Raw genomic sequence first — 72,089 nt, forward strand, 5'->3', positions numbered from 1 at the left:
ACATACTTTCGCTTCCACTTGAAGAGCGAGTACACATGGACACAAGTGCAAGAGAAAGCTATATCAAGAAGATGCATCAAGAGACCAGGCACATGATAGAATGTCAAGTGGGACGAGTCACCACCAAGCGCAATATCAACAAGCACCTCATGGTGTTCAAGACCGATGACCTTGTGTGTCTACACGTTCGCATGGATAGATTCCCTACCGAGCACAAGTCCAAGCCACTTCCTTGTACTAATGGACCTTTCAAGGTGTTGGAACACTAGAACGAAAAAGCCTACAAGATCAACATTCCCCGCGCCAACTATAACGTGAGCGACATCTTCAACGTCAAGGACCTATCCCCTTTCCACGGTGATGAAGATCTTGAGTCAAGGACGGATCTTCCCTAGGGGGGCGAATGATGTGGAGCATCCCATGATCATCCCCATGGAACCATCACGAACATCTCAAGCTCCAAGTGGTCCTATGATAAGAGCCCGCAAACGTCGCATCAAATCCAAGGTGACATCTCTCCTTAGTGATTCATCATTTAACACCCTCGAGACATTGACACTACAGGAATCACATAATTTGTCGTCTTTGAAGATCTTTGCCGTCAGATTTCCATCATGGATGACGGCAAAGACCACATTTGTCGTCATCTGCTATCGGCAAAGAATGACTGACATTATAGACACATTTTGTCGTCTTTAATAAAAAGAGGTGACACCGAAGATGTTTTGCCGTCTGTTAAAGAAAACTGATGACGGCAAAAACCTTTTTTGCTGTTTGCAAAAAAAATGAAGGCAAATATATATTTTGCCGTTTGTTAAAAAAATTGATGACGGCGAATCTATATTTTGTCGTCTGTAAAAAAAATGAAGTCGGCAAAAAAATGTAGATCACCTACATCTCCCTTTACATCTATCTCTCTCTCACGCACCAGATCCGGCGCCCCCGTCTCCATGCCCCGGTGACCTCGGCTCCGCGCCACCGCGCCCTGGCCTCGCCCCTGACACCCCACGCCCCGGCGACCCCGGCCTCGCCGCCGCGCCCCGGAGACCAGAGCACCTGCGCGCGAGCGAGTGCGCGGCTGCCCAAGCCTCCTCCCGGTTCCGTTCCGTCCCCTCGGCCTCCTCGCCCCCTCCGTGCCGCGCGTGCATCGACGGAGGCGTCCAGATCCCGATCGACACGCGGCGATCTGGCCCCCTTCCAGATCCCGATCCCCCCGGACCCCTCGCCGCAGCCGATGCAACCCGCGACGCCGCCCCGGCGCCGTCGGATCGGACGACAAGCCGGCTGACACCCGCCTCCCGCTCCCGCGACACACCTGGAATTTCGCCCCGAATTCGATGGGCTCCTCGGATTCGCCGCGCTCGCGGCGCTCGTCCTTGCCTTCGCCCTGCTACCGGACCCTGCGGTGGTGGCTAGGGTTTTGCAGGGCAAGAAGCCTGGCTCCGGCGAGGTGAGGATTGCTGTTCTTTGATAGCTAGCTTATTGGATTATTTTGTGGAAATGGACTGGCGTTCTTCCGAGAATACGGACAAGCTTCGGATTTAGTGGCTGCTTTGATCTCTTGTTCATGGAGCTCCTCCACCTACCCTCGCTACAGCCGGATCTGAGAAGAGTGGCACCTCCAAAGAACTTGATCAATTATCAACTTCTCTGCAGAACCCTGAGACCGGTAAACAGCACCAGAAAGTAATACTGGCATATCTTCATACTAAATCCTATCAAGAATTTCCAGAGGGCTTTGTATATTTTTCTTGAAGGAACTACTTTTTTTGCTGCATAAAAATTCCAGAGGGCTTTGTTTAATACTACTAAGTAACTATGTACATCAGTTACTGTCTTAGTGCCTTAGTGGATAGTTGCTTCAGGGCATACTGGTTACCATTTGGTGAATGCAATATTCATTTACAGTTTAAGAATCACTAGAGAATAACATGCTGGTAATTTGATAGACAATTAGGTTTGCGCGTGGTAGCTTTTCTCCTAGCTAAAATCATAGCATGGTCTATCTAGCTTGCCTTTCACTTTAATGAATCTCAAGAAGCATTATTCTTGCTTGCACAATTATATTATGGACTATTTTGTATGATCGTCAATTCCATTAGTCTTGAGAAAGCTTCATCATGTTTCTTTCTTCTCGCAGCTTCAATTGGACAATTTTTTGTATTCCAGAATACTCCCCAGAAAAAAGTAATTGTTGTCGTCAAAGCAACATCAGATATAAGTATTAAGCACAAATTGCTACCTCTCAGCAAGGGCGAATCTAAAAGGGTATAAACTTTAATTTGTTTTCACAAGCAATATGTGTTTCTTCTTGGTATGCTGTTGGTTCAGTCAACTTAACTGTTATTCTTTATTTGTATGGCCTTACTGAACTTATTGTCAATTCATATGCAGGTTAACATAAGCTATAGCAGTCCAAATGGTGGAGAGGCCTTACTGTACATATTTCAAGCTTTGCATGCAGATTTGGTCTTACTTTATGAAATATGTGCATTGATCTTCAATACACTTCAATAATTATTGTGTACACATTAGAGATTGAACTTATGGAGTTTACTCGCCTCTTTCTTGATGACACGCTAATAAAATAGGCAAAATAAATCTTGCTGCTACTGGAAAGGATCGTATGGACGACTAGAAGCAGGAAATAACAATCAATTTATACACAATATTGGAGACGGAAAATGATATAATTGATGAGCGAGCCCCCCGGATAGAAAAGAACCATCTAGTATTCTAGCCTTACGCTTTTGTGCCCATTTTGATGCCTAGTGAAGTTATATTTGTGCCCCAAATAACTGTTTCTTGTGTCCGTTGTATGTGGATGTGAACCTTTCTTGGTCTGTTGTGGTGCAGGTGCTGGATGAACCAGCCAAGCTTCTTCGACGAGCAGTAGTTGGCGCAGCGATGATGGAGTAGTATAAGGAGCAGGAGGTTGCCATCGTGCTCAAGTAATGTATGTCGCTTCCTGTAGTGGGTCTGGCCTGTAGCTTGTATCTTAGGTGACAAATCTATTAGTGCCAAAATGTCTCATAGTCATATCTGTCTATCTATTTGTGATATGGATCACCATGACATGTGATATATATGGTGTGATATAGATAATGCATGAACATGTTATGTTCATATATGTGATATGGATCATTTGTACTACGTGTGTCAGTTGCATTTGTGTAATCATTTCTGTCTATATGGATCACTAGTGTTTATAAGAATATGTATTTTCTACTGAAGTACCAAAATAAAGTAATGCAAACTAAAAAGTATGTATATATGCTTTGCTATCTGCGCATCCCTGGCTGACGGCTAAGTATGATATGCTTTGTCGTGTGTAGTACCTCAGGAGACGGCAAACCCTCCATATAATTTGCTGTCTGTACTTGTTTGGCTGACGACAAAGGCACTAACGTTGTCAGTTAGAGGCGTTGTTCTGTTAGTCACATTTTTTTGCCGTCTGCCTCATACTAGCTCACGGCAAACCATTTTCACTTATGGCAAAAAATTTGCCGTCTGCTAGAAAAAATGCTGACGCAAAATTACCCTTTGCGGGCACATGGGTTCACGACATTTTTTGCCGTCATGGGCTGACGGCAAATTTTTTGCCATCTGTAATTCTCTCTTTGTCGTCTGTAGCGTCCTGACAGCAAAATGCCCGATTCCTGTAGTGAGATGCTACCTCAAACAAAGACACTTTGCGTACTTAGGCACCAAGAAGAAGGCAGGAGCAAGATGGACCCCAAGAACATGGAGATGGAATGTGCCCAACATAGGATTACCGGTACAATCAGTCTACCACCGATCAACTATCGGTCCAGCGATATAACCGATCCACTAAAGACAACTATAGCTCCAACATCCCCCAAGCTTCTCTTGTGAAACGGTTCGAGACTGGTATCATCCCGGTTGTCCCACCAGATTATCCATGACTAGTACAACCGGCCCTTCCACTAGTACAACCGGTCCCCAACTTCTACAACGCCTCCAGGAAGTGGTACAACCGCCAATATAGGTACAACTGGTTCATACACCCGTACAATCAGCCATCATCAACACAAGAGGAAGATTCATGACTCATGTAACCCTAACTTACCCCTTGGACTATAAGTACTCGTCTCCTAGCTTCGAATTAGGGTCAGCAAAGCATATGTGATGAACTAGAGCTTTGTCTCCTTCCACTACCTCTCCCATGGAGATGAAGGCCTCCATGTCACAAGATCCCTAGTGGATGTCCAATGCCCCCTTGTGGGAATATCCTTCTAGGATTCAAGGTCCCCTTGTGGCAAGGACTATCTTATTTACTATTTCCTCTGGTTGGATTTGAATCTTGTATCCTCGTGTGTTTATGGGATTGGTGGATGTGTGATTGAAACTGGTCTTGACAGTTTCCCTCTCGTGTTCATGTCGTTTTCCATCCTCTCCACCTCCAAGTGCGAAGAAGATCAACACTAGGGTTCCACCCTATATCACATTCCTTTGGGACAAAGATGAGAGGGATGTTGAGTGTTTTGTTGCTCACTGCACTACATGCTAAAAAGCTAAGACACGGCTCAATACTTATGGTTTATATATGCCTTTGCGTGTACCTCGTTTTCCTTCAGAGGATATATCTATGGACTTCCTTTTAGTTTTACCTCAAATAAATAAGGCGGGGAGGGATAGTATATTTGTTATCATGGATAGATTTTCAAAAATAGCACAACTTATACCATGTCATAAAAGTGATGTTGGTGCTAGTGTTGTTGATTTGGTCTTTCGTGAAATTATTCGCTTGCATTGTGTGCCAAATAAAATTGCTTCAGTTCGTGATGCTAAATTTCTTAGCCACATTAGGAGATGTTTATGGGCTAAGTTGGGGACTAAGCTGCTTTTTAGTACTACATGTCATGCCAAACTGATGGAAAGTAGTCAATAGATAATTGTCTACTATGCTTAGGGCTGTTTTCAGGAATAACTTGAAAATGTGGGAAGAATGTTTGCCTCTTATTAAATTTGCTTATAATCGTTCATTGCATTCTACTACTAAGATGTCCCCTTTTGAAATTGTGTATGGATTCATACCTCGTCCACCTATTGATTTGTTCCCTCTTCCATATTCGAAGAAGGTCAATTGTGATTCTAAACAACGTGTTGAATTCATATTAAATATGCATGAGGTAACTAAATAAAACATTGAGCGTATGAAGGTTAAATACAAACTGGCTCGAGATAAGGGTGGAAAACATTGATAGAGGCAAGGGTCCCAATATTTCCGGTGAGATGATAACTATTGATTTGGTGCAGACAACTTTGATGATCCGACTACAAACATGCACGACGTTGCGCCTTAGCAATCGCTCAACCAAATCCAAGTGGTTATTGACCACGCCCGAGCACGATCAACCTGACCCCAAAGGTCTCTTCCTGCAAGCAATCGAAGAACAAGAAATGTGAATATTGCGAATATTGATGAAGTAGTCTAAAAGGTGGGGATCCAAAAGCGGTTTTGGTATGGTCATTGGACACAAACAAAATATATGATGTCGAAGTGGCTAACTTTTAACTACACAAATCCCAAGGAAAAATCTACTAGATTGATCTACTTGTATAGGATAAAGGGGCGGCCACCAAGGAGGTGGGAGGACATCCGAAGTCATCCTAAAACTAACCCTAGGTCATACAAGGCCGACGGGCCCGTTGGAGGTGATGCAACACCTTTGGTCTTGTAGTATGACTCGGATTCTGCTACAGCGCCGGATTGTTTCATTAATATATCCCCAATCCGGACGAATTTGAAAGTGAATCCTATTGGGTTGGAAAGCACATGAAATATACTTTCTAACAAAAAATGAATCAACCAATTCACAGCCCGGATGTAAAAGTTCTTGGCATTTTGAGACAGGTATGCCTATGTAGTCCGAATTTGAGTCCAAAATGTGAGAGACTTGGAGTCTATCTTCATTTGGGCTAAAAGTGATGTGAGAGTACTTCCTAAATGCCTCTTTTACCCTTATCTTCATATGTGGATTGTACAAGTGTCCGCTATTTATGCAATTAGGCATGAAACAAGAAAAAGGTGGCGTACTTTTGTTCTATATAGCATAACTAAATTACTGCATAACTTGTATTGGGAATCACCTCAAATAAGTATGCATATTCAATATTTGTGATCATATCCAAGGTAGCCATGTCCTCGTCATCCTCCCCTTCTTGAAAACAAAGCCGTCCTCGGTGTTGCTTAATCTGATATATATGGCTAACAAAAGAGACAAGGTGTACATGTTGTATATGTATATGTCATACATTTTTTACTTTCCTTGGTTTTTTCACATATGACACATGTATACATAAGTACATTTCATATATTATGAAATATAAAGACAAAACATTATCACAAGAAGTAGAAGGCATGAAAATATTGCAACTTAGTTTGCACATATAAGTGAAGCCCTTATTCATATCAAAATATTGAGAATGTTCATTGTCGGATTTCAAGCTCCGCAAAATCCTAAGGATTCGAACTCAGGGGCGCGTGCAGGGTCCACATAACAGCTTCGGTTCACCTGGCATGCTACTCGACGGCCAAAGCAAAGAACTCACTCGATGGTGATGAAGACACAAAACACGATAGTTTACCCAGGTTCTCCAGCCTTCTGAGGCTAGGCAGCCTTAGTGGGGTGAAGGTGGGTGAATGAATCGGGTGTCCCCTTCTATGAAGCAACCTATCCTCTATTTATAGTGGTGGTGCCGGTCCAATTCCCTTATAGTTTCAGCGGGAAGGGATCCCATAGCGGCCAATTTCGAAAGTGGACAAGGGAACATGCTCCCCTGCCCAAAGGTGGTCCTCGCCTACAAAGTAGATGCACGTGCTGCAGGGACGGGCCCGGGGATGACGTGTGTCCTGCTGGCGGGCTTTGATGGCCTTGTTGCACCAGAAGGGAAACCTTTGCAAGATGCCTTTGGAACCCTGGTACATCCTTGCCCCTTTGCACTAAAGGGGAAACTGCTCTATCCTGCCGTCTGTTGCTCGTCTGTCCTTCCCTTGCGTCACCCTTGACTCCTGAGGCCGGGCCTCGCCTCAGAATATCCGCCGCCCCAGAGGGATCCTGAAGAGGCCTCCTACAGGTTTTGATGTCGTTCCTCCTCGCGAGGCTTGGCCCCTCGCGAGAGCCTAGCCTTGAGTGACGCCAAGCCTGCGGGTGTTCGGTTGATGAAGTGGGCGAGCCCTGGGCCGTAGGCAGGCAGGTCTGGGTACCCCCATTCTCAGAACACCGACAGTAGCCCCAGGGCCCAAGGCACACCCAGGCTGACTTATTGGCGAAGCCTTGGGGCCAACCCGAAGCGTCGCGGGCCCTAAATGTCTGCGGACCAGGGTTCACACGCGCCATGCAGCCAAGTGGCTACCCCCCCCCCCCCCCAGTTCCCGAGGTGCTCAGAGACGCGCCTCGTCAAACTAATGCGATGCCCGAATGTTGCGCCAGCCAATATTGCTACTTAGGGGCGACGCATGTACACACGCCATGCGAGCGCGCCCCCTCCTCAACTGTGTGGGCCCGGGAACACGAAGGGACGCTAGCTCGTTCTCGGCTACCTATTGAACCCGACGAGGGTGATAAGGCTTGAATTGCCTCCGTCTTCTTCGTCTTCCACCTTGAGCCCTCCACTCCCTCAGCATGGCACCGGTGAGAATATACTCTGGCGCCAAGAAGGGGAAGGTTTCTGGTGAAGATATCGTTGCCCCACCTGCCAAGAGGGCCCGATGCTGCCCTCGGAAGTACGTGACGGCATTGACAGCAGCCGCCGGCTGGTGCGGCCGGGGTTCTGCCTGCCCAGGAATAACCATCAGCGGTGATGGCAGAGCGTCGATTGGCGCGGGCGCCCACAGCGGTCGAGCTGGAAGATCAGCGATGGCCACCCAGCCGCCATGCATGCGGATTCACTCAGCTGGCACGGCGATGGAGTTCATGACATGGGTGGAGAGGATGGAGATTGCTGGGTTCTAGTGCCCGAACTTCTTCACGAAGGTACTGCCGGCCGGCGGGCTCCCGGGCCTCTGGTTGCAGGGCGACGGCTGCTGCGGTGAGGCATCCTGGGTGGAGCTTGAGGTCGCCCCCGGCGGCTACGTGTACATGAACCGCGGGTGGCAGACGTTCGCCCGTGCTCAAGGCCTTAAGGGGAGGTGCTACCTCCACTTCAAGTACGATAGGGAGGCGACGCTCTTCTTCAAGATCTTTGGGGACAAGGGTGAACGTCGGGGTTGCTGCCTGGAGGACGCTGGCTGCGGTGATCCCGTAGATGAGCCCATCTCCAGTGATGGGCGTCGTGCTTCCAGCAGGAAGGACACCCCCTCTAGAAGGAGCCCGAGCGATATCAGCGATAGTAGCTACGACGAGCCGCCTCGCCGCTGTGCACGAGCTTCGGGAAGGAACCCCCAAGCGCGGTGCCGCCCATCTCCTCCTGCAGAGCCCGTGAAGGAGGAGGAGGACACGGACTGAGTGTCCGTGGGCGGGCTTCGGATGCCTGCGGCAATAGCCTCCTCTTGAATCTTCGCCGATAGCTGTCTCCTCCTTGCTTTTGATCCTGCGTCCATGAAAAAAGGATAGGCCCTTCGGGCATGTAATGGATTTGGGCGGCGCCCCTTTTGTTAGGATTGTTGCTTCTTAGTCGGTTCAGATACTTAGCTTGGTATGCTTGCAGTGAACCTATTTGTTGTGACACATGACTATGGCGCTCGAGTGGCTTGTTGATCGGTTGGTTTTTCCTTGCCGAGTCCCGCACATTTACCTACTATCGTGGGGCGCGAACCGTTACCAAGGTCGCTCCCCACGGGGAAAGGCCTTCGCACCAGGGTGCCAAGTGGCTTTGTGACCGCTAAAACTCTTGAGGCGCGATGTTCAGGAGCCCCCTTAGACATTCAAGCGGCTCTACGTCGACACGTCCCAGTCCTGCACATTTCCCTGCCGTGAGGCACGACCCGTTAGGGTCGTCCCTCACGGGACAAGGCCATGGAACCCGGGTATAATGTGGCTTTGTGACCAGTAAGGCTCCTGAGGCGTGATGCTTAGGAGCCCCCTTAGAGGTCCAAGAGGCCCTCGCGAAAGTCGGGTTTCTGGAGATCCCTAGTCTGCATTCAGAAAGCTCTACGTTGGTGATAACCCACAAGTGTAGGGGATCGCAACAGTTTTCGAGGGTAGAGTATTCAACCCAAATTTGTTGGTTCGCCACAGAAGAAGCAAAAGAATATTATCAAGTATAGCAGCTGAGTTTGTCAGATTCAACCACACCTGAAAGATTAGTGTCTGCAAGCAAAGTATCAGTAGCAAAGTAGTATGATAGCAATGGTGCCAGAAACGATCTGTTGACGGAGACTATTCCTAACTGTTGTATCAATGGCGCCAGTAGGTTGCACGTGGACAGGAAATATTCTTCCCCGGCAACGGTGTCGGAAAAGGTCTTGCAAAAAGTAACATCAGAATAGCAAGGAACAGCAGTAGCAGCAGCAGTAGAGTGACGACAATAGCAACAGTAGCAACAAAGTGGCCCAATCCCTTTTGTTGCAAGGCACAAGCCTAGACAAAGTAACGTAGCGAGGACCAGTAGTAAAAGACTCGTAGGCAGTGGATCGGTGATGGATGAGTATGACGGATGTGATTCATCATGTAGCAGCTATAACTCGGAGAGATAAGTAACTAGCTCCCGTTCGTCCATCTAATGTAGGCATGCATTACGTATGTAGTCATACATGCTTAGGGAAAAGAACTTGCAGGACATCTATTGTCCATCCCTCCCATGGCAGCGGGGTCCTAATGGAAACTACGGGGGTTCTCCTTTTAATATAGAACCGGACCAACGCATTAACACTCGGTGAATACATGAACTCCTCATAATATGGTCATCTCCGGGAGTAGTTCCGGCTATTGTCACTCCGGGGTTGCCGGGTCATAACACATAGTAGGTGACTACAACTTGCAAGATAGGATCTAAAACACACATATATTCGTGACAAGCATTAAGCATAGCCAAGTAGTAGCAACATCAATCTAGAACATAGTGGATACTAGGGATCAACCCCCGTCAAAAACTAACTCGATTACATGATACATCTCATCCAACCCATCACCGTCCAGCAAGCCTATGATGAGATTACTCACGAACGATGAAGAGCATCATGGAATTGTCGATGGAGAAAGGTTGATGATGACGATGGCGACGATTTCCCCACTCCAGAGCCCGAAACGGACTCCACATCTGCCCTCCATATGAAGAACAGGATGTGGTGGCGCCTCTGTATCGCAAAACGCGACGAAACCTTCTCTCTGATTTTTTTCCGGATGAGACGGAAGATATAGAGCTGAGTTTGGGGATGGTGGAGACACGTGGGCCCCACAAGCCCGCATGGTGAGGGAAGGGGGTGTGGCCGCGTCCTGTGGGCTTGTGGCCCACTCGTCCACCTCCTCCGGTGGATCTTTGCGCACGTATTTTTCTTTTATTCCACAAAAAATCTTCGTAAATTTTCAGGACATTCCGAGAACTTTTATTTCTGCACAAAAACAACACCATGGCAATTCTGCTGAAAACAGCGTGAGTCCGATTTAGTTCCATTCAAATCATGCAAATTAGAGTCCAAAACAAGGGCAAAAGAGTTCAGAAAAGTAGATATGACGGAGACGTATCAGTTGGCAGGTCCGAGTCCCGCATATTTCCCTGCCGTCATGAGGTGCGATCTGTTACCAAGGTTATTCCTCACCGGGCGAGGCCCTGGCTGTGGGGTGCCAAGAGGCTTTGTGACCGGTAAGGCTCCTGAGGCGCGATGCTTAGGAGCTCCCTTCGGCGCTCAAGCTGTCCCAAGAGAAATAGCTGTTGTAAGAAAAGACCAAATTTGTTCCCCCTCTAGGATGGTGCGCCAAGCCATGAATGAGACTCTTGAGCAAGTATCAGATGGCATGAGTCTGCCGACATGCGACTAGTCTGTGAGTGCCACACGAGGGTCCGGGCGCCAAGGCCATGGCGAGGTGCCAACACCGTGCCCCCCAGCCCCCGCTCGCGGGGTACGAGCGGGTGGGGACAAGCGAATGCTTGACTCAGAGGAATAGAGCGTGCCACGAAGAGTGGCAAAGAAAACAAGTTTTTTGCAAAGGCTTCATTTGGAAAGGCCCCGAGTTTTGATTTCATATATATCAGCAAATCCAAGCCAAAAAAAGCAAATGCAAGCCGCGTCCGGCACCAAATCAATATCACCGCCTCCAACTCCCCCAGCGTTGAACATAGGGCTTCCACTAGGCGTGGGGTGGAACCCTTCCATGTCCTCGGGGGCCCGTGGGCGTATACAGCCTCGGATCGTTATTACGTGAGAGTGTCACCGTGGGGTGTATCTGGGAGATCGCGTGGACACTTTGACCTCGTGAGTGTCCCTACCCCCGAGGCATTAGGCGCCTCATTCCGGAAGTCATTGGTGGACTATGTTGATTGCGTCCGTCTTCTCCACTGGGCGTGGTGTGGACGCCGTCCTCGGGGGGGGGGGGGGGCTGGGCATATACAGCCTCGGCTCGTTATTATGTCAGAGTGTCACGGGATGAAGTAGGTTCCGGGAGAATAGAAGGACGATGCAGGGCCGATGCAGAGGCGATTCAAAGGCCATGCAGAGGCGACGCATAGTCGTTATGGGTAGAACTTGCAGAGGTTTTGGATGTTCCAGGCGTTCTGGATGGGAACTCCGTCTTGAGTCTCCAGACGCGCGGAGCCCGGCCTCGGGACGTGGAAGACCATGAATGGGCCCTCCCAGATGGCCGAGAGCTTATGCAAGCCCTCCCTGGATTGGACCCGCCACAGGACGAGATCGCCCACTTCTAGGGTCCTGGAGCGGATGTTGCAGCAGTGCTAGCGCCGCAATGCCTGCTGTTACCTCGCAGCTTGGAGGGAGGCCCGGCAGCACGCCTCCTCTCCAAGTACGAGGTCCATCTGCCGTGCAGCATCCTAACGCTCCTCATCGAACGCCATGACCCGCAGGGACCGATGCTTGATTTCGTGGGGAAGGACCGCCTTGGCTCCGTAGACGAGGAAGAACGGGGTTTCGCCGGTGGGTTTAGTTGCAGTGGTGCGGATGGACCACAAAAGCAATGGGAGCTCGTCGACCCAACCCCGCCTGCAAGCTTTGAGCTTCTTCTTGAAGCTCCTCACTTTGAGACCCTGCAGGACCTCCGCGTTGGCGCGCTCCACCTGGCCATTGTTCCGCGGATGGGCCACCGATGCATAGGATATCTGCATACTGACGTTAGCACAGTAAATATTGAAGAGCTGACTGGTGAACTGCGAACCGTTATCAGTGATGATGAGGTTGGGGACGCCGAAGCGGCTCACGAGGCCCTTGATGAACTTGATGGCCGACCAGGCTGGTATGTTGCGCACGGGCACCACCCTCCGCCCACTTGGTGAATTTGTCGATGGCAACGTATAGGTAGGGGAAGACCCTCGTCGCCCGCGGGAAGGGCCCCAGTATGTCCAGCCCCCAGACCGGAAAAGGCCAGGAAAGTGGAATGGTCTGGAGGCCCTGCGCGGGTTGGTGGATCTGCTTGGCGTGGAACAGGTAGGCCTCGCAAAACCTCACCTTCTCGGTGGCGTCGTCCAACGTTGTAGGCCAGTAGAAACCTGACCTGAATGCCTTACCTGCGAGCGTGCGCGAAGAGGAGTGATGCCTGCAGTGCCCTCCATGGATGTCGGCCAATAGTTCGAGCCCCTGTTCCATGGAAATGCAACACATCGCAACCTCGTTCGGGCGCCTACGGTACAAGGAGACGTCCCGTACGAAGTAGGCTGAGGCTCGTCGTGCTATCCGCTCCGCGTCTTCCTCCTTCTCCGGCAATGTATCGCGGAGCAGGTACGCCCCAAGTTCCTGCATCCAATCATTGGCCTAATCCTCCAGGGCCAGGAGCAGTCGAGCCCCCGAGGCCGGGCCGCGGTCCGGAGCCAACGAGGGTGGTGCTGGGGGAGCTCCTCTCCACGTGACGCTGAGTCCTCAGGTGACGGCGTCGTGGAAGGCCTGAAGAGTTGCTCCTCAAAGACGCCTGGCTCTTGATCCTCGCGACGCGAAGCTCTTTTGGCGATCTCGTCCGCCTCCTTTTTTTTGCCTGGCGGGACGTGATGCAGCTCCAGGCCTTGAAAACGTTTCTCAATCTTACGTACCTCTTGCAGATATGCCTCCATGTGGTCGTCCTTGGGTGTGTACTCTTTTTTGGAGAAGTTGACGAGAAGCTGAGAGTCGCCCATCACGGTGAAACGCCGGACCCCCAGGGCCACCGTCGCCTTCAGGATATCTATGAGGGCCTCATACTCTGGTATGTTGTTGGAGGCCTTCTCCACACGCAGGAAGCAGAGCTGTATGGTGTAGCGAAGCTTGTCTCCCATCAGGGAAGTGAGTAGGACACCAGCCCATGCTCCTCTTCGTGCGAAGGATCCATCCAAGTGCAGGGTCCATCCCTCGGGTGCCTCCACACCGGGGGTAATGGATTGGCTCCCTTCCAGCCCCCGGTCCGGTGCATCCGTCCACTCCGCCATGAAGTCAGCCAAGGCTGCTCACTTGATGACCTTGGTCATGCTGAATTCGATGTTGAAGGACTGAAGCTCGATGTTCCATTTGGTGACACTTCCCGTTGTGTTTGGGTTGTGCACGATCTTCTCTAAGAGGTATGTAGAGACGACCTTGATTGAGCGTCCCTGAAAGTAGTGACGCAGCTTGCACGAGGCGACGAGGAGCACCATAAGGAGCTTCGGCTGCATGGGGTAGCGCGAGCGTGTCTCCCGAAGTACCGTGCTGACGAAGTACACGGGGTGCTCGACAAGGGTGTGTCTGCCCAGGGCATCACGCTCCTCGGCAACTTCAGGAGGTTGGTGTGTTTCGCCGTCTAGAGGAGGAATCGGGCCCTCAGGAGGGTTGGGCACACTCACGCACACGACGAAAGTCTGGGCCTCACGTCCCTCTACTTGCGGGGGAATTGGGGCTCGTGAGTCGCACGAGCCCCCAGACTCTGGGGGTGGGGGCCCGTCGGGGCTCCCCGAAGTTGGTCCCTTGTTGGTTCGCTCCTCCCTTACAGCCACCAATGCGGCGTTGGCGGAGTGGGGGTGGAAGCGAGGTACAGAAGCAGACGCTCCCAAGGGCGAGGCACCACCATGACCATCTTGAAGAAGGGCAGGGCCGTGTCGGCGTCGCTAGATTGGCACCTATGGGAATCCACGTGATTCCCTTGTGATCATAGAGCGGGGCAAGATGAAGTCGAGAGCGGATCTAATGATCAACACCCGACAAGTCTTTTTACCCAGGTTCGGGTCACTTATGCGTAAAACCCTACATCCTACTTGTCTGATCGTGTTAAGAGTTTCATTGTTCGTTACATTGACTGATGATAACCGTCTTCTGGCCAATGTCCAAACTGTATAACCCCTTGTGAATGAGCTAAGGGCCTCATTTTATAGGCAAAGGGGTCACCGACAGTGCTCGGTGGTAGGTTCACGAGAAGTTACAATGCACCTAGAGCGGTTCTTATCCATCTACCGTGGTCGGGTGCATTAATTGCACATCTCGTCTTTGTCTGCAACGTACTGGTGAAGACACGTGTCCAGGTATTTCGACAACTGGACGCCGCGCTGGCGCATGCGGAATGCGCTGGAACTTGGAGGGGGGAGGCGACACTGTGGCAAGGGCGGTCGTCCTTCAATGCCTAGCCTGTCATCTCGGCTAGGGAACTTGCCGGAGCCTTGGGTCCTCGTCCCGGCAAGGAACCTTGCCGGGGGCTTTGGTTGTCGTCCCGGCAAAAGTGGTTCGCCGAGGCCTTGTGCCTGGTGGGTTCATCACGCCTTCTAAACGGGCATGGCCTTGGTTATCTTCCCGGCAAGGCAGGCTTGTTGGGGCCTTGGTAATCTTGGGGCCGCATCTTGTCTGGACTCTGCCACGCCTTGCCGTGAGGGGCCCTTTGCCCCCGTGCACAAGTCTGGAGCACTATGGACCCCATTCTTTGGTGCAACAAAAGGAGCCCCCGGGCCTGGGCCACACACAAGTGCGGAGCGTTGTTGGGCCAGGCCCAATAAGGTGCACGGACCTTCGTGGCTGGATCTGCTGGCAGTTGCCTTTCCCCACGTTGCGCATCGGATGCGCGAAGTGGGACGTCGTGCATGGAGTGACCTTTCTGCCTCTTGAAACGCCTCTGCCATGCACGTGGCATGCGTAGTCATGGATGGACACATGGTAGACAAGGCCTTGAAAGGCGTTGTAGTGGCTGGGCCCGCCCGTGCATGCATTGGCGCATCAGGGCGGTTCTCTGTTCGACCGTGAGCTCGAGCGATTGGGCGCAAGGGGTGGTGGCTTATGGAGCAAGGGAGTCTACCCCCGCGCCACGTCCTATAAATTGGGAGGGTTTGTGAGGGGGTTTTGCTCATCCAACTCCTTCTGAACCCACCAATTTCTCGATCTTCGCTTTCAGAATCTCCTCTTGTTTGTAGGTGGCGCTCGCCCCTAACCATGGTTAGGGGACGAGGTCGGCCACCTTCGGTCGCCAGTGCGGCGAGGGGATCCCCTTCGGATCATGCCACAACTTCTGGGGGTGCCTCCGTAGAAGACGGCCTGAACGCCCATGGTGGAGGAAGGGCGAGGGGCCGAGGTCACCGCGGAGGTCGAGGCCGGGGGAGGCAGAGCGCTAGTCCAACGCCTCCGCCTTCCCCGGGGCTTGCTCCTGTGGCGTTCCACGACGGAAGGAACTCGATGGACTTCCTTGTCCACCCGCGAGGACCCATCCGGTCTCGCCTCCGACTCCCTAGTGTCTTCGCCGAGGCAATGGAAGGAGAGAGGGGCGACCCTCTGGATCTACATGCACGGCTGCGACAATGGTGCCGTGCCGGTGACTGCGGACCGCACCGGGCCTCTTACCCTGTTTCTCGGCCGCGGGTGTAAAGGCTTCACCCGTGCCTGCAGTCTTTGGGATAGGCATGTTCTCCGCTTCAAGAAGATGGCAGAGAATACGCTCTCCGTCAAGCTATATGGGAGCTCGGGTGCGCGTCTCAGCTGCTGTGAAGAGAGCTCGAGTGGGACTGAAAGCCCTTCCTCGCGTGGGAGTAGCAAGGAAGGGACGGACGATGATGACAGCAGAAGCGGGTCAGGCCCCCTATAGAAATTGTCTGTATAAGGGGACCTGTCCTTGGGGTGACCTCCGGCCGTAGCATCACCGTCAGTCTGCCGCTCGCTCCCTCCTGGGTCGGACCGACCAGAGCTTCCTCATCTTCCCGTCAGCGCCCAGGCTTCTGCTCCTCCATCTCTTCGGGCTCCGTTCTCCTCCGTGCATTGCTCGTCCCGGAGGAACCAACTTGAATCGCGTGGAGGGTCGCTCCTTGTCTTCCTGAACTCCATCCCGGCGAACGTAGTTCCTCGCCAAGGAAAAAAGTTCTAGGTTAGAGTAGATCATATCATCCTTGTGACATGCTTGAGAATACCCCAAACAATTGAATGAAAAGAATGTTTTTCCCTTTTTTCCCGATACCATTCTTTGTACGATTCGTTTTTGCTTAATGTGGGAGCTTGCAGGCAACTAACGGCAAGGCTCCTTGCCGCTTTCAATGCAACCATGGAAATCGTTGAACGTAGCTTGAGACGAAATCGGGTGCTACGTAGCCGCTTGCTCTGTTGATCAGGTTCGCAACTGTTTGAAGGCGCTTTGTGGCCATTCAGGTCGTTTGAACGAGTTCGAAACAGAGACAAGGTGCACCAAACTTTGGGAAGGTCCCAGTACTCGCAAACTCCACACACAAAGACCGGAAACTTTCGAAGGGAAAAAGCAAAGGATCTATCTACTCCAAATCTGAATCTTCAACTTAAAAACGTATCTGCTCATGCCGTGGTTCCATGGCGTTTGCATCTTTTGCTAGCGCGTCAGAGCCCTCGGCAAGCAGGGAATCACCTCTCCCGGTGACTTTTTCCTCCAGCAGTCTTCTTGCCGACGGTTCTTGACCGCCGTTTGGAGGAAAAGCCGGCCAGGGTGTAACCCCTTCGCTTTTTTCTTGCTAGGATATGCTTGCGGAACTCCCGAGCGCGTCTTTGGGCATCTATGCGACGCTCTCAGGGGCACAACACTCGTGTTGGAGCGTGCGCTGGGGCTTCGGGACCGTGTGGCGCATCCTCAATGACTATGCATCGCTCCGTGGAGGTGCATCCGCCGGAGTATGCGCCGGTGCCTCTGTGAAGCGCCCAGGCACGCCCTCGACAGCTGTGCGTTGGCCCCCGAGCGACGCATCGGCTTGTAGACACTGTTCTTGGAAACTCCGTCTCCCTGCGCCCCGCACATGGGTGTAGGAACGCGCTCGCGCAGGCCTTGGGAAGCCGTAGTAGAACAGGGCGCCCGCCACGGTACCCCGTTTCCGGGGGAAAGCCACATGGCGCCCAAACTTCGACGGAGCCGGTGCCGAGTTTGCTCCGGTTCACGCGTCACTCCCCGCCTCCTACCTGGCGCGCCGAAGATGTCGGCGTTGATAGGTCGACACCTATGGGAATCCACGTGATTCCCTTGTGATCGTAGAGCGGGGAAATATGAAGTCAAGAGCGGATCTAACGATCAACACCCGACAAGTCTTTTTACCCAGGTTCGGGCCACTTACGTGTAAAACCCTACGTCCTAGTCGTCTGATCGTGTTAAGCGTTTCGTTGTTCATTACATTGATTGATGATAACCCCTTGTGAATGAGCTAAGGGCCTCCTTTTATAGGAAAAGGGGTCACCTACGTGCTCGGTGGTAGGTTCACGAGAAGTAACAGTGAATCTAGAGCGGTGCTTATCCATCTACCATTGTGAGGTGCATTAAATGCACGTCTTGTCTTTGTCTGCAACATGCTGGTGACGACACGTGTCCAGGTGTTTCGACACATGGACGCCGCGTTAGCGCATGCAGAATGCGCTGGAACTTGAAGGGGGACGGCGGCACTGTGGCAAGGGTGATCGTCCTTTAGTGCCTAGCCTTTCATCCCGGCTAGGGAGCTTGCCGGGGCCGTGGATTCTCGTCCCAGTAAGGAAGCTTGCCGGGGGCGTTGGTTGTCGTCCCGGCAAAGGAGGTTTGCCGAGGCCTCGTGCCTGGTGGGTTCATCGCGCCTTCTAAACAGGCGTGTCCTTGGTTATCTTCCCGGCAAGGCAGGCTTGCGGGGGCTTTGGTAATCTTGGGGGCGCATCTTGTCTGGACTCGGCCACGCCTTGTCGCCAGTGGCCCTTTGTGCCTCTGCACAAGGCTGGGGCACTCGGGACCCCATTCTTGAGTGCACCGACAGGCCCACTCGCCAAGCTTGGAGATGAAATGACTCAAGGAGGTAATGCTCCCCGCCAACTTCTGCATCTCCTTGAGGGTTGTGGGCGCGTTCATCTTGTTTATGGCATTGACCTTCACTGGGTTTGCCTCGATCCCCTGGTGCAACACCTGGAAACCGAGTAGCTTGCCTGATGGGACCCCGAAGACAAACTTCTCGGGGTTGAGCTTCTGGTTCACCTCCCGAAGGCTGGCAAAGGTCTCCTCCAGGGTTTTTGCCTACCTTGGTTTGACCACAATGTCATCGACGTAGGCCTCAGCGTTCCTCCCAAGCTGCGGTCCCAGGGCGATATGCATCAATCACTGGAAGGTTGCCCCTGTGTTCCGCAGCCCAAAGGGCACGCACTCTTAGCAGTATACCCCACACAGAGAGAGCAAGGTTGTCTTCTCGACATCCTCCACCGCCATCTTGATCTGGTGGTAGCCTGATAATGCATCCAGGAAGCACAGGAGGTCGCACTCCGCGATGGAGTCCACGATCTCATCGACGCGTGGTAGAGGGAACAGGTCGTGAGGGCATGCCTTGTTGAGGCTCATGAAGTCGACCAACATGCTCTCCTTCCCACACTTCTTCGGAATAACCACCGGTTTGGCTACCCAATCTGGGAAGCGCACCTCTCGAATGACCCCTGCTTCCTCCAATTTGCGCACCTCCTGAGCGATGAACGCCTACTTTTCCGAGGCTTGCTTCCTTTCCTTCTGCTTCACCGGACGCGCGTTTGGGCACACCATGAGGTGGTGCTCGATGACGTCCCTTGGGACCCCCACCAGGTCGGAGGCCCTCCAGGCGAACGCATCCTTGTTCACCCTGAGGAAACCCACCAATGGCCTCTCTTTGTATTGAGGGAGATTCGGGCCAATAGTGAAGGTGGGAGTCGAGCTTCCTTCATATACCGAAACCTGCTTCGTCTCCACCCGGTCCTGGGCGAACTGCTGCTTCTTCTTCACGGGCGCGATGTCATGGACGTCCCCTGGGTCCTCCGCAGCGCGCGCCTCGCCCCTGGCGCTGACGCGTGCCACGGCCTCGGCCTTGTGGGAGAGCTCAAGCACCTGTGAGGCATCCTTGATGTCTCCCACGACATTGAGCATGCCACCGCTCCAGGGCATCTTGACTACGTTGTAGCCCGGGTGCGTCGCCGCCATGAACTGAGCGAGGGCGGGGTAGCCCAGTATTGCGTTGTACGGTAGGTGGATGTGGGCGACGTCGAAGTCGATATGCTCGGTGCGGAAGTTGGAGCGGGTGCCGAATGTGACGGGGAGGCGAATCCATCCCACGGGGGTGAATGATCCTACCACCCCCCAGAGAAAGGCTTTGAGGGCGCAAGCCGCTCTCGGGGTGAACGCAGCGGATCGAGGCCTGCACTAAGATGACGTTGAGGCCCGCGCCATCATCGATGAGGGTTTTGGAGACGACCATGACGGATATGGTCGGCGTGCACAACATGGGGAGCGCCCCGGCGGCCGTCGTGGCCTTGGGGTGATCGTCGGGGCCAAAGGTGCTGCTAACCTGTGGCCACACGCGGTGTTCTGGGGGCTCGGGCCTTGGGTGAGCCGCCCTTCGCACTGCAGGAAACGCTTGACGTGACGTCCAGAAGGTAGCGCATGCGATCTGCTGAGAATCGAGGCGACTGTTGGGGCGGCCCTCCTCGCTCGGACGCCGTCCACCGCCGTGGACTGGCGGGGGTTGTGGTTGCACTTGCCATGGCGTCGCTGAGTCGAGATCTGGCTCTAGCTGTTGGCGTGGAGGCTCCAACATGCGCCCCCTACCTGGCGCGTCAAATGTTTGATTTCGGGCTCCGCAAAACCCTAAGGATTCGAACTCAGGGGCGCGTGCGGAGTCCACTTAACATCTTCGGTTCACCTGGCCCACTACAAGACGGGCAAAGCAAAGAACTCACTCGATGGTGAGGGAGACACGGAACACAGCAATTTACCCAGGTTTGAGCCGCTAGAAAGCGTAAAACCATACTCCTTCTTTGGCAGATTGCCTCTTGTGGAGGTTGGTAGATGAACTAGTACAATGTTCTCCGGCCTCCGAAGGCTAGGCGTCCTTAGTGGTGTGAAGGTGGGTTAACGAATCGGCTGTCCTCTTCAGCGATGCAACCTATCCTCTATTTATAGTGGCGGCCCCCGTCCTCTTCCCTTATAGTTTCGGCGGGAAGGGATCCCACAACGGCTAATTTTGAAGGGGGATAGGAGAACATGCTCCCATGCCCAAAGGTGGTCTTCACCTGCAAAGTAGCTGCCCACGCTGCAGGGACGAGCCCGGGGATGACTTCTGTCCAGCTGGCGAGCGGCGACGGCCTTGTTGCACTAGAAGGGAACCTTTGGAAGATGCCTATGGAACCCTGGTACACCCTTGCCCCCTTTGCATTGAAGGGGAAACTACTCCGTCATGCCATCTCCTGCTCGCATGTACTTCCCTTGCGTCACCCTTGACTACTGAGGCCAGGCCTCGCCTCGGAATATCCGCCGCCCCAGAGGGGTCCTGAAGAGGCCCCATCCGGGTCTTGATGACGTTCCTCCTCACGAGACTTGGCCCGTCGTGAGGGCCTTGCCTTGAGTGACGCCGAGCCTGCGGGTGTTCGGTTGATGAACTGGGCAAGCCCTAGGCCACAAGCAGGCAGGTCCGGGTACCGCCATTCCCAGAACACCGACATTCATCATTAAACCATCCCAACATCGGTAAATAAACTTTAAGTGTTTCAAATTTACATGTTACAACATGCTTAAATAAGTAAACATACAAACTACCATTTCACACAAAATCATCACCGAGATTGGAAGTTATATCAAAATTATTAATCATTGGCACAATTATTTTCAAACATATTGGATCCAAATTTGATATATTACCCGATTCACATGGTTCTTTCTCAACAACAATTAATTCAATGGGTGCGCTCAAAGTTGTTGATATTTTAGTTATTTGATCACATGGCAAAGTCAAATCATCAACATAAGCCTCTAAAATAGGTTGTGTGATCAAAGTAAGGGAAACATTTCCAGCTGGAGCACCGGCTGGAACGTCCCGCCGGACTCTCAAGGCCCGTTCGAACTAGTACGATCCAAACATGCCTGCAGCACCATGTGGACTGCTTTTTTCACCTGCCCACCGATTGCTTCAAGCGGTTCATTTGCATCTCATCCAGTCGCCTCCATTTCGGGCGACAGGGCCGACGGCGGCTCGGGCGACTGGAGGGCGAGAAGGCCGGCAGAGGCTCCGGCGACAAAGGCGGCGGATCCGGCGACAGGGCCGGCAACGGCGACGGCGGGGACGTTCTCCAGCGATCTATGTCTCCTCTAGAAGGTAACCCCTATTCTTCTCCCCAATTTTCCCCCTCTCCCTGTTTTGCGGCGTGTCATCGATGGGGCTGCAGAGGAGCGCTGGGGTCTCTGAGGGGGACGCGATGGTGGGCGCGGCCTTCTGCCCCCACGGACACACCTTTCTTCCAGCCTGTTAAAGAGGTGGTTGTCCCCCACAACCTCGGTTTTGTTCACGTGATCGAGCTGTCGGGATTTCCATGCCTTGGATTTGTGCCCTTTGTTGTGCCGACGAGGCCAACTCCACAGAGCAATTGGAGACGGACTACCGGCTCAGGAGGAATCAGCAAAGCCGCGCGGGTGGGATGGGTAGATTCCCTTGAGGCATTCACGCCTACTAGTTCATATTTGTTGTTGTTGTTATTTTGTTGTTGGTTCATAGTCCTGCTTCAGGATTTAGTATCTCATGGTTTTTGCATACAACAGACGCAACATTCACATTACTGTTGGTTCCAGGACTTATTAGCATCTCAGGATCAACAAATTAATATGTGCTTGTGTATGTGACATTGCGATTTTTAATTCATGATTTTTTTTGTTGCAACCTATTGTTTGTATGTCGCACATGTTTTTAGTTTTTTTAGCGTGTGCATATTGGGGTGTTTTCTAGCTACTGTTATGACGCATCATAGGTCATGATTGAGTTCTTTTTTTCTCTTTTTTGCAATTGTTGCAGGCACCTCTGCTGAGAATGAGGGGAGTAAGAAGGTTAAGAAGAAGAAGATCAAGAAGAAAGGAAAATTTTGTGGGTTCAAGATGAGGTATAATTCGAAACGGCTACGTGATCTTGCGCAACAGTTATCACCGGCAAAACAGGGTATCATTCGGAATGGCCTCTTTGGAAATTTGTTGGTCATCAAGCCCTTCAAGGTACCGCATGCACTTATCGAGTTTGTGGTGCTGCACACAAAGCATGCACTTCTAGAGTTCATATCTAAGAATAAATCAATCAAGTTCAGCAAAAACATGGTGAAAAGGATTTTCAATGTGCCATAGGGTGATAGTCCTTTGAAGCTTCTCAAGAAGAGCAATGAACATGACCTTCGCAGTATTTACAAGGAGGGGAATAGAGCACCAATTGCCCATGTTTTCAAGTTGCTCAGAGATTGCCGCGATACAGACGAGGCTATGATAAAGAGAACATGGGCACTCGTTCCGTTGGCAATAGTTGTTTGCCCATGCACCAGCAACATGGTCAACCTTGAGTATATTCCTTCCCTTGAAAACAAGGATTTGGTGCACAACGTTTCCTGGGATAAGCACTTATTGGCACCAGCTATGGAGGAGGTTGCAGTCTTTCAAGAGAAGAAGCGGGTCCAAGCAACAATTGAAAATCCAAAAGAATTTCAGATCAGCTCATGTCTTCCCATGTTAGCGGTATACAACGTTTTAATGATGAAACACATATTTTCCTTTTCATTGATGCACATACGTCTGTATAACTTTGCATTGATGCTTTTTTATTGTCGGTTGTTATGCAGATTATATACATGGATCATCTCGATATCCCGCCCGGCCTCCCAAATGAGCATGTCATAGATTATTCCGTGCAAAGGATACGTTATGTTTGTCAAAAGGATTTCAAATGGGTGGATAAAGTCGAAAAGAACAAGCTTACTCTTGTCTAGCCTTTCCATGGGAAGCACACACAAGTATTTTTTTTTCTTGATCCCATTTATGTTCCTTCGTGTCATACATTTTGTTTGTTAATGAGCATGTCATAGTAATTCAGCCTATGGATGTACAGTATGGATGGAGCAATTAGGATGCAGCATGTAGCAAATTAATATGCTGGTTTTAGTAAATGAACAATATGGATGCAGCAATTAGGATGCAGCATGTAGCAAATTAATATTCTGGTTGTAGCAAATGAACAATATGGATGGAGCAATTAGGATGCAGCATGTAGCAAATTAATATGCTGGTTGTAGCAAATGAACTATATGGATGCAGCATGTAGAAAATTAATATGTTGGTTGTAGCAAATGAACAATATGGATGCATCAATTAGGATGCATCATGTAGCAAATTAATATGCTGGTTGTAGCAAATGAACAATATGGATGCAGCAATTAGGATGCAGCATGTAGCAAATGAACAATATGGATGCAGCATGTAGCAAATTAATATGCTGGTTGTAGAAAATGAACAATATGGATGCAGCATGTAGCAAATTAATATGCTGGTTGTAGAAAATGAACAATATGGATGCAACAATTAGGATGCTGCATGTAGCAAATTAATATGCCGGTTGTAGCAAATGAACAATATGGATGCAACAATTAGGATGCAGCATGTAGCAAATGAACAATATGGATGCAGCAATTAGGATGGAGCATGTAGCAAATTAATATGCTGGTTGTAGAAAATGAACAATATGGATGCAATAATTAGGATGCTACATGTAGAAAATTAATATGCTGGTTGTAGCAAATGAACAATATGGATGTAACATCATATTAGCAGATAACAGTAAGAAACATTTTACTAGCAAGACTGTCAGTTTCAGATTTTTTGTTGCTCGCTACATTTTGTATGTTGCACATGTTTTCAGTTTTTTTAGCGTGTGTATATGTGTGTTTTATAGCTACTGTTTTTGATGCATCATAGGTTTTGCTTCCATCTCATGCATGGCAACCAATTTTTATTCTCCCTCATGATTTTTGGTTTCTTTTTGTTCCTAGTTTTGGACTCTGCGCAACACGCCGTGTGCTGAGGTTATTGGTCCAGGAGTTCATCGTGAAGCAACCACCGGGCAGGGAGGTGGTGCTGAAGCAGCGAATGGCCATTGAAGCCAAAATGAAGTACCTGAAGCTCAAGAAAATGTTGAGGTTCAACCAAATTTATCCTCATCGTTCAATGATTGGCTACAACAACCGTTCCCTAGCATGGATGATCTCAAGGTACCTTTTCGACTAAAGTTGCATGCATTATTTTGTTTTCAAGATACATGTTAGATGACTAATTGTTGAAACACGTGCCTTTTTTGTAGGTACCAGCTCAGTTCCAAACATTGTATGACAAGCACAAGGAAATTTTCTCAACCGAGGTTGATGATACAATACGCAAGTTTGGGCAGAGTTTAAAGGGATTGCAATCCAACCGGATGGCCGCTATGCTTCGTGACGTGGAAGATGACATCGCTAATACCATGGATGAAGCTCATGAGAAAGAGAATGATGCTCAAGATGAAGCTAATCTGCAACACCTACCATGGATGAAGCTCATGATAAAGAGAAGGATGCTCAAGATGAAGCTTAAGCTGCAACACCTACCATGGATGAAGCTCGTGAGAAAGAGAAGGATGCTCAAGATGAATCCGAAGCTACAACACCAACCATGGACGAGGATCTTGAGAAAGAGAAGGATGCTCAAGCTGCAACTGCATGCATTGGTGATCAAGCTGAAGGTACGGTTGCAGACATTGGGATGAACAAAGATGAAGTTGTTGGGGAGCTGGAGAAAAACCAAGAATTTGCAAAAGATGTTGGTCAAACTCATGAGCAATAAAGAGTGAGTATGAAGGTGGAAGTAGACGTGCCACCTCAGAGCCCCCTCTATTCCATGATGCACGCCGGAGTGCAACAGCCGGTGTTTGGGATGACCAGCCTTCAAGTGAGTTGTTCCCAAAGGGTTCTGAAGACTACAAGTTGACGCATGGCATGGACGAGCCTACAAATTGTAACAGAACATGCATCGTTCTCTACCCCAACATCCCTGTGGTCCCTCTCTGAGATGATGATGGCAGTCCTACTATCCCAGATATGCGTCCTGCCTTCGTCGTCATTTCTCTTTTTTGAGCACCTTGTTTCACGTTTACATCTTTTTTTTTGTTGTCTATGTTATTATTGTGTTTGTGTGATTGCAGCGAAATCTCATAAAATCCCTCCTAGATTACCCCGTCCCCCCCCCCCCCCCACAATACTTACATGTCTTCTTGTTGCAGCTCAAACAATGGGCATTGCGGACGAGCAACCCATTGATGTTGGTAGTGGCCCTAGAACACACGACAATAACACCAGGAAGAAGAGGATGGCTAACGTGTCAGCTGTCAAACCCAAGGGAAAGAAGAAGAAGGTCGAAGTTAAAGAAGATAAAGTTAAAGCACTTTATGAAAAGTATATTACGCGTGGGAAACCACTAAGGAGGTCAAAACCCAATGAACTACCGTGAGCTTCCTATCCCCTATCTAGTGTCTTAAATTGATGTTGTTGAAACAAATTATTCATTCGCTTGCAACTATGGTACCAGGACACCTTTCATCAAAATAGGTGGGTTTTATGTTGGTTACAAGAAGTTTCTTGCATTCTTGAAGCCCCGCGGGGACATGAATGATGAGGTCATGTTGCTGTGCATCGAGCATCTCAATATGGCATCTTATGCAACACACAATAGGGCTATAAAAAATACTTCTTATCAGTCTATGGGGCGGTAAGTTTTGTAAAAACAAAGAAATGCTTCATGCTTTTTTCACTTTCCATGCATTAGACAGTAATCTTTTTTGTTGCTATTTTCAAGCAGTCTCTACTCAAGCAAGACCCATCAATTTCCAACCAGATGTTCTCATGGCTGAGCTTGAAAGGGTTGTGAGTAAGTTCAAGGTTCCAAAATGGGACCTCGTAAGGCCCCCCAAGCAATTTCTGTTTTCATACCACAAATACTTTTCCAATCTGGTTCCTGCGATGCGACGCACGTAACATTTCTTGTTTATGTTATGAGTACCTTTGCCTCCTTTTTGCATTTTCAGCTCTGGTTTTCCATTGTTCGTGAACATAATTGGATAGTTGTTTGCATAAACTTGCTTCACAAGCAATGGAATGCATTTGACTCAATTAATGCAAAAGGAAAACCATCTCCCTTGAAGAAGCAGGCAAACAACCTGGTCAGCTGTTTCTCTCTTTTATAGTTATGTCTGCCCTCGCTCCGTCTACTTAAATTTGTTGGTGTCATCTTTTAATTGTTTCATATGTTCTTCCAAACTTTTGTGTGTGTTTTGGTGGTAGATCACACACTTTACAACCCTCACACAAGAGTGTGATGCATTTAATGTAAATGTTGCATCCTTCAGCCGGGCCGATCTAGAAGACTATCCAAAGCAAAATAACCTGTGAGTTTTTCCTATGCTTCAACCATGTGTTCCTTTGAAACAAGTTGGTTGTTTTCACTATATACTGGATTGTTATTTTTTTCACTTTGACTCACAGGTGTAATTGTGGTTTCTTCGGTGTCAAGTATGGGAGAACTTTGATGGTAAGGCAATGAAAGGGTTTGAGCAGGTATCCATTTTTATCTTTGTTGTATTCTCTATTTTTATTAAATATAGTTTTTTGTTTGTTCAAAACCTATGCAGCCAAAAGAATAGCAACTATCAAACTGCAAATCAACTTTTCATGTTTACAGGAAGACACTGCACGGTACCGCATGGAAAGGGCATACAACCTAGTCCATCACCCACTCAACACAGCCTCAATGGAACTGACATTGAGGGAAGAGTTGGCAGACTGATTTCAGGATGGTTCAAGTTGAACGGGATTTTTCATTAGGTCTAGATAATGTCTCAAATGGTAGCATCATGATAGTACCAATGGTACTTATTAAAGAATGATAATTCCATCAAACTTTCTTTTGTTTGCCGCATGTATGAACCAATGGTACTTGTTTTAGTTTGTAAGTCTGAATCCGGATGAAGCATTTTGGTCCCAACATGTTTGCACGATGAATACGATACTTGTCCATTGCTGAACCTTTTAGTATATATTTTAACATAGTTTGCTGGAAGCATAATCTATAAAAGCTTCAACAGTACACCTTTCTTACAATATACTTTTCTGCAAACATTGTTTTCATGTGATAACTGTAGTGCTACTTTCTAGCAAATTATTTTCTTCAAGATGAAAAAAAAATTCTTCATCCATGTTTACAACCATTACACATACACTATAAAATTTTGTTCCACAGCCAAAGCCTCGGAGCTTGGTGGAGTAGCAACATCACCTGTAGCTTTTTTTGTACCAGGTTAAAGCTTTTTGTACCAGGTTGTAGCTTTTCCGGTCGGCAATTGTAGATTTTTTGGTCGTCGGTTGTAGCAATGGGCACCTCCCACTGCTCGATTTTGTAGCGGCGGCGAGCACGCCGGCGAGCTTTAGTCTTCCCAACAAAGCAGAAATAATGTACGGTTGCATCATTCAAAAAAAAGCTTCAACTATTATCAGTGTTTACTACAACTACTGAATACATTTCTTACAAGCAAGACTGCTTTTTTCATAATGATATTTAACTGTAAAAAAACATGCAACCATTGCAACAAACTTAGTATTCATCATTCTATGAAAAAACACTGCTTCACAAACTTATGAATTTTGAAATCTTTTTCAATTCACACATGTAGTAATATGTTGCATTCTATCACAGCAATATAATCTAGCAAGGTCACAAAGCAATACATATTTTCCTCATCATTGAAACATCCTAAAGGGTAAGGACCATTTCAACATCCCGAACTTTTCTGGCCGCACTCGCAGCAAGCATATCAGCAAGCAGTTCGCAGCTCCTGGCCTTGTGATCCTCATCTCCAAAAAATTGCAAGGTGTCTTCTTACCCCTTGACTTTGGAGCTTTCTTCGTTTTCGCTTCGTATTTATTTGCTTTCTTCCTTATCTCTTTTTTCCTTTGGCCTCCCTTTCTTCGCAGACTTTGGCGGGTTCCGCAAATCTACGAGGGCTGGTTCCTGCTGCCCTGTAACTGGACCTATTGAAGCATGTACTTGTTGAGCGACTTCATGGCCTTGGGATTCTCTGGCTCCTGGAACCCCATCCCTCGCTCTAGCTCTCATTACAGCAACCCCAACAATTCCTTGATTAATAAGTCTAGAGACGAAATTATAAGCTTCATCACTAAAGCAAGCATGAGAAGCGAGCTTGCCAAACTTCCTGCAAAGAGAGTTGAACTTGAGTGTGTTTGTCATTGGGACAGCAAAGTGCATAGCCCTATGCCCATCACCGAGATCAGGTGCTACGTCAGTTGTTCGCTTGGACCATCTTTCAAGCATGTAAGTTGCAGGGATCGTTTGCACATTTAGGTGCACCATGACACGGAAGATATGTGGGCAGATACCCACACATCTCAAACATGTCGCAACTGCACATGTACCTCTCATCTTCAAGATCAACACGCACAACGTAAACTTTAGGGTTGACACCATCGTTTGCAACAAGATGAAAGATTACAGAATCCCCGTGGACTTGATGTTGCAGGCCAAAGCCTGTTGATTTAGTCAAGAGCTTTTGGAACTTGGAAAATACCTCCCTGGTATAGAAATCTGCTGCTTGCTTTTCAATGTTGTAACTGTAAATAAAAAAGCTTCCAACATTAATAAAATTTGCTACATATGTTTCAAATAAATGTTGCAACCAAAACTGTAGTGCCAAAAACATTTAAAAAGCTTTCCAACATGACATTTTTCGTACTTACATCCCCCATAGTGGTGACCTTGTTGTTTCATTGATGAAGTGAGCATTGTCCTCACGGTCTAGCATTACCTCGTGGCAAAGCTCAAATTGCTGAATGGAAGTCAAACTGAGTTTCCATGATTGTTCAAGGTCTTAAAGTAGGAATTCAGCCCCTCGGACTTGCCGGTTGTTCCTGGAAATGGGAAGAACTTCTGCACAAAGTACACGGGGGCCAATGCCTTCCGGGTTTTCCATATATTTTTGAGATGTTGCTTCTCAGCTAAACCAAAGAGTTGAATCATTTGCTGCCACCTTTTCTCAAACTCCTCAATGGTATCTGAACCATTAATGCAACCGTAAAATGCTTCGGCAAAAGGCTCGTCCTTGCCGAACATCTTCCCAAGTTTTGTCCTTGCAACCCGAAAGACGTGCCACTTGCAACATCTGTGTGTCGAGTTTGGGAACACCAAGGAGATGGTTGTACCCATTGCTTGGTATTGATCAGTCATGATGTTTAATGGATGCTCGTTATTGATTGCCAACATCCATTGTTCAAAGACCCATTTGAACGTCTCAATCTTCTCATATGGCAGCAAAGCACACCCCAAGCAGACCGTGTGTGTTAGGTTGTTGATCCCAACAATCATTGCGAATGGGAGGTTGTAGCGATTTGTACAAAATGTGGTGTCGAAAAACACGCAGTCTTTGTACTTTGGGTACAATGCCCTTGTTCTCCGGTCAACCGAGAAAAGCGCCCTAACAGCTCCATCTTCCTCTAGCTTGGAGAAGAAGTTGGGGTTCTCAACATGCCTCCTCTTAAATACTCGATTGTCAGCTCCAAGTCATGCTCTCACAGGCCCTTTCGAAGCTTAGCTCTTGCATTCGTCGCATCTGTCTTAAGATACGACAAACTCCTTGGATCGCAACACCGTGCATCTCCCAGCAGGCCCATCACATTTGTTGTTGATATGTTGCGTTAGTGCAACGAAGTGATCTACTGCATGTCCGCTTCCGGGATCTTTCTGTGAGATCGGCAGAATCTCCGCTGAATTTTTTGCAACATCAGCGGGTGAGTGTGATCAGCCTCAAAAATGGTCACAACCCAGGTCCCGTCTCGCAGGCTAACACCCATATGCGCCTTGCAATCGTATCGCTCCAATATGTTTCTTTGCCTCTTGTCACTCACATCCATAGAGATGCCATCTTGTTTGCTTGCTAATTTTTTGTTAGCAGCGTAGCTCATGTCTGCATCATCACAATGATTTGTTGCAGCACCGTCAGAAATGCTGCCATTGACATTCTTTGATGGATTTTTCCTGGAGTGTATGAACTGAAAAACTCTATAGATCAGAACGCCCTTCTTCTCCGAGGCTCTTGTCTTACTGTGTCTCGATGTCACAATTCGAGTACCAAAGCCAATCTTCAATGCATATTCATTGTACACTCGATGTGCTTCTTGAACATTGTCAAAAAGTATTCCAACAAAGGGAACAATTGGTTGCCACGATATAGCTTCATCTCGTTCATCAACAAGCGTTGTAGCATTTCCATTGGCATCATTACCACTAACTTGATCGTTGTGATTAGCTGCACCATCCGTGAGCTGCTGCAAGGTGTCCTCATCACTATCCATTCCTGGAGGATCATTCAAATCAATGGTGTCATGTTTTTCTTGCCCCGCGACATTTTACATGTCATCATAAAAAAAATCAATGGTTCTGTAGCAACATTCTGCAACAAAATCAGCAACCAAGTCATTTTCAAGTAAATGCTTCGAAAACCATGCAAAAAATGCCAAACATAAAGAAAAAAAAATTGATGCAACATGTGAAACACAAATACAAAACAAGTTTTGTTGCTAGTAGGGTTCAAACAGAAATACAAACATTTCCTGCAACAACGTTCAAACATCTTAGAGCATAGAAGTATGAAACATCTTTTTTGTGTTTTCATTCATACTTGAAAAAATTAGTCCTTGTAGCATGAAGGCTTGTAGCATGCAACAATTATTATGTAGCATGCAGCAATTAGTATGTTGCATGTAGCAAATGAACACTATGGATGTACCATCACCATTGTTTTCTTTTTTGTTGAGAGAAAGGATCTAGGGTTAATACCAGATCAAACTCATCACAGCCATGGCGTGCTGCATCCTCGAAGACCACACCCGGGTTGGCGTACCGTTGCATCACCGTAGTGTCTTGCCGCAGGATTCCTCCATGAATGGCAACGGATCTCATCCCACAGCTTGAGCCCAAATCCATGGCAGCAAGTAGTTGATTTCCAATGTATGACATGGTTGAAGCAAACCTAGGTCCCATGATAGATGGGGAAGACCCTCCTCGAGTTAATCCTGTCGCCGCCGCCGCGGATCGGGGATGGGCCGACGTGGGGGCAGAAGGCTTTGTTTTTCCTCTATGCACGCCTGTGTGTAGTGAGGTTGCAACATTTGGTGCAAGGTTTTTGCTTCAAGGGATTCAGTGGGCTCGTGCGCAGATCCAACGGATGTGGATGGATGCATCCAACGGTCTGGGCTGGACCGGCCGAACCATTGCGTCGGCCCGTCGGTGCAGATCGCTGCCCTCAAAGTAATTGGTGGCTCATCAAAGGGTACATTGGAATTGACAAGGCATGCATCATACTCATGTGGAGGTGGAAGATCAGTACCTTTGTCATTACCTCTTATGGTCAACTCAAATGATATAGGCACTCTTGATGGTGATGTGTCACATGGTGAAGCTGATGTAGCGTGTCAACTCTTGGAATGTGCACCTTGCGCTTGTTCTCCTTGTGGGCAACAAGTTGTTTTATTTCATGTTCAGCTTTGCCAGCAAGATGAAACAAACAATCCATAGGATAACACTTTTCATGAATTAGTATCTCTTGAATATCACGGTTTAACACCCCCCAAATTATATCCATAAAATCTTCTTCACTTTCTTCTAATAAGGAAGGCAACAAGGTCGTTTTTAAATCATCATAAATTCATAATATTTCATTATGGTGTCACTACCATGTTTTAAGTGTTGTAACTTTTTAATCATGTCACGAGTATAATAAGCAGGGACAAATGTGTGTCTCATGGCAATTTAAAATCATCCCAAGTAGTAGGTATATAATCAGGGTGTAGCCGACAATATTCGCTCCACCAAACTAAAGCATAACCAGTGAAAGAATCAACTGCGAGCTTAACTTTCTTATGTTCATCAAAATTATGGGAGAAAATATATCATCCATTTCAAACTCCCATTCGATTTATAAAGTGGGTCTAAAATGACCATTAAATTGTGGTATGGAAACATTAACCTGATCATGTGCATTTGGATCTCTTTGCACCTATCGTAACGGTTGTTGTGCTATCACGTCTCCCACGTTCGAAGAAGCCCATAAGGCTTCCCGTAATGGAAGTATCATAAGTAGTATCATGCATGCCAACTAGACAATTTTGGTGAGGTCGCATAGAATTAAATGGAGAAAGAGATGGTTGGGTACCAAATCATAATACCGTATCATATTAAATGATGTGCAACTATGTGTCATGCATGGCAATAAATGAACAATCCAAAGATATTAAGTTATGATACTATGCACTACGGATGTAGTAGAATACACTAGTTTCATATGCATGATACTAGTATATGATACTCCCCATTACAACCAGCCTAAACTGAAAACTCTCGATCCTATCATGACTTGTAGAAACAAGAAAAAAAATCCAAGAATATAGTTCTTATGAACTACTATGATGTGGTGGTAAAACACTCACAGTAAAGAAAATATCAATGTCTTACAAATTCTTACCGTGCAGGAGGTGGAGACAGGTAACCGACGGTGTCAATATCTCTGAAGATTGAGTAAACCGATTACTAGGTGAATTTATGTATACACGGTGTAAAAAATATGTGGATCATGGAAGGCTTAATATATGATAGCAATAGATTAGTAATAATCAATTCAGAGAAGCAATGTTGAATAAACACTCAACAACGATATTGTGCTCGTCCTAGGCTTGACCGTACTAGAGGCGTGAGCCTACAACACTAACGGAGTCACAGGAAAGCACAAGTACCACGAACAGATGACATGAAGTAGCTCTCGATAATGATGATAAATGACAGCCAAGTGGGATATACCAAAGCTCTCTTTGAAAGTTTCCTTTGTAAAAAATTGTGTTCAATTATACATGTTTTTTTCAAGAATGCTACTAACTTGCAAGAGCCCGCAACCGACACTTGAGAAGATTCATTTGTATTTCGTTATAACCGTGTGATTTATTTGGTTGTCGCATTCATACCACATCATTCGCATCATCCGCATTGCATCAACACTCTCTTGCCGTCATTTTTTCAAAACTTGCATCCATTGTTAGTTGCCAAATCTCTCTGTTCTCGCCGTCGACCGTTTCGGGACCAACCACACACGCACGCATGTGCGACATCGTTAAAAATATTGTTTGTATAAGTGCCTATAAAACATTATCGGAATGGCTTGAAATTTGTCGTGCGGTCTTACTTTAATGTAGATAGACCGCTTGCCAAATTTTGTCGCATTCGGAGGTCGTTTGATATCCGACCCTTAGACCTATAGCGGCACTATAGCTGGTCAAATTGTCGCACATTTTTGGTTTATAGAAACTTGTCCTGGACCACAAACCTTCCCTCTCATCCACACCTGGGCCATCTACACAACCCATCCTATACAAACCCCGCGACCAAAGATGTTTGATCGCAATCGAACGGCTCGAATCAAAGGAGGTCCTCCCGCTAGACCAAGTCGTCAGCTACCGCTCTTCTTCCCTTCCTTGTCCCTCCCTCTAATCTCCATGTTCTCTCCCTATCTCTCCCAAGGAGCTCACTCATGGCCTCCGCCACCCATTATGTGTCGTCGTCGCCTCGATCCTGTTTGGGTAAACCGGATCCATTCATCTCGCCGCTCGCCGAAGTCTTTTTGTCCTCGTCAGCCGCCCTTGAGCCATTTATCGGTGCCTCCTGTCGCTGGTTCACCCGATAGGGAGGAGCCTAACGGGCCCTAGAAAAGCGCGCCTAATGGGCCCTGGCATAGTGCGCCTCACCCATGTGGTAGATCTGCCTGCCCAGCTGAGCTACTCCGCACTCCCAGCCCGTGTCGCCCCCTCGGCCCAGCAGCCCAGCCGAGTGGACCGCTCCCGTCGGCCTGCTGCGCCGCACAGGCCCAAGAGGTCGGCAAGGTGAGCACTCCTGCTCTAAATCGCGCCCTGTGCAATGCATATCATGTTGAGCTCGGTTATTATTCGGGCCGTATTTTAGTTTTGGCTCGTGTACGGTTTTCTTGTGCTGTGAATTTATCTATTTATCAGAACATTTAATAATTACACAAAATGCCATGATTAAAATTGCTAATAATTAATTAACCGTGCATCGGATTAAAAAGTTTTATGTATGTAAAATGTGTATATTTTTTGAGTATATTGATAATATCCAACTTCCATCCATGATAAAAAATATTTATACTTGATGTTTGCATTGAATGCGTGATTGCCATGTTAAGCGGTTTAATTAATAACTAAGTAATGGTAGCTCCGAATTAACAAACTTTATATGAATACTCATCTACTCTTCGTGCTCTACACGGTTGTGGCATTTGCATGCATAATAGGTTGCATCTATAGGCTCAAATATCTGTTGCAAGTGCTTCGTGATAAGTTTAATAACTGGTATTTTATACAAATTTGTGTGGATGATTGCATTTAATTTGTATGTCTTTTGCACGTGGTTCATTCGTGAGAATTGCTCTATGTGTTGTCTACTTTGATGACATGCCTCTGGTTGCCATGTGAATCATCATTAGCATGTTCATTTGATGCTCTAAAGGTTCTATCATGTTAAAAATACTAATTTGTTATCATAATGTTCCATTATATGAAGCTTGTATTAAGTAAACCATGCCTTTTTTAATGTCTGTAATGGAATGATTTGTTATATGCCATGCCTAGTTGCTGTTAGTAGGTTTGCCACACCATGAATGTCATGTTTTACTGTATTTTTCATCATGTGAACATTCCATGAAAATATTGTTGTTTGTAAGATCAAAATAATTCTAAGTGTGGAATCTGCTACAGTTTGTTGCCATGTTTCCATGCCTTTTGCCATTGTTCTACAGCCCCTTTGAGGTTGGTGTAATGGAATGAAATGAAGTGCATCATGACTACTACCATGGTGTAAATTTTCATGCCATTATATGCCCGGTAGCATGTGTTTTTATCTATGCCAATATGCCTACATAATAAAACTGCTATGTTAAGAATTGTTATTTTCACTGAGTCCGAATCTGTGTTCAAGTAGCCATCTTGTGAGCTAACTTCCTAGTGATCCATGCTTCTATTCAATTTGTTGTAACAAGATGAATTGTTGTGCATCATGTCAACTACTACCCAATATATTGTTTGTGTATTTTAGATTCATGTGGATTGTTGTCTTGAAGTGTGCAAAATGCCATGTTGTTGTTTTGGACACATTATCACTGTAACTTGTGTTGGTTGTATTTGTTGAACCGTTGCTCTGTTTTGAACATACCATATATGAAACTTGCTTAGAATCCCATGTAGTTTCATAATACCTTGTTGCATCCATGATTGAACATGCATGTGGTTGTCATTTGCATACATTTTGCATTCATGACATATTTACCTTGTGTTGGTCATATCTTTTGGACTGTAACTCCGTTTTAGATGATCCATATACATAAATCAACTAGAATGACGTGTAGAATCACATGGTGCAATTTGTCTCCCTGTTTAATAAATATAAAATTTGATTAGATCATATCTGGACCAATTTCTAAATTAACATATGGGGTCACTTCAAAAATATTAGAAGTTGTTTCCGACCTCATTTAAAATGCCTAGATTGTTTAGTTTATTTATGTTTCACCTCTTGCCATGTTTAAAAACATTTAACATTGTTGTGTACCTAAACGGGAGTGAATTAATTAATTCAAATGTGGAGTTTCGTTAGTATGCAACTCGTATGGACATGCATCATATTTGTTTGAGCATCATGTCATGCATATGTTGTGGAGTTTATCGTCTGTTGATTGTTTGTTTCTGTTTTTGCTTCTTCCTGATAGAGTTCCGAAATAGTTCGAGTGTGAGGATTCGTTCGACCATGTTGGTTCGTCTAGTTCATGGATTCATTCTTCTTCTATGCGGGACGTCAAGCAAGATGGCCATTTCCCTGGATACCACTACTATCACTGCTATCCTAGTTGTCTCGCTTCTATCGTTATGTCTCATTACCTGCCACTTGAATGTCAAGCCTCTCAACATTTCCATGAAAAGCATATATCCCTCCTCATCCCAGCAAACATTTGTTTGGCTAAGTTACCGCTAGCTTAGCCCTTCTTATAGCGTTTCTAGTTGAAGGTGCAAGTTGTTTTCCATGTGGCAACATGGATTTCTTGAGATATCACAATACTATTGCTATTTGATTTAATGCACATATATATTTGGAATAATGTGGAAGGCTTGTCCTTTTCCTCGGTGTTTTCTTCCACCTTTACCGCCCTAGTTACTTGTGTACCGATGTTATGTTCCATATGGAACACTCCTAACATGCTTTCGGTTGTTATGGGGACCCTCTTGATTTTTGTTTTGGGATAAACTCTTCTGGCAAGGCCCAACATTCGTACTACATTTTCCTATCAACTAATAAAATGCATAGGGACTTTCTCGGCCCCGTGAATAATTAATCAATAACCCGGGCGAGTGCTCCTTATGAGTGTTGGTCCAAACTAGAGCACTATGCGGGCCAACCCGTGGTAACTTGGGAGATTTATATGAGGCCAACGTACGCTTCGCTTATCAGTCGTGTCCCGAGAATGAGATATGTGGCTCCTGTCGGGTTAGTCAATAGGTTGGGCGGCCTTGCTGGATTTTTTACCTTTCTCCAATGTCTTGTGCACCAAGATTCTGAGGATACCTTCAGATATCTCGAGGTTGAGTTTTTCCATCAGGATTTCGAGGAGACTACGTCTTTTCCGTGGTTAAGATTTTCCATGTACCTTGTGTTTAGATTGTGATGGATGAGTTGGAGCACCCCTGTAGGGTTAAATCTATCTGAGAGCCCTACCAGCAGTTATGTGGCAACTTGGAAACTTTGTTTAACACCGAACATAGCAAACCTGAAGTAAACTCAAATAAAATATGCCAACTGTGTGCCTAACCGTGACTGTCTCAACTCGTGAGTTCTATATTCGGCAGAGTACATGGTAGGGTTATGTTTGACTCGTAAGTAGGTGTTCAGGATCACTTCTTGATCATTAATAGTTCACGTCCGTTTATGCATAGATCACTCCCATCTTATTCCTTTACTCATAAGTTAGCCACTCAAATAAATGCTTAGTGATTCTTGCTACCTCACCACTTAACCATACCTCACCAATTAAGCTTTGCTAGTCTTGATACCTTTGGAAATGAGATTGCTGAGTCGCTCTGGCTCATAGATTACTACGAAAACAGTTATAGGTAAAGGTAATGCGATGATTTGACGTGAGAGCAATGCTTGCTTGATTGAAGTTCTTCTTCTTCTTCTTCTTCATCGATCATAGAATGGGTTGCAGGCCGGCAGCCGGGGATAGCCAGGATGTGCGTCGTTTGTCTCATTTGATTTTTTCCGTAGACGGACCCTGCTCTTCTGAACGATGATTAAATGTATGTTTGTATTGATATGAGCATGATTAGCTTGTGGTGAGTGTAAGACAATTCCATATACTCATCTCTTCTTTACATGTACTTCTAACGATATACATTCTTGCGAAACGACGAGATGCACTTCTATCCCTGTTGAGGTCCTCGAGCCAAAATACAGATAGGACCGCAAATTGGGTGTTACAAGTTGTTATCAAAGTAGTACCGACCTAGGAGCCCCCTTGATTGATCGACCTTTGCCGAGTCGAGTCTAGTAGAAAACTACTTTGAGTCTAGTTATATATCAGAGAGTATGATTGTTTTTACTCCTGTTCTACGTTGTGGCGAGGAAGCTTGATATAGGAATTTTAAGTCTACTCCTCTTCTTATGAAAATATTTTTAGGACCACACAGGTATTTTGGAATCTTTATGATGTCGATGTGAGAGAGTTCTGTACTTGGTGCCTCCTGTTTCCGAGGAGTAGATATCGAGGGGATTCTTGACACATCGTTATTGTTTAGTTTCCTTAGTATCTGAGGACGGAGGATGTTCGAAAATGCTTCAATACTATTTGTGGCGATAGGAGTTTGGCATCACCTAGTACTCGGGAGAGCGTCCCGATATACTGTCGTAATTGATATTGTTGCGATTTTGAGGGTCTAAGGTAGATGAGTTTCAGAGACCTCTGGTTATGCATTGACAGATGTGATACACTCAATGTGTAGTATTATTGCTAGGAGTTTAGTGATTTACTCAGTAATTTCTTTGTGTATTCTTTGGACCTGATTGCATAACGAGAAAGACTTCATGAGTTCTCACGTGGGAATTCAAGTAGTTACCTAGGATTATCCTTCCAAAAATGCATGGTGGGTTATGTATTTGTTTTCGGCTTAATTTGCAAGCCTCATCCTTTGTTTTGTTGGAGTATGGTAATTCGAGTTGCTTCAATGTCAAGTGATGATTTCATATCTTTCCTAAGCGGTGTTCTTATATTTTTATAGGTATGCTAATCTGTTGGTTCAGCTGGAGTTGTCATGAAATTCTTTCGAACCGGTGTGCTTCTCTTCAAGTTAATTCAGTATTCTCCAATATTTGCAAGATCCACCTCACATTTCCTCCAAGAGTTCGTCTCATCTGTCCCAAGTTTTCCATTTTCCCCCAACCTCCTGCCCTTTTCTTCAATGATGAAATTATCATTCAAGCGCCTTTCTATTCATGTGATGCTTCTGCTCTCTTTTCATCTGTATTGTATCCCGTGATTCATTGTGAAGGTGCTCAAGTGTCGAGTTCATCATTCTTCATTCTTGTTTTCTTCTCGAGGAAATTCAATTCAAGATTTCATTGTTCATCATACCCTTTTCATCCTTTAAATGATTCTTGTGTTGGAAATTCTTATTCAAGCCTATCTTGTTTTTCATCCATCCCTATTCTATCCGGAGTGCTGAAGATATCTATGAAGAATCATGTTTCTGTTCAAATCCTTTCAATTAGTTTGAGGTTCTCACCTCATTAAGTTTTCGTTTCTACTAGAGCAATCAATCTTTCTTAGCAATCAATTCAAGGGTGTTTTCTTCTGAGTTGGCCCATAACCCACATGTTTTTATCCAAGTTGTTACCTCGATCTTCTAATCTTTTCTGGAGATCTCAAGTTCTTTTCAAATATGACGTAAGAATGCTTTTAATCAGTCATATTCCTTCTCCAAGATCGCTTGAAATTATTTTTAATCATTATCTCAACCTTCCTTTATTCATTTTTCCAGAGTATCTCAACAATTAGTGATTGTGCTTCTTGCCATTATTCGCTGCATTGAAGACCGAAGAAGGGTTTGTCTTATCTTGGTCTGTTCTTTTGAAGATTCATGGCTTCATCTTTGTGTTATCCTCTCAAATTCTTTTCGGTCATGAGTAATTCCTTCCATATCTACCCAGAGCATTTCACAGTTGTTCTCATTTCTCGATCCTCCGATGGCCATCATTTTAGAAGAATTTGTCCTTATCAACTTTCAGCTTTCGTTACCAAATTCTTCTCAATTATTGTCCCTTCATTCATATCTCAATTATTCATGTGCATCGTTCAAGTTCCGTGCTAGAATGATTATGATCTCTTTGTTCTCATGTATCTCCATCCGTTTGAGGTATTCTCATTCGTTCAAATTCTTATTGGTGTTGCGTTGAACACTTCTTCAAGTTTGTTCTCTTATCTCTCCTCAAGGTTTTCAAGGAGAATAAGTGGTATTCAAAATCCGTTGCTTGTCATAAATTTAACTTGATGACGGATAAGCATCACATAATTCTTATTCTTGTTCCCTTGAGGAGATTGCAATCCTTCTACCGGATGTTTTTCATCATATCATGTCTTGATTCTAAGTTGTTCACCTTTCCTTCCCGAAGCTCGAAGTTTTCTCAAATATCACTTCACGAAGTTCCATCTAAATGTTGGAAAATCATAATGTTATTCTTTCAACCTTCATTTCTTGGATCATTCTTTTGTTCCGGAGGTTTCTATCTTCAATTCGTCGTCTCTTTTTGCTAAGAGGATGTTCTTTCCTTCTTATCCATTTTACCGGAGTGTGGTGTTCTATTTTCAACCTCTTTCCATCTTATCAAGTTTTGCCTCTCTTTTCTATCAGAGTGTTGTTCCTTCGATCTCTCGCTTGTTCCTCATGAAATTCTTCATCTCTTTGCAACCTCTAAACTTTGGTGGTTTCACTCGTTTGTCAAGGAAGCAACTATGTCTTTCCTCCTCATTTCCTCTTCCTCTTCCTCTTCTCATTCCAAGATCTCAGGTCGAGATCTCTTGTTAGTGGAGGAGAGTTATAACAGCCCGGAACTGATGATCCAGAAGATTCATATCGCATCATTCGCATCATGTGCATTGCAACGGCACTCCGTTGCCATCATTTTTTCAAAACTTGCATCCGTTATTAATTGTCGGTTCCCTCAGTTCTCGTCGTCGACCATTTCGGGACCAACCACACACACACGTGCTTGCAGCATCGTTAAAAATATTATTTTCGAAAGTGCATAGAAAAATTTATCACAATGGGGCATGCGGTCTTATTCTAATGTAGGTAGACCGTCTGCCGCATTTCGTCGCATTCGAAGGTCGCTCGATATCCGACCTTTAGACTATATCGGCACTATAACTGGACAAATTGTTGGACGTTTTTAGTTCATAAAAACTTGTGCAAGGCCGCAAACCTTCACTATCATCCCCACCTAGCCCGTCTACACAACCCATCCTAGCCAAACCCCGCGACAGGAACCATCCTGTAACGTCCAAGATGTGGCACTATCCATTTAGGGACGAGGCCTTAATATGGATAGATGTGCATCTTAGTGTTTTGCAAGTACAGAAATCAACACAATACATTGTTGGAAAGATGAGTATATGGAATTGTCTTACACTCACCACAAATTAAGTTACAAGCCACACAACATTGTTTCAATCATCCATAAGACAGGGTCCGGGGACGGACAAGATAAACGACAAAATGCAATAACTCTGCCTCGTTGGCCCAGGAGACGACCAAGGTCCTCTAATGATAGGGGTACGTCACGTACATGTGGCCAATGCCTTCATCGAACTACCACATCAAACACCTCTGGATTTGTCGTACCTGGACCTGTGGTGTTGTAGTAATTTGTGAGCCACACGGACTCAGCAATCTTGCGACCATGATACCAGAACTAATCAAGTTATTTTGTGTGGAAGGATAAGTGTTGAGGTTGCAAAAGCACTAAGCATATATGGTGGCTAACTTGTGAGAACATAATGTAAAGTGAGTGGTCTATGCATGACGGTGATGAACTACATAATGACCTCTGAGTGATCCTAAACACCTACTTACAGCAGTCATAACCACACCGTGTCCTCGGTCGAACAAGGAGCTCGAGAAAGAGACAGTCACGGTTATGCACACACTTGGCATATTTTATTAAGTTTACTTCAAGTTTTATAGAACCTGATGTTAAACAAAGTTTCCAAGTTGCCACATAACCACAGCCACATCTTTCCGAAAGATATTAAGCCTGCAAGGGTGCTCCAACTAGACCATCAAAAATCATCACAAGCTATTTTGGAGAGAAAACCTCAACCTCAAGAAAGCCCGAAGTATCACCGATATCCCACTACACAAGTCATTCGCTAAAAGTAAGAAAAATCCAGCAAGACCGTCCGACAGTCTAGATCCCAATAGGAGCAGCGCATATCTCTCTCTCTCTCAGGGCACTATGGGATGGGTCTAGCTACGAGTAAAACCAAACCTCGAGTTTCCTCGTGGTGGCCCCTTAGGCAGCCCGTTTTGGACCAACACTCATGAGGAGCACTTTCCCGAGTTGTTTATTAAGATCCATGGGGTAGCTATTCCCTATGCATTTTTATTAAGTTGATTAGCAAGTGTAGTGCCAATGTTGGGCCTTGCCGGAAGAGCATTAACTCAAAACGAATTATCAGGAGGATCCCCATAACAACCCCAAGCGTGTTATGAGCGCTCAATATGGAACATAACACCGGTAACAAAAACTAGGGCAGAAAAAGCGGAACAAAACACACAACAAAAGGCCAAGCCCTCCACCTTTTACCAAGTATATTAAATTAAATTAAAATAACAGAAATAAGATGATATTCAGAATTGTCCATGTTGGCACATGGATCAGCCTGCACCTACAACTAGCAATGCTATAAGAGGGTTGAGCAAGCGCTATCTTAGCCAATCAACGATTACTAGGTTGTGGAGGGGTTAGAGGCTTTTCATGGTAATGTTTGGAGGCTATATATTCACATGGTAGAAAACGAGTCATCTAAGCACAATGAAATTATAACTGATATCAAGGTCATGGTCTTATTGGATATTGGTTCTTCAGGGGGATAAGGAGTTGGGTCCTCGTAGACGTTCTCTCCGGGATCCTCGTACTCAGGCCTGACACTCGGATCTACCCAAACAGAAACAACACCAAGTAAACATACAACCAAAGTGCAATGTGCAACCAAAGATTATGAATGATCAAGTTGATGCAAATAACATGGCAACCCAAAGTAGTCATGTTTCTCAAGCAATTATTAAGTCCTTAATCATTCTGGACAAAACCCGAGGAATAGTTATTTGAGAATGCATGGAGACGGAAAATATGAATGCTCCTCATAAGAATTATGCAAAAGCGTAGGTACAACGTTGCAAACAGAATAACGGAACTCACGATACCCTCACGACAAGGTACGAATGCTAACAGAGACAAAAACAAATATGAAGAAGGCCATGGGTTGTTCCTTGGTATTCTAAGGATGAAACTTAATTGGAAATGAAAATGTAGCAAGAATAGAATCAAAGATCATGCAAAATCATTGGGTATAGCTCCTACAAGTCACAAGCAATCAAACACACAATCTATCCAAAAAGAGCTACATGCCATATTGCAAAACACACAACAAGAGACATAGCAAGTATCAAAGCACATCCAAGGCATGGACATGGAGTATACAACATGCTCAACAATGCATACAACTACAACAGCATGAACGGAAGCAAGGATCAATGGCAATTAAGCACACAAGATGGCATGTTGAAACAATTTTTAGTAACTTAGCGGAAATTCCAGTTTGCACTAGCAGCTTTTAACCTGATGGCAACTTGACATCAATAGAACTCTATGACAAAACTTCCACAATCCAGGTCGAAAAATCAGCTTACGCACTTATAACTTAGTATATGCTAAGTTTGGCATATCCTAAACTCGAACTATCAAATCAGGAAAATAACCAATTGTGGCATATTTCCTTAAAAGGAAATAATCTCAAATACTGAATTAACACACACTCAAAAATAATAAAAATCAAAACAAACACCATGCCCCACCTGGCATGGACACCAGGGGCCTTAGGGAATGAAACGTGGGCCCACGGCACACTGTTAGTGGCTTAACGCTCACAACAAGAAGGGGGTTTAACTACCACGGGGGGATTCGAGCCCCGAACCTCTCTAATAATCGGGCTTGGTCGGACCAACTCGCTAAAGCGTGGCTTCTGACCAAGGGGAGGGTTTCGACCATCTTGGCACTCGTGCACGGGGTGACGACCACCAAGTGCGAGGAACAATGGCGGCGAAGAGGTCCCATGATGGTGGAGCTAGGGAAACATGCAAAAAAAAAACGAAGGTCCTATGTCCTACGTGTCGGCACAGGTGCAGCAGAACCATGCACGCAAACAGTTGGTCACCGAGACTATACCGGCGACCACACCACTAAAGAAGCTCTTGTGCTCAAGAGCGCATGCCAAAGCAAGGTGCAATCAAGAGGTGGAACATGCGGGGGTGCTCGTGCTTACGTACAGTTGGTGGAGGAGTCGATCAAGCTTGTGGACGACCGACAGTGACGAACTCGGACAGCGACATCCCGGTCCTAGAAAGAAGAAGATGAACACGACAGCGCCTTCACGCTCCATGACAATGAAGAGGACGCCAATGAGGAAAACCTAGAGATCTTGCAGGTGTGTAGGGTGGTGGGGAAGACGATGATGATGGTCACGACGCTCCCTAGAAGACAACTAAGCCTATTGGGGGTTTTAGAGGAGAAGAGCTCGCGATCCTCTCGGCCATGGCGATGACTTGACGATGAGAGGCCATCCCGGCGGCGGCAGGAGGAGGAGGGGAAATGTAGCAAGGAGGGAACCCTGGAGCGCTGGGGCAGGCTTATAGGGGGGCCAGGGGTTGCTCTCGGCCGTCAACTCAGCCAAGAAGCTAACGTTGCTGTGGTGGATGGAGTCTGTACCAAGGAGGAAGAAGGCATGAGCGAACTGGTGCGATGGGCTGCTAAATAGAGGTGTGCTGGGCAGGGAGCTGGTTGGGCCTCCGCAGCGCTGCTCGGCCGTGGGGCGCATGGGCTGGCTGCTTCTACTCCCTCTCTCAGAAAAAACATAAATACTTGCCTTCATTAAATAAACAGCAACAAACAGAATAAATAGGCAGGGAGTTCAAAGGAATAGAAAGGAAGAGAAAAATAGTTTTGCACTCACAAAAATCAATACTATTTTACAAAAAAGGTTTCGGAATTTTTAGAGCAAATAAAATAAATCACATATAGTGCTATAGGAATTTGTTGTTGCAAAGAATCAAAATGAAACATAGTTGAACCTGGCTAAGAGCCTATTTTTAAAATACTTGTCAGAATATTTGGAAGAAGTACAACATTTTATTAACTTGATTAGAGAAAGTAAAATCAACACATATCTAGCATTGGAATTAAAAGGGGGTTTTAGGCATAGATGTAAAAGAACTTGGAATAGGATCCACACAATACAAAGCTCACTTCCAAGCACACAAATCCCACACATACATTCACACTCAACATCTCACTTCCAACAAGGCATGATGGAACTTATGAGATGAGGATATGATGCCATGATGCAAATTACATGAAGCAAAATATTATTATTCAAACCACATGATGGGAAACATGGAGGTCACGCATGGAATATTACGAAGGTGGAAACATAATGCACTTGATCTATTACAACTCTCCCATGATACAAGAGGATCTCGACCCAAGATCTAGGACCGAAAGAACTAAGGATGTTCGGAACGGAGAAGGTCCTCGCATTCCCAAGTGGCTTTTTTATCATAATGGTGTGACCATTTACTCTTGAGGAATTTGATAGGCTTGTTGCGAGTCTTGCGCTCGGTCTCTTCAAGAATGGCAACTGGATGCTCATGATAGGAAAGGTCTGGTTGAAGTTCGATGTCATGGAGCTAAAATATGCGCTCGAGAGTCTTGAAACACCTCCGAAGATGAGAGATGTGAAATTGGGTGGAAGCTCTAGCTGATAAGCAACATCACCTCTTTTGCCAACAACTTTTAAAGCACCCGTAAACCATGCAGAAAGCCTTCCTTTGATTCCAAAGCATTGAGTGACCTTCATGGGAGACGCTCTGAGATAAACAAAATCATCGATACGAAAAGTCATATTCAAGATGCTTGCTATCATAATAGCTCTTCTGATGGGATTGAGTAGCTTTGCGATTATCCCGAATGACCCGACACATTTCTTTTGCTTCAATGATCATGTCATTTCCAAGAATTTGACACTCACGAGTTCTAGACCAATTGAGCGGGGTACGACACTTCCTGCCGTAAAGAATCTCGAATGGGGCCTTTCTTGAACTTGCTTGATAATTGTTGTTGTATGAGAACTCGGAAAATGAAAAACAGTCTTTCCACTTCATGCCAAAAGAAATCACACAAGCTGTAAGCATATCTTCAAGGATTTATTGACTCTCTCCACTTAACCACTATTCTAAGGATGGAAGGAAGTACTAAAATGGACCTTGGTGCCCATTGCAATCTTAAAGGAATCCCAGAACTTGGAAGTGAATATGCTTCCACGATCTAAAGAAATGAGCATAGGAACAACGTGCAAAGAAACTATCCTTTAAGTATACAGCTTTGCCAGCTAAGCTGGCAAGATTGACTCTTTGATCGGAAGGAAATGAGCAACTTTAGTCAACTTGTCGATGACCACAAAGATGGCATCGTTACCCCTCCTGGACCTTGGAAACCCAGTTATGAAATCCATCTCCACATGATTGAATGTCCACTTGGGTATAGGCAAAGTATGAAGAAGACATGTTGGATGTTACTGTTGCACCTTCATTCTATGACACACATCACACTTGTTCACGAATTGAGCAATCTCGTGTTTCATGCTAGTCCACCAGAAGGTTTGCTTTAGATCCTAATACATCTTAGAGTTGCCTGGATGTAGCTGGAGAAGAGAGTTGTCGGCTTCATCCATGATAACTTTCATGAGCTCTCCTTTTGGAACCACAAGGCGATCCTCGAAGAACAAAGCATCTTTGTCATCAACACAGAAGCACTTATACTTTGGAATGCTCTTTGCCAAGCCTATCTTCACTTTCTTCACCATAGCATCAAGAAGTTGAGCTTGGCGGACTTGGTCTTCAAAGGTACGAGAAATTTGGAGGTTGTCAAGAAATCCCTGAGGAACTACTTGAAGGTTGAGCTTCCTGAAAGATTCGCAAATATTTGGCTGAAATAGCTATTGCAGTAAGCCTTTCTACTCAAAGCATGTGCAATTACATTTTCTTTGCCTCGAGTATAATCAATGCTCAGATTGTAGTCTTGTATAATCTCCACCCAACGTGTTTGACGAAGATTGAGAATGGGATGGGTGAAGATGTATTTCAAACTCTTGTGGTCGGTGTAGACTTCAACATGTCTTCCCAACAAGTGGTGTCTCCAAGTCACCAAAGCATGGACAACTGCCGCCAAGTGAAGATCGTGAGTGGGGTAGTTTTTTATCACTTGGATTCAATTGCCTAGAGGTATAAGCTACCACTTTCTTCTCTTGCATCAGAACACCACCAGGACCGTGCAGAGATGCATCACAGAACACTTGGAATTGTCTAGAATCATCCGGAGGAGTTAGAACCGGAGCTGAGGTGAGCATCTCCTTGAGTGTATTTAATGCCAAATCACACTCTCGAGTCTAGACATATTTTATGCTCTTCTTAAGAAGGTTGGACAGAGGCTTAGCAATCTTGGTGAAGTTCACAATGAACCTTCTGCAATAGCCTCCAAGCTTGAGAAAGCTTCGAAACTGCTTGACATTCTGAGGAGGCTCCCACTAAATCATGGCTTGAACCTTTTCAGGATCTACCTTGATGCCCTCGGCAGAGATGATGTGCCAAAATTACACCACTTCATTGAGCCAAAACTCACATTTTGAGAACTTAGCATAGAATTTATGCTCTCTTAGCTTATCAAGCACAAGCCGGAGATGTTCTGCATGTTCTTCCTCAGTCTCCGAGAAGACTAGAATGTCATCAAAATACACCAAGCTGAACTCATTTTTGAATGGAGAGAAGACATAATTCATCACATTAGAGAAAGACGGAGGAGCATTGGCGAGACCACAAGAAATCAATGTGTACTCATAAGAGCCAAAGCTTGTCCTGAAAGTAGTCTTGGGAATATCTTCTACACGAATGCGGATTTGATGATAGCCCATCCAAAGATCAAGCTTAGACAAAATCTTGACCCATTTTGATTGCTCAAACAATTCATTGATGTTGGGAAGTTGATACTTATTTTTGATTGTCTTCTTATTCAATGGATGGTAATCGACACAAAGATGGTCCATTCCATCTTTATTTTTGACAAAAAGAACACCACAACCCCAAGGAGAAGAACTTGGTCTAATTAGACCCAGACGTTCTTGTGCATCTAGGTGTTTCTACAACTCTTTCAGCTCTTCGGGGCCAATCTTATAAGGACGCTTGCAAACCGGTTAAGTTCCAGGCTCGAGTTCAATAACAAACTCTACTGGCCGGTGAGGAGACATTCCTGGCAATTCTTCTCGAAAGCCATCTTCATACTCACACAAAACGGGAATTTGAGAAATGGTTGAGATTTCACCCTTGTCATTCACAAAGAATAGACGAATCGGGTCATCACGAGCAGCAAAAATGATCACGTCTTCTAAAGTATGAGTCAATTTGTCTTCTTTGGATTCACAATCGACAAAAGCCTTGTGCATGGCAGAAAATCCATGCCAAGAATAAGATCAATATTTGAATTGCCAAGAACAATTGATGAGGCTAGAAAGGAATAATTGCCCATCTTGACAAAGACATCCGGAACCACCCAACGAGAACTCAAGCGCTTGTCGGGAGAAACAACTTGTAAAGTTGTTGGCAACTCCTTATGATGATAATTGTGCTTGGATGCAACTTGATATGACATGAAACAATGCGAAGCACCAGTGTGAAATAAAAGCTTTGCATGAATAGCATTAACAAATAGATTACCCATAATCACATCTGTGGAATCTTCTGCTTCAGCTGCATTGACAATGTTCACCCTTGTTGCATTAGGGCTATGCTTCACCATTGCATTGCCTAGGGGTCTTATTGGAGGAGGAGGTGGAAGACACTCCTGGCTGCTATTCTTGTTGGACAAGTGGCCTTCCTGACCACACTTGTGACAAGTCATCTCTAACAGCTGAGGGAAATGAGCTGGAGGAGCTCCTGACTTAGGAGGCTAAGACTTCTGGTGGAAACTTGGGTTGGGTAGGTGGGAAGATACACGACCACTGTTCTTCTTGAACTATTGAGGCTCACGAGGCGGAGGAGGAACCCAAAACATCTACTGCTTTGGGACAATCTAAGCTGAGGACGAAGAAGAGTCAAAGTCTGTGAAGAGCTTACTTGAATTTTCGACCCTGAGCAAAGCTGACTCGGCCCGCACGGCTAAGTTGTAGAACTGATCAAACTCAAGAGGGTTGTGAAGAGCAACATAAAGCTGCAAATCTTCTTTCAAACCACCTTGAAACTGCTAGATCTTGCTCTTCTCATCTGGAACATCATGCTTGGCATAGCATGCAAGGTTCGGGAAGTCAATGTTGTAATTGTAAATAGATGAGCTTCCTTGCTTCAGACTCCTCAACTACTCAAGCATGCCCTCAACTAAGCTTGCCGGAATATGATGGGTTGTTAAATCACAGCAAAAGTCATACCAACTGATCATACAGTCGCCTCTGGAGTCCTTGAGCTTCCGCCACCACTCGGATGACTGACCCTTTAGCTGGAAAGTAGAAAATTCGACAAAGTCCTCAGGCCTGACATGGCTGCACTCAAAATGCTTACTCATGTCACGTAGCCAATCATCCGCATCAAACGTTTGTTCACAACAAGTGAAGGACTTGGGTTGATTTGCCAGGAATCGATTGAGAGAAGTGATACGTCTCCAACGCATCTATAATTTTTGATTGTTCCATGCTATTATATTATCATTCTTGAATATTTTACAATCATTTTATATCATTTTTTGGTACTAACCTATTGTCATAGTGCCCAGTGTCAGTTGCTGTTTTCTGCATGTTTTTTACATCGCAGGAAATCAATGACAAATGGAGTACAAACGCAGCGAAACGTTTTGTAAATTCTTTTGGGCCAGAAGACATCCAGTGGGCCAGGAACACACTCGAGGGGAGCTTCAATGGGAGCACAACCACCAGGGAGCACCTGGGGGTCCAGGCGCGCCCCGGTGGGTTGTGCCCTCCTCGTTGGCCTCTCCCACCGCGTCTTTCCTCTATAAATACACCTATATTCCAGAAACCCTAAGGGGGACGGAAATTAATTCCAGCCGCGCAGAGTCTAGAAACACCAGATCCAATCTAGACACCATCACGGAGGGGTTCATCATGTCCATTGCTTCCTCTCCGATGATGCGTGAGTAGTTCTTTGTAGACCTAAGGGTACGTAGTTAGTAGCTAGATGTCTTCCTCTCTCTCTCTCTTTATTATCAACACAATGGTCTCTTGGAGATCCATATGATGTAAGTCTTTTTGCGGTGTGTTTGTTGGGATCCGATGAACTTTGAGTTTATGATCAGATCTATATTTTATCCATGAAAGTTATTTGAGTCTCCTTTGATCTCTTATATGCGTGATTGGTTATAGCCTCTTATTTCCTCTCCGATATTTTGGTTTTGTTTGGCCAACTTGATCTATTTATCTTACAATGGGAAGATGACCTTTGTGATGGGTTCGATCTTGCGGTGCTTGATCCCAGTGACAGAAAGGGAAACGACACGTATACATCATTGCTATTAAGGATAACAAGATGGGCTCTATTTCTTCATAAATAGATCTTGACTACATCATGTCATCGTTCTTATTGCACTACTCCATTTTTCCATGAACTTAATAAACTAGATGCATGCTGGATAGCGGTCGATGTGTGGAGTAATAGTAGTAGATGCAGACAGGAGTCGGTCTACAAATCTTGGACGTGATACCTATATAATGATCATTGCCTGGATATCGTCATGATTATCTGAAGTTCTATCAATTGCCCAACAGTAATTGTTTTCCCACCGTTTGCTATTTTTCTCGAGAGAAGCCACTAGTGAAACCTACGGCCCTCGGGTCTCTTTTCATCATATTTGCCTTTGCAATCTATTTTCCTTTGCTTTTATGTTCACATCTATTAAACCAAAAATACAAAAATATCTTGCTGCAATTTATTTGTCCAGCAATCTATTTATCCTATCTACCACTTTTACCTCACGTTTTTGCCTATCTTGAGGTGTCGTACCTGAACGGAATTTCGGACGCCATTGCCAGGGAAGATCAAGTCAAGATAGTCTCCCGCCAACGTGCCAATTTCTGGCGCCGTTGCCGGGGAGGGACTGTCAACCCCTTTAACACATCGGGTTGGGAGTATTTGTAATTTGTGTGCAGGTGTTGTTTACGTGGTGTGAGGAGCTTCTCCTACTGGTTCGATAACCTTGGTATCATCACTGAGGGAAATAACTACAGTCGCTATACTACATCATCCCTTCCTCTTTGGGGAAATACCGACGTAGTTCTAGCACACATCGAAAGGAAATTCTGGTGCCGTTGCCGGGAAAGATCTTCAACATCAACAAGGTTCCTGATCACAAATCTCATCTCCTCACAATTTACATTATTTGCCATTTTCCTCTCGTTTTCCTCCCCCCACATCACAAAAAATTGTCGTTTTATTCGCTCTCTTTTTTGTTCACCGTTTTCTCATCAGATCTGTTTTTGTGTGCAATCTTGTTTGCATAGTCATGTTCCTTACCCAAATTTTTGCTTGAAATTGGGAAAAGCACTAAGGAATATATGACTACACAATTTGAGTATAATAAGTATTTTACTGAAGAACTTAAGGAACACTCCATTGTGTGAGAGGCTATAACGAAACAGCTTGATGATATTGTAGAGAAGTTCGCAATCTCCAATCTAAGTATGCTTTTGCTGAATGTTTGTTGGGAAAAATATACGATGCACAAGCTACTTTAGTGAATCAAATAGCTGCCAAACCAATCTCGTTAGAAAACAAAAATGAAGATCTTAAAATGATTGGTGTTTCTTCTATTGATTCTTTGTTTAGTAAAATTAAGATTGATGAAAAAGGGACTGGAGAAGAGTCAACTTTAGTTAAAAGGCGTTCGTATGATTAGGAGGGTGAAAATCTTGTTGAGAAAATTGATAAAAGTGGGTTTGAAGAGGTCAAGACTTTAACTAGTGTTGTGCCCACTATTTTGGATTACAAAGACTTTAATTCTGATAGTTGCTCTTTGGTTGATTGTATTTCTTTAGTTTCTGTTTGGTTGATTGTATTTCTTTTTTTCAATCGATGATAAATCGACCCCATGCTTATGAACAAAATAAATCTTTTACTAAACATATTGTTGATGCTATGATGAAACTTTTGAAGAAAAATTGGAATTAGAAGTTTCAATTCCTAGAAAATTGCATGATGAGTGGGAAGCTACTATCAAAGTCAAGATTAAAAATTATGAGTGTTTTTCTTTATGTGACTTGGGTGCTAGTGTTTCTATAATTCTGAAATCTTTATGTGATGTTCTTGGTCGTACCAATATTGAAGAATGCTCTTTAAATTTGTACTTGGCGGATTCTACTATTAAAAATCCTATGGGGAGAATTAATGATGTTCTTATTCTTGCAAGTACTAATTATGTGCCCATATATTTTATTGTTCTTGATGTTGATTGCAATCCGTCTTGTCCAATCATACTTGGTAGACCGTTTTTACGTACTATTGGTGTCGTGATTGATATCAAAGAAGGCAATATTAATTTTCAATTTCCACTAAGGAAGGGAATGGAACACTTCCCTAGAACAAGAATTAGTCCACCATATGAATCAATCATGAGGGCATCATATGCATCTAGAAAAAATATGAGAACACTTAGATCATACGCGTTATGCCTAGCTAGGGGCGTAAAATGAGAGCGCTTGTTGGGAGGCAACCCAACTTGTATCTTTTTGATTTTTGGTTTTCTTGTTGTGTTCAATAAAATAAGCAATTATACCTCTAGTTAGATCAGTTTTTGTGGTTTAAATTAGTGTTTGCGCCAAGCAAGGCTTTTGGGATGATTTGGGTGAAAGTTGATTTGATCTTGCTCAAAAACAGAAACTTGTGCGCCCACGAACTTGTTTTTAGTTCTTAACAGAAGAGTTCTTTTGAGTTGATTCTTTTTTCATAAGATTAAAAAACAAATTATTCACGTCTTACTAATGTTTCAGAATTTTTGGAGTTCCATAAGTATTTGAAGGAGCCAGATTGCTACAGACTGTTCTGTTTTTGACAGATTCTGTTTTCTTTGTATTGTGATCTTGTTTTGATGATTCTATAGTTTTCTTTGATGAGTTTTTGCCATATAAAAGTTGGAATACATTATATATAATGAAAAAATAAAATATGAATAGGTTTGCAACAGTACTTATAGTAGTGGTTTGCTTTCTTATACTAACGGATCTCACGAAGGTTTTGTTCAGTTTTGTGTAATTGAAGTTTTCAAGTTTTGGGTGATCTTACGATGAATGAAGGAATAAATATTAGCAAAAGGATAAGATTGGTGATGACCTAGGAACCCAAAGATAATATTCAAGAAGTACCAAGCAACTAAGCTTGGGGATGCCCCCGAGTGGCATCCCCTCTTTCCTCTAACAACCATCGTTATTTTACTTGAAATTATATTTTTATTCGTCACATATTATGAGTTTTGCTTGGAGCGTCTTGTATGATATGAGTATTTTCTTGTTTTTCTTTGTATTTTAAGTATTGAATCCTTTCTATACACACCTTTTTTAGAGAGCCAAAAATTATGCTATGCTTGCTCCTATGCTTCACTTCAATTTTTAGAGCCATGGATTAGCTCTAGTACTTTACTTATACATTTTTGAGAACGGTGTGCTTTGTTATTTTTGAAGAAATATCCTCATGCTTCACTTAGATTTATTTGGGAGATAGTAAATTTTTTAAAAATTCTCTCTTGCTTCACTTAGATTATTTTCAGAGAAAGAAAAAATATGCTCATGTTCTTCACTTAAATTTGTTTGAGCTTATCAAAAGCAACATATGAAAATAGTCCCAAAGTGATAGATATCCAAAGAGTATATAATAAAAACTTTCATAAAGATCATTGGACAAAATAAACTTGATTCTTAGTAATGGTTTTGAGATATGATGATATGATATGTGAGTCATGTTGATGAGTAATTGTGCTTTAGTAAGAATATTGATGTTAAGGTTTGTGATTCCCTATGCAAGCACGAAAGTCAATAGTTATGCAACGAAATTTATATCCTACTTGTGGTGCATTATTCGGTGTTACTTATGCTTAATGCTCGGGTACGAGATTTTCCGTTTCATGGTTGGTCGCTTCTCAATCTTTTTGGTAGCCTTCATTTTGCAGTAAGTATGATCACTACTTGTGCATCGAAAACGCTTTAAACCAGTTTTGTCATATGAGTCCACTATACCTACCTATATGCGGTAATTCCAAGTTGTTCTAAGCAAATTTGCATGTGCCATCTCTAATTTTCAAAATAAATTTCTCTTTTGTTTGCTCTACCGCTCGAGAGGCGGTGAGGGGTGGCCACTATTTTCCATGCTAGATGTGTTATTCTCATGATGAGTGTTTATTCACTTGTCATTGCACGAGGGTACGACCCAGTTCTGAAATGAAAAAAAATGAATTTACTTTTTGTTCTCAAATAATAAATTCCTTGGAAGTGTTGGTTTGGAGGGTACCCGTGGATATGGACAAACCATGGAATGTGAATGTAATGGTGGAAAAAGGAATAAACTTTATTTTTTGTTTGTGAATCGCCTATGATGTATCTAGCATGGAAAGTGTTGCGAGCTCTAGCTCGTTTTCGTTGGTGGGAACAGTATGCCTCTCAAAATGTTTTTATATCTCAATTTTCCCTTTGAGCTCTCGCACCTCTACAAATCCCTACTTCCCTCTGCAAAGGGCCTTTCTTTTACTTATGCAATTTTTATTTTGAATTTGTGTCTCCATCTTGTCTCATAAAGCACCAACTAAGGGGCACTATGATCGTATTTGAGCATTGGGTGTAGCTAATATTCGAATGTGTTTCATGAATGGATCAATGATTGAGCATAATGGGCTAGGGATAACTTTCTTTAGTGTTAATATTTTGAAAGACATGGTTGCTTGTTGGTATGCTTGAGTATTACAGTCTTCATGTCAAAACTACACTATTACTTTGAACCATATAAAAGTCCAAATGTCCATGCTATAAAGAAAAGAAATGTGATGAACATGTTACGCAACACTCTATATCAAAAATTCTGTTTTTATCATTTACCTACTCGAGGACGAGCAGGAATTAAGCTTGGGGATGCTGATACATCTCCAACATATCTACATTTTTTGATTGTTCCATGTTGTTATATTATCATTCTTGGGTGTTTTACAATCATTTTATAGTCATTTTATATCATTTTTACTAACCTATTGACATAGTGCCCAGTGCTAGTTGTTGTTTTCTGCATGTTTTTCACATCACAGGAAATTAATACCAAACGGAGTCCAAAGGCAGCGAAACTATTGTGGATTTTTTTGCTCCAGAAGACATTCAGTGGGCCTGGAACGCACCTGAGGGGAGCTCCGATGGGAGCACAACCAACCAGGGCGTGCCTGGGGGCCCAGGCGCGCCGTGATGGGTTGTACCCTCCTCGTTGGCCTCCCGCACCGCCTATTTGCTCTATAAATACCCCCAATATTCCAGAAACCCTAGTGGGACAAAAATCAATTCCAGCCGCCGCAAAGTCCAAAAACAACAGATCCAATCTAGACACCATCACGGAGGGGTTCATCATGTCTATTGGTGCCTCTTCGGTGATGCGTGAGTAGTTCCTTGTAGACCTATGTGTCCGTAGTTAGTAGCTAGATAGCTTCCTCTCTCTCTCTCTCTCTTGATTATCAATACAATGGTCTCTTGGAGATCCATATGATGTAAGCCTTTTACGGTGTGTTTGTTGGGATCTGATGAACTATGAGTTTATGATCAGATCTATGTTTTTATCCATGAAAGTTATTTGAGTCTTCTTTCATCTCTTATATGCGTGATTGATTATAGCCTCGTATTTCTTCTCTGATATTTGGGTTTTGTTTGGCCAACTTGATCTATTTATCTTGCAATGGGAAGAGGTGCTTTGTGATGGCTTCGATCTTATGGTGCTTGATCCCAGTGACACAAAGGGAAATGACACGTATGTATCGTTGCTATTAAGGATAACAAGATGGGGTCTACTTCTACATAAATAGATCTTGTCTACATCATGTCATCGTTCTAATTGCATTACTCCATTTTTCCATGAACTTAATACACTAGATGCATGTTGGATAGCAGTCGATGTCTGGAGTAATAGTAGTAGATGCAGGCAGGATTCGGTGTACTAATCTTGGACGTGATGCCTGTATAATGATCATTGCCTGGATATCGGCATGATTATCTGAAGTTCTATCAATTGCCCAACAGTAATTGTTTTCCCACCATTTGTTATTTTTCTCGAGAGATGCCACTAGTGAAACCTACTGCCCCCGGGTCTCTTTTCATCATATTTGACTTTGCGATCTATTGTCCTTTGCTTCTATTTTCAGATCTATTAAACCAAAAATACAAATATACCTTGCTGCAATTTATTTGTTTCGTGATCTTTTTATCCTATCTACCATTTTTACCTCACGTTATTTGCCTATCTTGAGGCGTTGTACCCAAAAGGAATTACTGACGCCATTGTCGGGGAAGATCAAGTCAAGATAGTCTCCCGCCAACGTGCCAATCTCTGGCGCCGTTGCCGGGGAAGGATTGACAACCCTTTTAACACGTTGGGTTGCGAGTATTTGTTATTTGTGTGCAGGTGTTGTTTACGTGGTGTGAGGAGGTTCTCCTACTGGTTCGATAACCTTGGTCTCATCACTGAGGGAAATACCTACCGTCACTATACTTTATCATCCCTTCCTCTTTGGGGAAATACCGACGTAGTTCTAGTAGACATCACGAAGCAAACTGCTCCTGATTATTGAAATTCCTTTGCTGGCCTTGTTTCCTCTCTTGCATAATTTGAAGCAGCATGTGAGTACTTGCATTGGTCCCAGCCATCAATGCTTTCAATGCCTCTTGAGGAGGTGGAGGGAGTGGCGGAGGGTCATCCTGATCTCCATCACGATTCGGATTCTGGCGAGTTGATGGAGCCATCCTCGAGATGGACAACAACAATATACCACATATAAAGGATGAAGCTAATAAGCTGAGTCAAAGGCTTGAAATATTACAACATAAAATCATAGAAATTTGCATTCGAACTACAATTAGTAAGAATGTTTCCACAAAATTAGTGACAACATGATAAGATTCGAAAGCCACTTGCAATTGTCAAGTTTGAGCTAGAACTGCTCTGAACAAATGTATATCCCAACATACATTCAGAGAAATAGTTTCCTTGATGACTACATAAATTCCCACCTAAGAACTCCCGAAACTTCCAGATATGCAATCGGATCCACGGATACAAGGAGGAAAACTGCACACAACTCCTAACATGATACTACAATCCAATGTAACACATCCGTCAACACATAACCAGAGTCTCACAAACTCATCTTTCTCGAACCCTCGAAATCACCATGATGCCAAGTATGGCAATACATCTAGACTCTCTCTACCAGTAATACAGAGGCCATACTCCTCTCGCCACTACTAGTATTTAAGCAATTTTGAACATCCTCCGTCGTGAGATACTAAGAAATCTGAATGATAATTATGTGCTCAAGAATCTCGTGGAGCTCAACTCCATGGAAGAAATCAAGTCAGACAGGAGGCATCAATTCAGAAATCCATCACATCGGTATCATGTAGAGTCCAAAATACCTGCGTGATCCTAGTTTTTTTTTAGTGAGAAGAGGAGAAGAACTAAAATTCCTAAGTCGTGAACCTCACTAGAGGAGGGAAGAGTAAAAAGAACCCTACTCTCTGATATAACCAGGACACAAAATAGTTTTTCACTAGACTCGAATCAGCCAAGTTCGATCAATCGAAGGCTCCTATGGTCGCATGGCTCTGATTACCAACTTCTAATGTCCAACATGCGACACTATCCATATTTGGGGACGAGGCCTTAATATGGATAGAGGCGCATCTTAGTGTTTCGCAAGTACAGAAATCATCACAATACATTTATAGAAAGATGAGTATATGGAATTGGCTAACACTCGCCACAAATTAAGTTACAAGCCACACAACATTATTTCAATCATCCATGAGAAAGAGTCCGGCTACAAACAAGATGAACGACAAAATGCAATGACTCTGCCTTGCTGGCCCACGAGACGATCAAGGTCCTCTAATCATCAGGGTACATCATGTACATGTGACACTGCGTTCATCGAACTCCCACCGAAGATGCGTAGCATCAAACGCCTCTGGATCTGTGGTACCTGGACCTGTGGTGTTGTAGTAATCTATGATCCACATGAACTTAGCAATCTGGCGACCATGATATCGGAATTCATCAAGTTACTAGGCGTGGAAGGATAAGTGTTGAGATTACTGCAACACTAAGCATATATGGTGGCTAACTTATGAGAACATAATGTAAAGTGAGTGGTCTACGCATGACGGTTGTGAACCAGATAATGACCACCAAGTGATCCTGAACACCTACTTATGGTTTTCATAACCCAACGGTGTCCTAAGTCGGAGAAGCAACTCGTGAAAGAGACAGTCACGGTTACGCACACAGTTGGCATATCTTAATTAAGTTTACTTAAGTTTTCTAGAACCGGATGTTAAACAAAGTTTCCAAGTTGCCACATAACCACAGGAAAGGCTTTGCGAAAGATATTAACCCTGCAGGGGTGCTCCAACTAGTCCATCACAAACTATCACAAGCTTCTCTAGAAAGAAAACCTCAACCTCGACAAAGACCAAAGTATCACCGATATCCGAGTGCACAATACATTCGCTAAAAGTAAGACAAATCCAGCAAGATCGCTCGATAGGCCAGATCCCAATACGATCTGCGTGCATCCCTATCTCAAGGCACTACCGGATGGGTCTAGCTACGAGTAAAACCAAACCTCGAGTTTCCTCACGGTGGCCCCGCAGGCAGCCCGTTTTGGACCAACAGTCATGAGGAGCATTGGCCCGGGTTGTTGATTAAGATCCACGGGTTAGTGATACGTCCCAAACGTATCTATAATTTCTGCTTGTTCCATGATGTTTTGGGTGACATCGTTATATGTTTTGCTACACTTTTATATCTTTTTACACATACTTGGACTAACCTACTAACTCAGTGCACCCAGTGCCAGTTTTTGTTTGCTGATGTCTTTTTTGCACGGGCTTTTACCCAAATTTCCAGAGCCCCAAAAATCCTAAAAAAATATATAAAAATCAGCGTGACAGAAGCTTTCACATCACCAAAGATGGGCCAGAGGGGACCCAGGGCTTGCCCAGGAGGCCACCCTGCGCGGCCTGGCGCCTGGCCGCACCCACAAGCTGCCTTGGTGGGCCCCACCTCCTCTGATGCCCTCCTTTGGCCTATATTTACCCCTCCGATCGGAAACCCTTGAAGCATATGCAGAATCATGGATTTCTCCATCGTTCCACCACTCCAGCGCTTCCGAGATCGGGAGCGTCAGGAGACCTCTTCCGACACCCTGCCGGAGGGAGGATTGACCTCCGCGTGCTTCTCCACCGCCACGGACACTTCCTGTACGTGTTGTGAGTAGTCCTCCTTGGACCATGAGCCCATGACCAGTAGCTATGTGATGTCTTCTCTCCAATCTTGTGCTTCAATGGTTAGTCCTTGTGAGGTGCCCTACAGGATCAAGGCATCTATGTAATTCTCTTGCTTTTGCTATGCTCGGTTTGTTGGGATCCGATGGATTATGAGATTATTTTCAGATTGTTATGAGTTCTATATTTGATTATCCTTTTATATTATGTTCCTTAGTAATTCATGCATCTTCTCCGTTGCTCTTTATTGCTTTGGCCAAGTAGTAGATCGTAACTCCAAGAGGGAGCGTTATGCATGATTGTGGGTTCATCCCCCGTGATGTCTAGCTTGAGTGACAGAAACATGAGACTAGGGGATGTGATGTTGACACCATGGAGAAAACAACAGTGCTTGTGACCACGCTTGCAAGGATTGTTTATCGTACGCATAGTTCGTTAATGCAGTTGTCTGATGCTTTGAGTTTACACTTTGGGTGGGGCTCACAACTTAATACCAGCGAGATGTTCAGGATAGATATCTCAAGGTGGATGATTAGTAAGTAGATGATGATGAATAAACGGTCTACTTGTCTTGGCGTACTGCCCATTACTATTGAGCATCTAACTTCCAAGTAGCATAATTAGCATTGTGGTGTGTTTATAATTCCGTCAATTGCCCAGCTGTAATTTGTTTACCCATGCATAGTTGTTTATCGCCTTTTGGGAGAGAAACATCACTAGTGAACATCATGTGACTCAGGTCCATATCACCACCATTGCTTACACCTCCACCATTTACTGCTTTCATTTACTTTTCCGTTCCAATCACTATCACTATTCCCGCTTGTGTTTTGATCCATTGCAAACTATAAGGCCGGAGAGATTGACAAGCTCTGTGTACTCGTTGGGAGCAAAGTTATTTGTTGTGTGTGCAGGTCCACGTCTTCTGCTAGCGCCAGGGTGGAAGACACCTGCTTGTTGAGCCTAGGAGTCCTCCTGGTTCAATTAACCTTACAGTCTCCGTGTAAGGAAAATTTTCTGCTAACTACATCTCCACCTTCCACTTGGGGTAACCAATGAGGGGCGATAAGTATATACATCAACTTGTCAACACTACCTGTTGTTCTGTTTTTTCCACATTCTGCCATGTTTTCGTTTTCATCATTTTGCAAATCTTAAGCTTGCTTTTCCTTTGCAAAACACTTTTGGCAATCATGAGAAACAGTAGATTTTCATGAAAATCTTTATTTCTAGTAGGTAATGAATTATTTTATCATTGGTACTAACCACTCTAATCAGCTTACGATGAGTATCGTATGAAGGGATTTTCCAAGTATGATGGAAGATGATGAAAATAGATCCAGGATTGTCAAGCGCTCAAGCTTGGGGATGCCCCCTTGCACCCCCAAGAAATATTCAAGGAGATGCAAGCTTCTAAGCTTGGGGATGCCCCCGTGCATCCCCTTCTCTATCAGAAATCATCAGTTCGTCCATCTCCATGCTATATTTTTGTCACTTCATATGTTATGTGCTATGCTTGGAGCGTCCTGCTCTTTACTTTTTAGTTTGTTTTAGTTTTTCTTTCTGTTGATAACAAGTCAGAACCTAGTCTTCCTTGTTTGGGAGAGAAACACGCTCCATTCTACTCTAGAACACAACATATGTTTTCATGCTTATCCTTTTTGTGTGTTCTTTATCTTTACATAGCTGATGTCAGGCTTAGCTCTGAATTTTCATGTTATATCTTTTTAATAGCTTTTATTTAGGTTGATTTTGGAACTCTCTTGAGTTAACATGCTTATCTTGTTTAGAGAGTTGGCTCGTCGCACTGAGTTGTGTGTCTTGCATGAGTAGGTAATTGAGGTTACTATTTAAGTATAGTAGTAACTTGCAATAGTTTTGAGGTATTGATTTGAGTAATTTTTGGACTATTGGTGCCAAGAGCTTGAGCCTATTAGTGATAGGTGTCGTATTTTGGGAAATTCGTGTGCTTTTTAAACACTAAAAATTAGTTGAGAACTATAGCTACTAGACTGGTCGCTAACCTCTCGAGGGGTTGGAATATATAGAGTACCCTCACATTACCATGGGTCGAGGATGCGCAAGGATAACCAAACCCCAAAACACTCCACCTCGGGGTACTTGTCTCTTTGTGAATTTCCTAACTAGATAGAGAGTTACCGATAATAAGTGTACGAGTTCTTCGGACTAAGCGAGTATTCGATTGTTGTCTCTTCCACCATCCATATTTTGCTAGCCTCTTCGGTACCGTGCATTGCCCTTTCTCACCTTGAGAGTTGGTGCAAACTTCGTCGGTGCATCCAAACACTTGGCATGATACGCTCTGTCATCATAAGCCTCATTATATCTTTCCTCAAAACAGCGACCATACCTACCTATTAAGGAATTTCCATAGCCTTTCTGAGATACATTGCCATGCAACATCCGCCATATCATGACTTGATCTTCATGTCATACATGCTTTTGCTTGATCGAGGATCCGCATGCTAGTTGGTCCTTGCCCTTATTATTGCTACATGACGTGCTAGTTTCATTGCATATCCTGCTACACTCGGAGAGACATACATTTGCATATATCATGATAGTTTTCATTTGTCTTTATGTGAGTACTTCTTATAAAGTGTGAAGATCTTCTTTTTATCTTTGCAAAACATAAAGTGTTGCCCTTAAGTAAGGAAAAGATCCCAAAGAGGACAAATGAGTAGAGAAGGGGCCACAAAAAATTAAAAAATAAAAAGAAAGAGTCAAAGCGGCCACAAAAAATTAAAAAATAAAAAGAAATAAAAATAGAGAAGGGGGCAACACTACTATTCCGTTTGAAAGATCCACACTCGTACTCCATTGTTATATTTGTACTACATAGAGATTATCATTCATGCATAACTATGTGGGGACCCTTACACTATAGAACTTGGCTTGTATATTCCAATGATGAACCTCCTCAAATGAGCTCTAGGTCTTCATGAGCAAGCAAGTTGGATGCACCCCCACTAATTCCATTGGAGAGCTTACTTAGCTCATATGTGCATCTGTTGCATGACGATCCCTACTCCTCACATCATGTCTATCATTTGGCTTTGTCTCGCCTATGGTTGTCCTCATTGATGTGAGACTTTCACACATTTTTCTTCCTTCCCCATCAATATTCTCTTTGCCATCCTAAGTGCCAACATATCATGCTTGCCCTTATCCATTGCATGAGTGCTCAAAGTCGAATGGGAGAGGATCATTTTGACTTGTGCCTCACTAGTGGTCTGGGGATGAGTCAAAATAAGATTTCGAAGGAGACCAAGTGTGAGGTTTAGTAGATTGAGTTCTCAAACTAAAAAATATTTTATGCTCTAAACTCAACTCCCATTTCTTGCACGCAACAACCATTCGGAGATATTCGACTCACGAACAGTGAGGGCTCTTGCACCTTTATGTTCTTACTTTGCAAAACTCAATACTAGATATAGACTCTTGCTTGTTATTGTCTTGACTTGAATTGCATGTCTTACTTTCTTTACTTTGAAGTTCTCATATGTGTGTTAGCATGTCACCACGGAAATTATTTGTGTTATCATTTAACTACTCGAGGACGAGCAGGAATTAAGCTTGGGAATGTTGATATGTCCCAAACGTATCTATAATTTCTGCTTGTTCCATGATCTTTTGGGTGACATTGTTATATGTTTTGCTACACTTTTGTACATTTTTACACATATTTGTACTAACCTACTAACACAGTGCACCCAGTGCCAGTTTATGTATGTTGATGTCTTTTTTGCAGGGGCTTTTAAATAAATTTCCAGAGCCCCAAAAATCAGGAGAAAAATAAAAATCAGCGTGATGGAAGCTTCCAGATCAGCGAAGATGGGCTAGAGGAGAGCACGGGCCTGCCCAGGCGGCCACCGTGCACGGCCCCTGGCCGCGACCATAGGCCGCCAAGGTCGGCCCCACCTCCTCTAACGCCCTCCTTTGTCCTATATTTACCCCTCCGATCGGAAACCCTTGAAGCATATCCAGAATCGCGAATTTCTCCATCGTTCCTCCGCCACAACTCTTCCGAGATCGGGAGCATAAGGAGACCTCTTCCCGGCACCCTACCGGAGGGAGGATTGACCTCCGGGAGCTTCTCTACCTCCATGGATGCTTCTCGGACGTGACGTGAGTAGTGCTCCTTGGACCATGAGTCCATGACCAGTAGATATGTGATGTCTTCTCTCTAATCTTGTGCTTCCATGATTAGCCCTGGTGAGCTGCCCTACATGATCAAGGCATCTATGTAATTTTCCTGCTATTGCTATGCTCGGTTTGCTGGGATCTGATGGATTATGAGATTATGTTCAGATTGTGATGAGTTATATATTTGATTATACTTTTATATTATGTTCTTTAGTGATTCATGCATGTTTTCCGTTGCTCTTTATTGCTTTGGCCGAGTAGTAGATTGTAACTCCAAGAGGGAGCGCTATGCATGATTGTGGGTTCATGCCCCCTGGTGTCTAGCTTGAGTGACAGAAACATGAGACTAGGTGTGGAGACCCCGACTTATGATTCGAGATCGCCGAATGAACGTGCTCAGTGATCCCAGAGATCAATGCTCACCGAACAGGCAGATAATGAATAATAAGAGGCTTACATCCATACATACCGTTTGATACAACAAATGACCTTATCCATCAAGTCTTACATATACAGAGCCATGCGGGCCAACACAGCAAACTTGACCAATAGCGGAAATATTGGTCGAAAGCATGAATCCATGCCATCAGCCTTAACCTACACGCATTCTGACTAGGAAACGTCCTAGCTCGCAGGAACGTCACCAAGTTACTCCTCACCATAGCATGTTCTCTCATACCTGGTCAATGAAATAACCAGTGGCAAGCCAATGAATACTTTGAATGTACTTGCGAACAGCCCATGATATGGATACTGCAGTTGGTATGGTAACCAGTAATGTGCAATATTGGTGGATAGCACCTTAATTGTAAATAAACATGATCATGGATGGTTGTGCAACATAATCTAGATGGTATTTAGAAGAACAGGTTACAGATATCAATATATCTGTCAAGGGCTGAACACTCCGGGTTCACCCAATATGCCAAGTCACCAAACTTGGTCATATCAACTCTTTCATATTAACACCATTAAACACACACATACACTTGGTTTATGCGGAAATGACTAGACGTAGTTTAAGCAGCACCACCCAACTGTCCTTGACCGTTGACACGACTATTCGAATAGTTTTACACTCTGCAGAGGTTGTACGATGTACCCACGAGATCCGGGAAACTTCCATGTCATCCACGACTCGCGGTATATAACATACCCGAGGTAAGTACCCGATCAATACCTTTCCCCTTACGATACTAGACAAAGGGGTCAACTCGATTTGTACCTAGCCCACATGATGTACGTCTTACGATCACCGACTCTGGACAGTATCATCCATGCAGGGACGAACAGTGTGCCCAGAACACGTAAAAATGGCATAGTCACCCTACCTGGCACGACCCCGTCACGAGAGTGACCACACATCACTCCCGCCACTAGTAATGTGGCTCTATGCTAGCACCGACCAGAGTAATCAACAAAGCCCCATCCCATAAAGGTGTAACGTGGTCGCACATGTAAAGTTGGGACGGTTGACACATCATAAATCTAATCCCATTTCTGAAACCACTTACACCAAAATACCCGGTGCACCACTTCACCAAAAGTGGCCACCTAACTCATCATCACCCTCGGGCATTAGTGGCACCCGACGGGGTTTTCATAAACCTTTGATTTTATAACATCATCATGCTCATGCTACTATGCCTAGATCTACTTGTCAACATGATATTAGCGTGACCCTCATAGGTGGTAGGATCATGCTCAAAATGCAAGTGCTCCGGAGGAGCTATCGGTAACATCACTTCAATGATTTACCGAATACTTATGATCACATGCAACGGAAATATTTTCACTACTAGCATGCAATTATAACATATGCTCAGACATGGTCAAAGGCTGCTTGCCTTTGCTGTCCTAAGTCCTCGGGGTCTTCGAGGTCTTCCGATCCAACTCCGAGTACTCTATCTACTCCGTCAACTAACGTCGTTAACAACACAGTAAGCCATACAGCAAGCAGAAACAAAAGTGCTATAAAAAAATAGGAGTTATATTTTTCTTGGACCTCTCTAGTCATAAGAAAAATACATGAAGTTTGCCGTAGGAGGTTTGGATCATCAGAGAATTTTGAATGGATGGAAGGAGGAATAAGTGAGCTTAAAGGAAGTCTACACAAAGTTCCATGATAAAAATGAGTGTAGTCACTCGTTTAACAGAGCATAATTTTAGAAGATTTAGGAAGTTGTTTCACTGGATTTGGAGTTGGCATGAATATTCTAGGGATTTTATAGCATGGAATAAATAGCAAAAGGGAGCTATTTATTTATTGCAACAAAATATGTCATAGAAAAATGTTGACCAAGGCTTCAAAAATAGGGAATGATATTAGATGGCTCTAGAATTTGGAATCACTCCATTTGGAGTGGATTTGAATCCTCTAGGATTTTTTAAAGGGGGGATAGAAGCATCCCAAATATGTATTTAAATATAAATACATTATAAAAGTTGTTTGGGAGAAATGTGCAAAGCACATATTTGGATACGTCTTGATTTTAGGGACCTGCATCAATTTGAATCAACATTTTTGGAGTTAGAATGATTTAACTAAAGATATTTTAAATTTTTGATAAAAGGAAATAATGAAAAGAGGGCTTATCCACATGGCTATCTTGCGCCCACCGATGCAGGGGAGCAATTGGGCCGATCCATCAGCTCGGCCTGGCGAGGAGTGGCCACACAGGAAGCGCCCAGCGCCCTTTACGCCTTCCATGCGGGGAAGCGCCCACCGGCCAGGGCGCGACCACTTATCACAGGGGGGGCGGCTCGAGGAAGCTTATAGGGGGCCCACTTGTCGGGTTCACCCCCTACCTCCTGCCCGCACAGGGGAGAAGAAGGGGGGGCCGATCCAGCGAGGCCGACGCCTACCCCCGGGGCTGCTTCCACTTCCGGCGACGGCCCGGCCACCGACGGCCGCGGGGCGAAGGCCGCACCCCTCTGGGGAGGCCAGCTTGGTCGGGGAGCACCATGGCGACAGGGCCACGACCATGGCAGAGGCCGCAGGGGGGTCTCCCTAGATGGGGATGCTCCGACGACGGGAGGGACAGGAGGGAGCATAGGGGGTCTACGGGTAGCTCCGGGCACTCCCACGTAGCCGGAGAAGGAGAGGGGGGCTGGTGAGTCTAGGCACGCGCATGGCCGAAGCGTGGCCATGGTGGCCATGGATGCACAGGAGAGGCTCAGGCAGCCTCGGGCTGGGTTGGGGAGGTTCAGGAGGATGCTGGGAAGTGAGGGGAGAAGAGGTGAGGCAGCAGGGGCTCGGGGAGAGAGGATAAAGGAGAGGGGCGACGTGGTGGAGCTCGGGAGCTCTCTGGATGCTCCTTGTGCATGGATGCCACACACCTCAGAGGGAGCTTGGAAGCTAGCTGGTGGGTGGAAGCGCTTGGAACGGTCAAAAGGAAGAGTTGTGACATGCGGAGACATGGAGTGGCTGCCTGAATTGAGCTGTGGGGCAAGGTTGAGGTGCAGAGCACCAGTTTTGCATGCCAGGGTGGTGGCACCATGGCCAGATGTGCCCACACCAGCATCTTGATGAGTCAAAGGTGTCTGGGATGTGGGGCATGATATCTGGAGGGTGAGTGAGGAGTTTGGTCTCTAGTGGAGTTGGTTTGAATGGCCTTTCATTGAGGTTAACTCTGTAACAGCAAAGTTAGATCTAATGAAAGTGGGTCTGAAATGGGGAGTCTTGGGGAAAACTTATGTCTGGCAGTGTTAGATATGCAAGGACTACAACACTGCCAATTTTGAGCTCTAGCAAAGAAGGGTAGCTAGAACTTGTTGTACAAAGCTACAATTCAGTCAGAAATCAACTTGTAGATGTGCTGCTCATTTTTCCTAGATGAGCATGCCATCTATTGGTTTGAGATGATGCATTGACATAATAGAGGAACCCTGGAAGAATGTGGGGGCTTCGGTTTAATTAGAAATGGGGCAAGAGGAGTAAAAATGATAATTCCAAGGGTAAAATGAGAAGTAATTACCAGGGGCCCCTCTCCAATAATTGACCAGTGGTCATGGCAAAGCTACTGGAGTAAAAAGGTAACTGGGAGAGGTTGTGGTAGGAATTTGAGATCAAGGGTAAAAGTGGAAGGGGCCAAAGTAGCCACTTTAGTGAGTGCACACAAGGTGTTTGATGAGTGTTAGAGCAACCAGACGAACTTCAATGGATATGAAACTTAACAGGATCAAATAATAGATGAAAATAAGCTTGGACACCAAATTTAGGATTTGGGGGAGAAGGTTTCCAATGTAGACTTGGAAAACCCATGAAGTGAGCAGAAATGGCTTTCTGCTTACAAAACTAGGCAAATCAATTCCCACAAATCCAATATTTGGTTTAGGGGGATTATTTGAGCATTAACGCATGCCCAAAAACCTTGGGGTCAATTGGAGAAACTTTACAATGTAAAGTTTCCCAAAGCCAGAAATCAACAGAGAGCGTTTTGTGGGGCTTGGGACAAGTTCTTATATTATCCTTGATGCACCACTTGGTGTGGATGCATTATTGGAGTATCAGAACATGTCTACCAAATTTGAGCACAATTGGTGACACTTGACAATGTAGAGTTGCTCAAATTTGGATCTGGGCAGATAGGGTTTTAGAATAATTAGGGGGATCAAATCAACTAGGATTGATATGAAACTTGGAAAGATCATCACATATATCATACGTGATATACTAGAATTTTACAGGAATTTATGGAGAATATTTCGTATAGAAATATTCCAAAAGCTTGAAATAGGCAGGAAGGGTTTGAAGGGGTTTGCCCAATATTTTGAACATGACCATGTGTTGAAACTCATATATATGGAATATATATATATATATATATATATATATATATATATATATATATATATATCGACTTAGTTTCCCTAAATTTTCTTAAATATTTTGAGAGCAATAAAAATAACTTCCCTTCATAAGAGACCATTTTTGGCCTCACAGGAAGGCATTTAAATAAAATAGTAAAATAACCTTTAAAATAATTTTATTGTGGTTTGGGGAAGTCATTTTGATAATGGATTTTAAAAATAATTGGTGCAAAATAAATTCCCTAATTTGAGGACTTCTAGTACAAATCTCATCTAAGGGGTTTTGAAAGCTTAATTCAAAGAAATGCTTTTTGGTGAAAATAATATTTGGTAAAAATAGTTTCTGGTCCTAATCACATGGCATGATCATTAGGCACGAGTTTTGGGCTAAGGAAGTGAGTCTCGAGAGTAATACGAATTATTGAGAATCAAACACAAGCATACCAGCAAGCAAGCAAACAACAGTCACTTCAAACATCACAAGCATTCACAAAAAATTTAATTGGTCCTAATTTTTGAAATAAGTTAATTAGTCAGGAAAGTTAAACACAAGGTGTTACACTAGGGGATGTGTTGTTGCCACTAGGGAGAAAACAACGATGCTTGTGACCACGGTTGCAAGGATTGTTTACCTTACGCATAGTTCGTTAATGCAGTTGTTATTTGCTTTGAGTTTACAATTTGGCTGGGGCTCGCAACTTAATACCACCGAGATGTTCTGGATAGATATCTCAAGGTGGATGATTAGTAAGTAGATGCTAATGAATAAATGGTCTACTTGTCTTGGCGTACTGCCCATTATTATTGAGCATCTAACTTTCAAGTAGCATAATTAGCATTGCGGTGCGTTTATAATTATGTGAATTGCCGAGCTGTAATTTGGTTGCCCATGCATAGTTATTTATCGTCTTTTGGGAGAGAGACATCACTAGTGAACATCATGTGACTCAGATCCATACCACCACCATTTCTTATACCTCCACCATTTGCGGCTTTCATTTACTTTTCTGTTGCAATCACTATCGCTATTCCTGCTTGTGTTTTGATACTTTGCAAACTACAAGGCCGGAGAGATTGACAACCTCTCTGTACTCGTTGGGAGCAAAGTTATTTGTTTCGTGTGCAGGTCCACGTCTTCTGCTTGCGCCAGGCCAGCGGACACCTACTTGTTTATCATCGGAGTCCTCCTGGTTCAATAAACCTTACAGTCTTCGTGTAAGGGAAACTTGCTACTGACTACATCTCCACCTTCCACTTGGGGTAACCAACGTGGGGCGAGAAGTATATTCATCAACTCGTCATCAGGTAGCTATTCCCTATGCATTTTTATTAAGTTTTATCAAATGTAGTACTAATATTGGGACTTGCCAGAAGAGCCTTAACTCAAAACAAATTATCAAGGGGGTCCCCATAACAACAGGAAGCGTGTTAGGAGCACTCAATGTGAAACATAACACCGGTAACCGAAACTAGGGAATAAAAAGGGAACAAAACACCAATCAAAACGCCAAGCCTTCTACCTTTTACCAAGTATATAGGTGCATTTAATTAAAATAGCATAACTAAGATTATATTCAAAATTTTCCATGTTGGCACATGGATCAGCCTGCACGTGCAACTAGCAATGCTATAGGAGGGTTGAGCAAGCGCTATCTTAGACAATCAATAGTTGCTAGGTTGTGGAGAGGTTAGAGGCTTTTCATGGCAATGTTTGGAGGTTATGTATTCAGGTGGTAGGCAACAATAAATAGTGAAGCGAAGTGAGTCATCTAAGAACACCTAAATTAGAAGCGATATCAAGGTCACAATCATCTTGCGTGTTGGTTGTTCAGGGGGATAAATAGTTGGGTCCTCGTAGACGTTCCCTACGGGATCCTCATACTTAGGCTCGACACCCGGGTCTAACCAAAGAAAAACATCACCAAATAAACATATAACCAAAGTGCAATGTGCAACCAATGATGATGCATGATCAAGTTGATGCAAATAACATGGCAACCCTAAGGTAGTCATGTTTCTCAAGCAATAATTAAGTCCATTAGCATGTTGGACAGAACCTCAAAATTAGTTATTTGAACATGCATGGACATGTCAAATACGAATGCTCCTCGTAAAAATTATGCGACATCATAGGTAGAACATTGCAAATATAATAACGGAACTCATAGTACCCTCATGGCAACATACGAACGGTACCGGAGACAAAAACAAATATAAAGAAGGCCATGAGTTGTTGCTTGGTATTCTAAGGATGCCACTGGATTGGAAATGAAAATCTAGCAAGAATAGACCCAAAGATCATGCAAAACCATTGGGTATAGCGCCTACAAGTCACAAGCAATCAAACACACAATCTATCCAAAAATAGCAACTTGCCATATTCCAAAACACACAACAAGAGCTACAGCAAGTTTCAAAGCACAGCCAAGGCATGGACATGGAGTATACAACATGCTCAACAATTCATATAACTACAACAACATGAATGGAAGCAAGGATCAATGGCAATTGAGCTCACAAGACGGCGTGTTGAAATAACTTTTAGGGACTTAGTGGAAATTACAGTTTGCACTAGCAGCTTTAAACCTGATGGCAAGTTGACAGCAATAAAACTCTACTGTACAAAAAATTTCATGGCATGAAATTTAATAGTTTGATAGAGCGAAACAACTACTACAAAACACTCCCACTAAGTATGAGCTGAAACAACACACAATTCATGGTAGCATCCCCTTAACATTGCATGAAAATAACACCAGATTCATAGACTTGGTTAAATTTCACAAAGGGGGAATCACAACAATTTACAACATCATAGCATATTTGACAGGAATAATAACTAAGATGCAAAACCTAATTGGCAAGGTGCTGACACCATTTGAAAGAGGGCAACACACACTATAATTCATGGCATTGGACCAACCACAAAGGATCAACAGATTCATGGGAATCATCAAGACAACATGGCAAGAAAATAACAAATTCTAACACTTGAAATATTTGAGCACATAAAAACAGCTATATCATCTTAGCATGTTGACACCTAGAAACCCACAAATCCACAAGCTTATCATGACAAGGAAAAATATCATGTCCTAGTACCCTTAAAACACTACCACATTCATGAGGACAAGTTTACCAAAAAGTGCAAGGATTAAATCATGCAAAAATAACAAAATTGCTCCTTCACACAAAATAACATTTTCACAAAGTTGCTCCAATGGCCAAACTAATGGTACCATTGGATTCACTAGATTTTTCTACCCCCAAATCATCTATCATATGCCTATGGTCCAATGGACAAAACTCCAACAATCAAACACGAAAAATCAGCATACTCACTTATGACTTAGTATATACCAAGTTTGGCATATCCTAAACTATAACTGCGAGGTCAGGAAAATAACCAATTCTAGCATTTTTTTCCTTAAAAGGAAATAGTCTCAAACACTGAATTAATGCACATAAAAGAACACCAGTCCCAACCTGGCATGGTCATGAGGAGCCTTACGAGAATGACACGTGGGCCCAGGGCCCACCGTTAGTGGATCAATGCTCAGAACAAAAGGGGGGGTTTAACTGCCGTGGGGGGATTCAAACCTCGGACCTCTCGATCTAACAGGCTCGGTCAGACCAACTCGCTACCGCGTGGCTTGTGACCAATGGGAGGGGCTTGGCCCCTCTTGGCACTTCCGCACGGGGTGACGGCCACCAAGTGCCATGAACAACGGTGGCGAAGAGGTCCCATGGTGGTG

The sequence above is a fragment of the Hordeum vulgare genome, chromosome 3H (genome assembly GCF_904849725.1).
Source record: "Hordeum vulgare subsp. vulgare chromosome 3H, MorexV3_pseudomolecules_assembly, whole genome shotgun sequence".
NCBI lineage: Eukaryota > Viridiplantae > Streptophyta > Magnoliopsida > Poales > Poaceae > Hordeum > Hordeum vulgare.